General features: G+C 41.8%; 4 protein-coding genes across 4 annotated transcripts; all 4 read right to left on the bottom strand.

The window, feature by feature from the left end:
- Positions 1 to 488: 488 nt before the first annotated feature.
- Positions 489 to 1367, bottom strand: LOC138372136 (protein Star-like). The gene has a single exon (XM_069337448.1). The coding sequence runs from the start codon at positions 1365 to 1367 to the stop codon at positions 489 to 491; it is 879 nt and encodes a 292-aa protein (XP_069193549.1).
- Positions 1368 to 11436: 10069 nt separating this feature from the next.
- Positions 11437 to 12318, bottom strand: LOC123766679 (protein Star-like). The gene has a single exon (XM_045755961.2). The coding sequence runs from the start codon at positions 12316 to 12318 to the stop codon at positions 11437 to 11439; it is 882 nt and encodes a 293-aa protein (XP_045611917.2).
- Positions 12319 to 19947: 7629 nt separating this feature from the next.
- On the bottom strand, positions 19948 to 20832 carry LOC138372144 (protein Star-like). Its single transcript, XM_069337460.1, has one exon. It carries the CDS (start codon positions 20830 to 20832, stop codon positions 19948 to 19950), a length of 885 nt encoding a protein of 294 aa, XP_069193561.1.
- Positions 20833 to 27676: 6844 nt separating this feature from the next.
- Positions 27677 to 34742, bottom strand: LOC138352344 (protein Star-like). Its single transcript, XM_069304727.1, has 2 exons — positions 34162 to 34742; positions 27677 to 29318 (listed from the first exon to the last, which is right to left on the bottom strand). The coding sequence occupies exons 1-2, from the start codon at positions 34252 to 34254 to the stop codon at positions 28473 to 28475; spliced, it is 939 nt and encodes a 312-aa protein (XP_069160828.1). The 5' UTR covers positions 34255 to 34742; the 3' UTR covers positions 27677 to 28472.
- Between the last annotated feature and the right edge of the window lie 22596 nt (positions 34743 to 57338).

Consider the following 57338-nt stretch of genomic DNA (forward strand, 5'->3'; position numbering starts at 1 on the left):
GCGCCTCAGTGTGGCGATCCAGAGGGGAAATGCCTGCTGCATCCTCGGTTGCTGTCCGGAAGCGGAGGAGCTTCAAGAGATCCATAACCTCTTTGCACTTTTTGAATCAATCAATGTATATCTTGTAACCTTTAATACATAATAAAGAACAAAGAAAAACACACACAAGGAAGGGGGTGGAAGGATAAAAGAACACAGAAATTATATTGGAGAGGACCTAAACATTCCCTCTAATGCATTATGTGTGGTTTCCTCCGAGGCTATGGGTCCCCGTCTTCCAGCCAGAGGTGGTACTCCCTTACCTTTTTTTATATTTACAATAATTGATTATTACATGCAAGTGTTTTATTTTTTCATTTATAAAAAAAATTGCATCTATTTTTTAATAATTAATGTAAAAATAATATATATTGAAGGATCCGAAAGACTGATAAAAATTCATAATCACGTATTTTGATTTGCATATACATTTTTTGGTTAGCTTAAATTTAGTGGGTAATTGGTGCCGAGTTGAATTTCTTAATGAGTGGGTCATTTTCCTTCACAAATATATAGTTAATGCCTTCCTTGGCGACCAACACGAACCCTCTGTTCCTCATGTCGTCGACAAACTGGTGGTTGAAATCCTTGAAGTGGACTTCCTCGACCACCATGGCGCGGATGGTGATTCTGTCCCAGGGAAAATTCTTGAGGACACTTTTCTCTGCCCCTTGGATGTCCAGGGAGAGGAAGTCCACTGTGGACACCTTGAGGGCCAACAGGTAGGACGCCAGAGGGAAGCACTGCACCACAGAATAAGACTTGTCTGATGTGTCAATAAAACTGTCGTAGATGGTGTTGTTGAGTTTGACGCCGAGGAGATAGGAAGCACTATGACGGTTAGCGAGCATCTTTTCCTGTATTGACATTACACTCTTTAGTCTTTTGACGAGGGAGACCAACACCTGCTCCTTCGGGTAGTTCTCCGTCGACAAGCAGGTGTTGGAGGTCCACGCCTTTCGATGCTTCGTCGTCAGCTTACTGTAGCTCTCATGGTTGGGCTCGATCAGCAGACCTGTCCAACCCAATTCCTTTTCAAGGCGGAGGGTGTTTGATGCCCTTTCACCATCATAGGCTCCAGCTTCTACAAAGAACCCGCCATGTTGGTCGCCAAATAGTTTCTCTATATTGGTTAAAAGAAACTTGGGGTATTCACTTAAGAGCACTTTCATGTAGAGGGGATCGGTGGACAGGTTGTAGGGCCTGGTGGATGGCGGAGTCAGGTAATGGCGACCTAATATGTCCAGGACTCGAGGGTCGTCAGCGGCCAGCGGGCCACGAAGCCTGGCCAGAACTTCGTCTTGGTCCCCAGGCGGCCGGAGGTACATCTTGACACTCTGTTGATGATAACTGTGTTAATGGCGTTGATGATAGTGATGATGATGATGATAGTGATGATGTTGATGATAACACTGTTAATGGCGTTGATGATAGTGATGATGTTGATGATAACTGTGCTAATGGTGTTGATGATAACTGTGTTAATGGTATTGTTGAGTGTACTTATTTTTCTCTCTCTTCCTCAAGGGGTTCGGTGATATGTATTTATTTATTTATTTATTTATAAATATATATACTTTTATACATACATATTTATACAAGAAGGTACATTGGGTTTATGAAGGTACATAGCATGATGTGTGGATGTGTTTACATTCTTGTAAAGCCACTAGTACGCACAGCGTTTCGAGCTGGTCCTTAATATAACAGATAATTTTAAGTAGGTAATTTCTAGCAAAATTGACAAAATGTTAACAGGTACATCGTTATAAAATTTGACAAAGATTAGTAGACACATTGATATCACACATAAGAAGACAGCAATGATCACAATGGTAAAGTGATATGGCTTAGCTACATACATATATATTAGGAGATTGGGTACCACACAATATGTGTTCAATATAACAACCATGATATGAGATGATATCAATGATTACAATGGTAAAGTTGTATGGCTTAGGTACATATATTTGGGGATTGAGTAGCACAAGACACAGTGTGAGTTTAAAGCACCAGGTAGGAAACAATGAGGATGAAATTAGGTACTTTTTGTTTTTGTTTTTGAATAAGGCAAAAGTTGGACAACTTTTCAATTCGTTAGGGAGTGGGTTACTTAGACTAGGTCTCTTTATTTGCATAGAGTGTTTACACAGAATAAGTTTCACTCCGGAGATATCAAAGGGATATTTATTTCTGGTGTAGTGATTATGGGTCCTATTATATCTGTCCAGGAAGAGTTTCAGAACAGGGTTTTTTTTTCATGTACACAAGAGTTATTACATTCTTGTACAGCCACTAGTACGTGTAGCATTTCGGGCAAGTTCTTAATCCTATGTTCCCTGGAATACGACTCCCGCGAAGAATAGTTTAACAACCAGGTACCCATTTTACTGTTGAGAGAGTACTGCACACAGGCTACAGTTAAGGATTTGCACCTAGTAAATCCTCCCCGGCCAGGATACGAACCCAGGACAAAGCTCTCGCGGAACGCCAGGCGAGCGCCTTAACCCCCAACACCACGGCGGGGGGGGGGGGGATTGCATTTAAGAACAGGGTTTTGCAAATATAGATGTTACAAGAGAATGTGTGGAGTGAGCTTATGTTCAGCATGTTTAGGGGGTTTAGGGAGCTGAGTGTTATCTGAAAGCAAAGTTTGTTATTGTTCTGATGGCAGATTTTTGCTGGGTGATGATGGACTTGAGGTAGTTTGTAGTGGTTGAACGTCATACACAGATACTATAAGTAGGATAGGGACAGATTAGTGCATAATATAGTGAGAGGAGAACAGAGTTAGGTACATCAAATCTGATTTTAGAGAGTATACCAACTCTTTTAGAGACTTTCTTAGTTATGTGTTGTATGTGTGTGCTGAAATTGAGTCTCTTGTCTAAGTATAGGCCAAGGAACTTTCGACAATTTTTATTGTTGATGTCTATCTGAAGCTGAATTGCATTTGCTGATTAGCTTCCAAATAAGATGAAGTAGGTCTTTTTTAAGTTTAGTGTGAGTTTGTTGGTTGATATCCATAAGTGGATTTTTTTTTATTTCGTTATTTACAACATTATTTAATATTTGTGGGTTGGGGTCCATGGTTGGGTTGTGGGGGGGTTGTGAGTTAGGGGTTGGGGTCCATATGTGTGGGTTGGGGTCTAAGTAGATGAGGGTAGTATCGTCAGCAAACAATATGGGTTTAAGAATGTTAGAGACATTAGGCAGATCATTGATGTAAATAAAGAAATAGGAGAGGTCCTAGGATGCTGCCCTGTGGAACCCTACGGTTAGTGGTAGAGTGGGAGAGGTTATATCATTAATGGCTACATATTGGTGTCTGTCACTAAGGTAGGATCGGATGTAGTTCAGGGCAAGGCCTCGGATTCCATAATGGAGGAGTCTAAGTAAGAGGTAGTTATGGATAACAGAATCAAAGGCCTTTTTCAGGTCATCGGAAACTCATTTTTGTCAAGGGCTGAGTAGATTATATCAAGCAGACTAATAATTGCATCGTTGGTACTCTTTTGGGAGCGGAAGCCAAACTGACAGGCTGAGTATGTCGAATTTTACGAGGTAGGAGTAGAGCTGTTTGTAAATAATTTTTTAAAATATTTTTTATAATGTAGGTAGATTTGATATTGGTCTGTAATTGTTTATGTCTACCGGATTGCCTCCTTTATGAACTGGCGTTACTCTTGCTTTTTTTAAGGATATCAGGGAAGGTATGCCACTCTAGGTATTTGTTGAACAACAGAGCTATGGGTGGGGCAAGGGCATGGGAGGCACCCTTGTATACCATGGGCGGTATTTCACTAATGTTCCCAGCTTTGGGTTTTAGTGAGAGGATGATGGAACTCTCTTGTCACTACTGAACAATCTATGTCTGGCAAGGAAGGACAATTTACCTCTAGGACCCCCGCCTCTGACCTAATAGTGCTTGGTGCTTCAACATCTGTGGAAGTTCAATTGTCATATTATACTTTTGATATTGTAGAAGGTGACGGCTTCTACCACTTATGCTGCTTAGTAGTGGTAGACGTTTCTACCACTTGCTGGCCACTCACACTACATGTCAGCGTCACTTACTCCATCTGTCTCTGTCTTATTTGTGTTTCTAACTTCCTATTGAGTTCTCTCACCGTATATCATTCATTATATACACTATAGCAAGGCTCCCTTCGTCAAGGATGAGCATTGTACCTTAGATCACCCTTTGTCAAGGATGAGCTTTGTACCTTAGGTCACCCTTTGTCAGGAATGAGCATTGTACCTTAGATCACCCTTTGTCAAGGATGAGCATTGTACCTTAGATCACCCTTTGTCAAGGATGAGCATTGTACCTTAGATCACCCTTTGTCAAGGATGAGCATTGTACCTTAGATCACCCTTTGTCAAGGATGAGCATTGTACCTTAGATCACCCTTCCATTTACTGACCACACCGGTGCCTAACTCCAGGTACAGCTTCCAATAAGGGTTTGACACGAGTGCATTGTGAGACATTTCTAAAAGGACCGGGGTCCAGGAGATGAAGCCTGATCACCTCAACCACAGGAAGTGGTAGAGGTTTCTACCACTTCTGATGGCTGAGTGGATAGCGCTCGGGGTTCGTAGTCCTAAGGTCCGGGATCAATTCCCGGCGGAGGCGGAAACAAATGGGCTAAGTTTCTTTCACCCTGATGCACCTGTTCACCTAACAATAAATTGGTACCTGGGAGTTAGACAGCTGCTATAGGCTGCTTCCTGGGTGTGTGGTTGTATGTGTGTGTGAACAAAAAATCAGTTGATTGATTGCCAGTTAAGAGGCGGGCCCAAAGAGCCAGAGCTCAACCCCCGCAAGCACAACTAGGTCACTCACCACATGGTAACAGGTGAAAGTGATCAGGACCAACGTCAAGAACCAACACATTTTCACCACAGGAGTTGAGCTCATCTTCCCAGGAATATATACTTTTATCTTCCCTTTATTTTTACAATGTAAGTTTTCCACGTGAACTAAACAATACTTAACGATATTCCTTTAAATTATGACGCGTTTCCACTTACAAAAATTTTAAGCTATTGTCAATTATTCACATTTTGAGTGGCCAAACTTCTGTACTAATAATATCCCTCATTGCCACGTTTGAGTCTATAATTAAACTTAAGACAGGATAATGGAGTGGTGACTCCTGGAGGCAGTGTTTGGGAGGACAAGTGCTCACCTCCGCTGCCAGACAGAGACTGCTGACACAGCACCTGCTGGGAGGGAGGAAGGTTCATGTAATATTTTCTCGTTTTTCCTTCTCTCACAAGGAAACTCCCTGCAATAATCAACACTAAGTTAAAATTGTAAAATATGAAGTTACCATATAAATAAACAATAAAATTAAAGTTCCATAAGTCAATGTGCATAAAGAAACACTGAATTTTATACAAATGCTGACAAAGGTAAGGTTTTGAGGCTAGGCAATGATGATAGAGTTACAAGATACGAGCTAGATGGTGTTGAGATTGCGAAGTCAGATTGCAAAAGGGATCTGGTAGTTATGATTAGTAAGAATTTTAAACCAAAAAATCAATGCATAAATGTTCGTAATAAGGCAAATAGGACACTGGGATTTATAAATCGAAGCGTTAGTTAGTTAGCAACGCCATCTAGCTCGTATCTTGTAACTCTATCATCATTACGTAGCCTGAAAACTTTACATTTATCAGGATTAAACTACATCTGCCAATCCTTTGGCCATTTCAAAACCCTATTTATATCAACGTGAAGTGATAGTGAGTCTTCTTCCTTGTTAATTTCCCTACCGATTTTTGTATCATCTGCAAATTTGCAAATGTTGCTTCTCAAACCTGAATCTGAATCATTTATATATATTATAAACAACAGATGTCCCAGGACAGAGCCTTGAGGCACTCCACTTACAACATTTTCCCAATCTGACTTAACCCCATTTACACTAACTCTCTGTTTTCTTTGGTATAGCCATGCCCTAATCCAGCTTAATATAGCAGCCCCGAATACCATGAGCCTCTATCTTTTTAATCAGTCTTTCATGTGGCACTGTATCAACCAATTGCCGCGTAATGTGGTGGAGGTGGGGTCCCTCGATTGTTTCAAGCGTGGGTTGGACATGTAAATGAGTGGGATTTAGTAGTTATAAATAGGAGCTGCCTCGTATGGGCCAATAGGCCTTCTGCAGTTACCTTTGTTCTTATGTTCTTATGTTAAAGCTTTGCTAAAGTCACGGTACACAACATCACTTTCTCGCACCCAAGTGCGCCCGGCGAACAAGGAAAAAGTTAGAGCAATGTGCTCTGGGCGTTTGTGGGCGATCGAGCGGAAACACTGAAAAGTGTATACTCTTTTCACTGTCCTGATCTTAATTTTCGATGTACAGATTTCAATTTTTTACCAATGTGTTCGCAATAGAATGTTCTAGAAGAACATATGTATAAAATGTCACCAAACTGTGATTTAAACCACTACCAATCAAGAAAATACGTGGATCACTAGCCATGAGCTTGTGCATGAGCTCCAAACAGAGAAGAGATGTTTCTATTCTTTTCAGAGTTGTCAACTCCACACTTGTCCTACAGCGTTAAATTTGGTATCTTTGAGATCGCAATAAAATTCCCTACACGGACATATGAATATAAATGAAGAATGATGATCGCGGCCCACCCGCAAGAGTTATTTTATTTTAATTTTTTATTATGTTTTTTTTTTTTTATTATTTTCTACCACAGACGTGGCCACACATTTACAATGCTAACCAGCATATATACATTTTCTTCTGTCCTCCATGGACAGGGTTAGAGATGTGTTAAACATATAGTTCAAGGGTTTATTGAACACTCAACCACAGAAGGTGATTCGGTGCGTTTAAAATGCTAAGCTAACCTACATACGTAAATACATAGATACACAGATTTACGTATGCCCTACATAAAGTGTTTGATGTGTCTTTTACATAGTGTCATTAATGTACATTCACAAAGGTGAAATGTAATTCTGATCAGCTTCCATATATCCTTTATACCCATACATATACATACACACACACATATACATACATATATACACACACACATGCATTCTCACCCGCAAGAGTGTGGGAAGGGGGCGAAGTGTTATCTTCTTGTTGATAGTAGGTGCAGTTTGCATGAAGGGTTTGTCCTCCCGATGACTGCACCAGTACTGATGTTGGTGGACGCGTTTATGTTGAAGATGATCGGAGCTACCAAGGTGCTTGTTGCGTTGTGCTGTAGATAGAGGAACGGTGATTAAAACAGAGGTGTATGTTGTAGGGAGACTTGTTGCACCGTAGGGCGGTGTGTTGTGTTTATGGCGTCAGCTGATCCTTGGGGCTGCGACGAGGCAGTTGTTTTCTGTGTTTAGCTGTTGGTGGCGCCAGGTATAAATGTGGCGCGGGTCAGATGTGGCCCAATTTGTTGGTCGACTGTAAAGATATATTTATATATATGCAGCCAATCAAACTACAGAATTAACTACATACATTGAAGAGGTTCCTTATCTTATAGTACAGCAGGTTAGTCCACCAGGTATAACTAGGGTGTAGACACCAAATTATCTTCTTTGAGGTAGCTTCCATCACCCAGTAACTGGTGCACAAATCTTGCTTCCTCGTCTTGACCTTTAGTATGAGGCGATTTCGCGTTCTAACCGGCAAACCCTACCCAATGACATTAATGGCCACCAATGATAGATAATGGGTTTCGGAAAGAACACTTAACTTGAATTTGTAGACAGCGTGTTGATAATGGAACACCTTTAGTTTCCATAACACTACGTCCAAGTAAATTTAACAGGAGCCGAATTTGCTCCCGTGTGAGCCTCTGGTCTCGTACAAAACAACAATGGCTGCCCTCTTTCCTCCCTGACGCCTGGCTTACATTGTCCACATGTCAGAAAGTGATAGAAGGGTCACATTTACTCTACTTTAATATTGCCAGTGCTTTGACTATTTGGTATTTTTCTTGTAACGAGTGGTCGCCACCTCCTAATATATGCTCGATGGTGAAGGGTATTTTAAGTGTGATAAAGACTTGTTTGAAATTTACTCTGGCACTATGATGTCGGAAGCAGTGAAGGAGATAGTGTTCGACTGTTTCAGGCACCTGACAGTGAGTACAGAGTTCGTTGATGTCTGTTCTGTACTTAGAGCTGTGTGCTGCTAGTTTGGTGTGTCCCAGCCTTAATCTGGTCATCGTTACATCAATTTCTCTGCTTTTATATCGGACATGTTTCCAAGTTTCCCATTTCTTTTTTAATGGACCCATAGTGCAAAGGTGAGCATAACGTTTTCCAGTTTGTTGCAAAATTCTGGGAGTCAAAGGAATACGACTCACTCCTAAAGACAATAACTATGAAAGTGTTAAACCTCTCGCTGCAAGATGACCAGTGGGACCAAGCAACGCTCCCAGTTAGACTCAGGGGTATAGGTATTCGCAAGGCGACACAGTTAGCATTGCCGGCATTCTTATCCTCGACCAGTGCTACAAGTGAATTAGTGAAGGAAATACTACCAGAATACCTAAGGAACTCCACTGGGATTCGTGATCCCAAATTTGTGGAAGGAGCTGGTCAGTGGGACACTCTTGCCAATTCACACACCCGACCAACTTTTCCAAACGACGGTAAACAGGCCAAATGGGATAGCCCCATAGTGGAGAACATCGCCAAAGCATTGCTGGACGCATCTTCTCAGAAGGACAGAGCGCGTCTCCTAGCTGTGCAAGCCCCCCATGCTGGGGACTTCCTGTTGGCAGTCCCTAATTCCGCCTTAGGCACCCGCCTGGACCATCGGGCCCTAAGTATTGGTGTTGCTCTGCGCCTTGCCGCCCCTATCTCCACCGAACACCGGTGTATTTACGGCCATGCACGGGCAGACCAATACGGCAGCCATGGTCTCATCTGTCGTAAGACACAGGGAAAGATTGCCAGACACGAAGCAGTCAATGACATCAAGAGAAGTTTGGATACAGCTGGGTGTCCAGCACAAAGGGAACCCCAGTTGTGCAGACCTGACAACAGCCAAAAACGCCCAGATAGAGTCACCCTGCAGCCATGGAGGGAAGGTAAACAGGTCGTATGGGATTACACCTGTGCATCTTCATTGGCTGATATCTATTTACGTTACAGCTCAGCGGAGGGAGGTGGAGCAGCCACCTTCAGGGAGACCCAGAAAATCCACAAGTACAGGGACCTAGAACGTTGTTACAGGTTCGTGCCGATAGGCTCTGAGACTCTGGGCGCCTGGGGTAAATGTGCACTCAAGTTTTTAAAGGAGGTTGGTGAGGAACTCATTGGGAAAACTAGAGACCCACGAGCAGCCAGTTTCCTGTTCCAGCGCCTCAGTGTCGCAGTTCAGAGGGGAAATGCGTGCTGTATCCTGGGTACGCACCCAACTTCCGAGGAGCTGGACGAGGTCTTCGAACGCTGATTGTTTAATTGTTATATAATTGTGTGTGTGTGTGTGTGCTCTGTAAACTGTAGCATTGCAATAAAATAAAACAAAACATACAACAAAATAATAGGGGTGGTAGGAGAGGAAAAGAATAAAGTATTCAGTGAGAATCCACAAGATCTTCTCTGAATGCTCTTTGTTTTCTTCTTCGAGGATGTGGGTCCCTGCAATTGCACCAGAGGTGGTACCCCTAATATATAATATGTTGTACCTAGTAGCCAGAACGTCGTACTCGGCCTACTATGCAAGGGCTGATTTGTCTAATAAGCAAAGTTGTCTTGAATTTATATCTTTCTAATTTTTATCTTATGAAATGATAAATCTGTCCATTTCATTATGTATAAGTTAATTTGTTTAAATTTGAGTTAAAACTTACGTGGATATATGACCGAACCTAACCAACCCTCCCTAACCTAACCTAACCTAACCTAACCTAACCTAACCTAACCAACCCTCCCTAACCTAACCTAACCTAACCTAACCTAACCTAACCTAACCAACCCTCCCTAACCTAACCTAACCTAACCTAACCTATCTTAACCTAAATTTAAAAAAAAAACTCTTCAAAGTTCATTTTCACATTTTTTTATTTTGGTCTGACGCGTAAGGATGCGTTTTGCATGGTCACTCATTACATTCTCAATGACAAATATACCATGCTGTTGTTGTTTTTATAGATTCAGCTACTTGGAACAAGTTCCAAGTTGCACGGGCTATGCTGAGCCCGGAACTTACCTGGCACAGGAGCGGGGCAAATAGCACGAGGTATGGTGAGCCCGTAATGGACTTACCTGGCACAGGAGCTGTGCTATATATCGTACTTTTGCAAAGGCATTCTCTTTGGGTGAGGTGATACAGAACAAGTAGATGAAACAAAGTTAATGAATGGCATAACATAAGGTATATTAATATTGTAATATATGCTTTAACATAAGCAGCTTATGTTCTTGGGGATCTTGTCTCTGTGTTGGCTCGTGATCTTTAAGTGGGTAGAATGTAATTATGTGTTAACTGGTTGTTAATTACTGGTCTTGATTTTTTTATGTGTAGGGCCTCGTTGATATCCAGTTTTCTGATGTCGTTATACCTGTCGACTATTGCAGTGCTGCTTGTTAAGATGTGTCTGGTGATGGCCTGGTTGTGCATAACGACAACAGAAGACTGGACATTAGCGAGGCGCTACACATCAAAAACTATTGACGACCGTCACAATAGGTACTGTCCAAACAGGAGGATGGTTGCTTATACAGTTAACAACACAAAACTGCTGAGCAATCACATGACAGTCAAACTCTCTACATTTAAGAAAATATAACCGAACAAAAATCATGGAAATAAACATCAAGAAATCATAGTGATGTGATATGTCAATGATCACATCACTGACATATCACATATCATTCCAACATTGTTCCAATCATCTGGAACATTGCTGGAATTTGAACGAGCGTTCTTGGGCTCCCAGACACGCACGCCTTGACCTCCACTTGGGTTAAAGGCGTGTGTCTGAGAGCCACGAGAACGCAGGTTCAAGTATGATATAGTAATTATCAGGGGAAAGATAACTCGGGCCTGACTAGAACTCAAGTAGATTACTTATTGAGTTCAAGTAGTCTTCTCGTGAACGTAAATGATTTAAACTGTGTACATAGTTATAAACTTGCTCCTCACTTAATGCTCTTGGGTTAGGAAGCTATGGAGAGCGGGGTCTGAATTGACGCAGTTTAGTCAATACGAGTATGTAGCATTTGGAAGGGATATGAGAACGAGGATCAGGGATAGGATGGAGGCAAGGAATGTTGCCGAACCGCTCTGACGGTTGGGAATCGAACGCCGTCCAGCAAAATGCAAGGCTATACCGACCATATCCCTTCCAAATGGGTTGGGCACTTATGCTTGTACATATTAATTACAAACTCTAGGAAGTTTTAATTTTGTGGAGGTAAGGGCATTGCTTGGACTTTCATCATGATCGGGTCGTCTCCCTTCACAAAAAAATAATCGAAGCCCTTTTTGTCAATCAGGACGAATCCTCTGTTCTTCATGTCGTCGACAAACTGGTGGTTGAAATCCTTGAAGTGGACTTCCTCGACCACCATGGCGCGGATGGTGATTCTGTCCCAGGGAAAATTCTTGAGGACACTTTTCTCCGCCCCTTCGATGTCCAGGGAGAGGAAGTCCACTGTGGACACCTTGAGGGCCAACAGGTAGGACGCCAGAGGGAAGCACTGCACCACAGAATAAGACTTGTCTGACGTGTCAATAAAACTGTCGTAAACGGTGGTGTTGCGTTTGACGCCGAGGAGATGGGAGGCACTACGACGGTTAGCGAGCATCCTTTCCTGCATTGACATCCTGTTTATTTTTTTGACGAGGGAGACCAACACCTGCTCCTTCGGGTGGTTCTCCGTCGACAAGCAGGTGTTGGAGGTCCACGCCTTGCGGTGCTTCATCGTCAGCTTTTTGTAGCTCTCATGGTTGGGCTCGATCAGCAAACCTGTCCAACCCAACTCCTTTTCAAGGCGGAGAGTGTTTGATACCTGTTCTCCATCGAAGGCTCCGGCTTCCACAAAGAATCCACCATGATGGTCGCCAAATAACTTTTCTATATTGCTTGTAAAGAACGTGTGGTCTTCGAAATATATGAGGAACTTGAAGAGGGGTTCGGGGGACAGGTTGTAGGGCCTCGTGGATGGCGGAGTCAGGTAATGGCGACGTAATATGTCCAGGACTCGAGGGTCGTCAGCGACCAGCGGGCCACGAAGCCTGGCCAGAACTTCGTCTTGGTCCCCAGGCGACCGGAGGTCCATGTTGACACTCTGTTGATGATAAAGTGTTAATGGCGTTGATAATAGTAATGATGTTGATGATAGTGATGATGTTGATGATAACTGTGTTAATGGCGTTGATGATAACTGTGTTAATGGTGTTGATGATAACTGTGTTAATGGTATTCTTGGGTGTACTTATTTTTCTCTCTTAATCAAGGGTGTCGGTGATAAGTATTTATTTATTTATTTATATATATAAGAAGTTACATTGGGCTTATGAGAGAACATAGCATAATGTGTTTACATTCTTGTAAAGCCACTAGTACGCACAGCGTTTCGAGCAGGTCCTTAATCTAACAGATAATATTAAATAGATAATTTCTAGCAAAATTTATGGAATGTTAACAGGTACATTGTATGAAAATTTGACAAAGACACTAATTTGACACACTAAAGCACATTGATGGCACATATAAGAAGACAACAATGATCACAATAGTAAAGTTGTAGGGCTTAGCTACATATATATACGGACGTAGGTTCGAATCCTCGTCACGGCCCTTGTGGATTCGTTCATTGATGCATCACGCTATTATGATTTCTGTATATATATATATATCTATATATATATATATATATATATATATATATATATATATATATATATATATATATATATATATATATATATATATATATATATATATATATATATATTATTAATTATGACCGAAAAGTAAGATTAATAATTCTAACACGAACTTTCTCAATCTTTCGTACATTATTATAATTATTTCGGTCATATTATTAAATATGACCGAAAAAGTAAGATTAATAATTCTAACACGAATTTTCTCAATCTTTCGTACATTTCTTTTCACTGTTGGAGGTAAATCAAAAATCAATTCTCCAAAATTCATTTTTATTTCTAGTCTGACGCGACACGAGCGCGTTTCGTAAAACTTATTACATTTTCAAAGACTTTAGTTAACAAATACACAACTGAATAGAACTTACACATCTCCGATTTTGTTTATATCTACATTTGAGTGAGGTGGATGGGGGTGAGGTGGCATTAATAGGGTATTAATTTCATCAACACAAGACAGAACAAGAGGTGGCATTAATAGGGTATTAATTTCATCAACACAAGACAGAACACGAAACAATAGGTATTGAAATGGAAGTGATTGTAGAAAGCCTATTGGTCCATATTTCTTGATGCTTCTATATTGGAGCGGAGTCTTGAGGTGGGTAGAATTCTACCCACCCTAGCTCAACCCCCGCAAGCACAACTAGGTCACTCACCACATGGTAACAGGTGAAAGTGATCAGGACCAACGTCAAGAACCAACACATTTTCACCACAAGAGTTGAGCTCATCTTCCCAGGAATATATACTTTTATCTTCCCTTTATTTTTACAATGTAAGTTTTCCACGTGAACTAAACAATACTTAACGATATTCCTTTAATTTATGACGCGTTTCCACTTACAAAAATTTTAAGCTATTGTCAATTATTCACATTTTGAGTGGCCAAACTTCTGTACTAATAATATCCCTCATTGCCACGTTTGAGTCTATAATTAAACTTTAGACACGATAATGGAGTGGTGACTCCTGGAGGCAGTGTTTGGGAGGACAAGTGCTCACCTCCGCTGCCAGACAGAGACTGCTGACACAGCACCTGCTGGGAGGGAGGAAGGTTCATGTAATATTTTCTCGTTTTTCCTTCTCTCGCAATGTTGTTGTTGTTGTTTCAGATTTAGCTACTCAGAACGAAGTGTCCATGTAGCACGGGCTATGGTGAGCCCGTAATTGAGTTTGGTTATACGTGATAACCTTGTTTCTGTGATATTTGGGTCCAAGTTTAATATGGAGGAAGGGATTTCACATTTTTCCCTGCTTATTTATCGCTTCTGTTTTATTGCACTGGTTTTAATTTTGTTTTATTAACATTATCTTGGTGGCGGATGTAGATGCAGAATGCTCACTAGTGAGTCCCATTCCTCAACGGCTTTTCTAATCATTGTAGTCGCGGTGGAATGTGCATCTAATGCAGCTGCTGTCGTTGGATTAATGTTGAGTTTGATGCGCAGGGCTTCAGTAGCTTCACATTCCAGTAAGTAGTGCAATAGTGGCGCCTCTGATTCTGTTCCACAGATATAACACTCTGTAAGTATTGGGTTCATTACCTCCCAGCAGCACTTGTAACCAAGTCTGAGTCTGTGTATGGCTACTGCAATGTCTCTGGATATCTTTTTGCCAGGCTTGAAAGAGTAGTACCCAGTGGCTTGTTCGTACCATATCGCAGTGGATCTTCCTTCCGCTACTTTGGCTCTGTGGCAACTTTTGATAGTTGAGAATATTTTCTTCTTGATTTGCTCATTAATCTGTGAGAAACTTGGAAGTATTTGAACCTGTACAACAGGTAGAGCAGTGGCAGTTTTTGCTAGTGAGTCTGCCTTTTCATTACCATCTATGCCAATGTGTCTTGGTATCCAATTTAAGGTGATTGACAGCCCTCGATTATGGGCATCTTTTCCTATATGTTGAATTTCTGTGAGGAGTTGTATATTATCTCTGTGCTGACTGGATAACAATGCCTGGAGCGAGGATTTAGATTCCGTATGAATGATGACATCATGTAAATTATTCTCAATTGTATAGTTTATTGCCTCCTTCAGGGCATATAATTCTGTTTGCAATGTTGAGCACCCACTATTCATGCTCCATATAGTCCTGGGGACCATTCAGGCTTGCTCGCATTTATGTTTCTCACGTGTGCCCCAAAGAATGAGGTGATATGATAAAATGCTATGCCCAAGATTACCATCCGAGTGCCAGTGGGGAAGTGGTTCATATAGCTTCGGCTATCACTTCCTTTTGTCCGGTCGTGATGGTCAAGCGGATTAAGGCGTCCTGTAGATACCAATTGCGTTGCTCCTGGCAGTATGGGTTCGAGTCACTTCTGGGGTGTGAGTTTTCAGTCGCATATAGTCCTGGGAACCATTCAGGCTTGTTCGCATTTGTGTTCCTCACGTGTGCCCCAAAGAATAAGGTGATATGATAAAATGCTATGCCCAAGACTACCATCCGAGTGCCGGCGGGGAAGTGGCTCAAATAGCTTCGGCTATCACTTCCTTTTGTCTGGTCGTGATGGTCAAGCGGATTAAGGCGTCCTGTAGATACCAGTTGCGTTGCTCCTGGGAGTATGGGTTCGAGTTACTTCTGGGGTGTGAGTTTTCAGTAATATATATATATATATATATATATATATATATATATATATATATATATATATATATATATATATATATATATATATATATATATATTTATTTATTTATTTATTTATTTATTTATTTATTTATTTATTTATTTATTTATTTATATATATATATATGTATAAATATATATTATGAATAACAGAGGTTCCAGGACAGAGCCTTGAGGCACTCCACTTACAACATTTTCCCACTCTAACTTTACCCCATTTATACTAACTCTCTGTTTTCTTTGGTATAGTTCTTTGCCCTTAGGCATGGGCATACCAAAATCTATCATGCTCACCAAAATCCATGCTCTATCATGGCCATGATGTCTCTCTCTCTCTCTCTCTCTCTCTCTCTCTCTCTCTCTCTCTCTCTCTCTCTCTCTCTCTCTCTCTCTCTCTCTCTCTCTCTCTCTCTCTCTCTCTCTCTCTCTCTCTCCCTCTCTCTCTCTCTCTCTCACTCTCTCTCTCTCTCTCTCTCTCTCTCTCTCTCTCTCTCTCTCTCTCTCTCTCTCTCTCTCTCTCTCTCTCTCTCTCTCTCTCTCTCTCTCTCTCTCTCTCTCTCTCTCTCTCTCTCTCTCTCTCTCTCTCTCTCCCTCTCTCTCTCTCTCTCTCTCTCTCTCTCTCTCTCTCTCTCTCTCTCTCTCCCTCTCTCTCTCTCTCTCTCTCTCTCTCTCTCTCTCTCTCTCTCTCTCTCTCTCTCTCTCTCTCTCTCTCTCTCTCTCTCTCTCTCTCTCTCTCTCTTACTTCCTTTGAGATATATATTGTGATGGACAAATCGTTTGTTAATATCCAATTAAGCTTATCTCTGAATGGTGATAGTATGCGGGTGTGGGGTCGGAGGCGTCGGTAGTTGAGCGGTGCAGGTGATAGTGTGGTGGCAGGAGCTGGTGGTGATGGATAGTGCTGGTGGTGGTTGTGGTGGTGGCCCAGGATAGACTACCTCGTGTTTCCTGTAGAAATTATGGTGTTAGTGAACTGTTAACTATGGAAAAATATTACCCTTCGTTACTACGGCAGTGAAGCGAAGGGGTGATTGCAGTCGCCAGTGTTTGTGAGCACTAAAAATGTCTTTACTTCTCTTATTACTAAATCACATTTTGTACTATTTGTTTTTTCCTTATCTTTTTACTCTGAATCATCTTACCTGCCAAAGTTCATCCTATATTCCTTGATTTATCCGTGCAATATTAACCTTTCCTAGCACAATCAGAACCTTGTGGACTCTTTAACTTATCTCATACCTCAAAAAAGGAACTTCATTCACGCCGCACACTTCTATTTTTTCACTGTAAGATCCTTTTGACATTTTTTCTGCACTATCTCTTTTGATACTTGTAGGCTGCATTTTCATTTTTTCTCCCCCTTTTCATTTTGCTCATATGCACTTTGCAACTTTGCAACATTTCATACTTTCTTCGGTTTGCAACATTGCTTCATCATTGCACATGATGAGTGTTTCATTCATCATGTACAATAATGTAATAAATAATCTAATTATCATTGGATAATGATCTAATTCATTCCCTTAAAACCAAAGATGAGAACATTAGTGAAATACCACCTATGATATATAAGAGTGCTGCCCCTGCTCTTGCACCACCCATAGCTCTGCTATTCAACAAATCTCTAGTGTCAAACTTTTCCTGACATCCTTAAAAAAGCAAGAGTGACGCCAGTTCATAAAGGAGGTGAAACAGCTGACATGAACAATTATCAATATCAAATCTATTGGTACTATAAAAAACATTTGATTTTTTTTTTATTTACAAACAGCACTATTCCTACTTTGTAGAATTCAACATATTAAGTCCCTGCCAGTTTGGCTTCCGTTCCCAAAAGAATACCAGTGATGCCATTATTAGTTTGTTTAATATAATCTACACAACCCTTGATTAAAATTGAGTTCTCAATTGGCCTCTTCATGGACCTGAAAATGGTTTTTGATACTGTAAACCATATCTATCTCTTATTTAAACTTCACCACTATTGTATCCAAGGCCTTCCTCTGAACTATATTCGTTCCTATCTCTGTGACAGACACCAATAAGTAGCCATCAATAACATAACCCCCCCCCCCCCCACTTTACCATTAACAGTAGGAGTGCTACAGGGCAGCATCTTAGGACCTCTCATATTTCTTGTATATTTCAATGACTTGCCAAATGTCTCTTAACATTCTTAAACCTATACTTTTTGCTGACGATACCACCTTCATCTGTTCTGACCCAAACTCCCCCTACACACTAAATAATTATTGTAAATAACGAATTAAAGAAAAGTCCATTCACGGATGTCAACCAACAAACTCACACTGAACATAGAAGAGACCACAGAATCCCACTCATATACATGTCCAACCGACGTTTGAAACAATCGAAGGACTCCACCTCCACCAAGTTACGTGGTAATTTGTGGAACCAATTACAGCGTAACGTGGTGGAGGTGGGGTCCCTCGATTATTTCAAACGTGGGATGGACATGTGTATGAGTGGGATTAGGTGGGTATAAATAGGAGCTGCCTCGTATGGGCAAAAAGGCCTTCAGCAGTTACCTTTATTCTTATGCTCTTAAGACCTACTACATGTTATTTGGTAGTAAATCATCAAACCAAATCCACCTTCAGATAAACAATGTTAACATCAACAATAAAAATGATGTTAAGTTCCTTGGTCTATACATAGACAAAAAACTGAACTTCAGCACCCACATGCAACACAGCCAAAAAAAGTCTCCAAAACCATCGGACTACTTTCTAAAATCAGATATTATGTTCCAAACTTTGTTCTCGTCTCATTATACTACGCGCTAATATATCCCTATCTTACATACGGTATCTGTACATGGGGTTCTACCACTACAAATTGCCTCAAGCCCATCATCACCCAGATAAAACAAATTGCTATTAGAACTTTAAGATGTGTACTTGGATGAAAAAACGATTCTTCGCGGCGGGGATCGTATTCCAGGGACCTGCCCGAAACGCTACGCGTACTAGTGGCTGTACAAGAATGTAACAACTCTTGTATATATCTCAAAAAAAAAAAAAAAACTCTGTCTTCAGACAACACACAGCGTCTCTGTGTAAATCTCATAGCATGCTGAACATACACTCACTCCATACATTCTCATGTGCTATTTCCATGTACAAAACCTTGTTCCTGATTGCTAATCCTGATCTGAAATGTTTAATTGATAGATGTAATAGAACCCATGAACTCCACACCAGAAATAAATCTCTCTTCAATGTTCCCTGTCAGACTAAATCCGTGCAATCACTCCATGCAAATAAAAGAGCCCAGTCTATGGAACTTACTCCGTTATGAATTAAAACATTGGCCAACGAATGCCTTATACAAAAGTAACACCAAAAAGCACTTAATTTCATCCTTGTTTCCTGTAGTTTCATCCTTCATTTAATTTAGTCTTCTACATTGAATTACCCAAATCACCCAATTTAGTAAGACATTCAACTTTAACAATATAATTTATTCTATCAGTCGGTACCTTTTTGTTACTGTTATTGTTTAGCTGAAGGACCTGCCCGAGACGCTGTGTGTGATAGTGGCTGTGCAAGAATGTTACACAAACTCCGCTGAATGTACTTTCTCAGCACAATGAACCTTCTTGTAAATATATAAATTAATAAAAAATTAATACATATGTGGGAAACGTAAGCATTTGATGGCAAATTAAAATATATTAATTGTCAAGCAGACTTTGTCTATAAAAATGTTTCTGAACAAGGTTCATCTCTTTAATAGATAGTAATTGCTAGATAGATGTTAAATTGTGCTACTTATTGGCCTTCTTTTGTAGAAGACAATTTTTATGTTTTCACTGTCATTTGTTCAAGTGACAAATATTTAATGACGTAAGTCATTAGTGGTGGGACTGAAACAGGAGGTACTTTGTCACCCAAAGGATTATGAACCCGTGAGACTGCATACCCGCCGAAGCTGTAAATGCCAAAACTCTGATGAACTTTAAAATCCAGCTTGAAAAATCATCAGGGCAAATGGGGGGAGGGGACATTCGACAAGCCGCCGGCTTCCTGCCCTCGTCGGGGCCACTAGAGTGATATTGGCCCTCAGGTATCATATGACGTGACGTGTCGTCTAGTGGTTAACATAATCAACTAATGGTTGATAGGCTCTAAGTCTAAAATCAAACCTTTTTGCGGAACTAACTTTAGGATATTCAAGATCTGTTCATATTTGGATTTAAGTAATTATTTATTTATTTGTAAATATATATATATATATATATATATATATATATATATATATATATATATATATATATATATATATATATATATATTATCTTTCAGTTACGAGATACTGGATTAATTTATTTATATTTGCATTATTGTTTAAATATTTATTTCTTGTTAATGTTTGTGTTGTGTTGGTAAAGGTTTGACTTTCTTCATGAGAGGGTCATTAGTCTTCACAAATATATAGTCAATACCTTCTTTGGCGACCAAGACGAATCCTCTGTTCTTCATGTCGTCGACAAACTGGTGATTGAAGTCTTTGAAGTGGACTTCCTCGACCACCATGGCGCGGATGGTGATTCTGTCCCAGGGAAAATTCTTGAGGACACTTTTCTCCGCCCCTTGGATGTCCAGGGAGAGAAAGTCCACTGTGGACACCTTGAGGGCCAACAGGTAGGACGCCAGAGGGAAGCACTGCACCACAGAATAAGACTTGTCTGACGTGTCAATAAAACGGTCGTAGGCGGTGTTGTTGAGTTTGACGCCGAGGAGATAGGAACCAATGCGACGGTGAGCGGCCATCCTTTCCTGCAGTGACAACTCACTGTTTAATCTTTTGACGAGGGAGACCAACACCTGCTCCTTCGGGTGGTTCTCTGTCGACAAGCAGGTGTTGGAGGTCCACGCCTTTCGATGCTTCGTCGTCAGCTTACTGTAGCTCTCATGGTTGGGCTCGATCAGCAGACCTGTCCAACCCAACTCCTTTTCAAGGCGGAGGGTGTTTGATACCCTTTCACCATCATAGGCTCCAGCTTCCACAAAGAACCCGCCATGTTGGTCGCCAAATAACTTTTCTATATTGATTGTAAGGAACGTGTTGTCGTCGTTGGAAATGGCGAACTTGTAGAGGGGATCGGTGGATAAGTTGTAGGGTCTGGTGGATGGCGGAGTCAGGTAATGGCGACCTAATATGTCCAGGACTCGAGGGTCGTCAGCGGCCAGCGGGCCACGAAGCCTGGCCAGAACTTGGTCTTGGTCCCCAGGCGGCCGGAGGTCCATCTTGACACTCTGTTGATGATAACTGTGTTAATGGCGTTAATGATAGTGATGATGATGATGATAACTGTGTTAATGGCGTTAATGATAGTGATGATGATGATGATAACTGTGTTAATGGCGTTGTTGATGTTGATGATAACTGTGTTTTGTTGAGTGGTCTTAGGTAGATCATCGTCTCCAACTCAACTCTGCTAGTGAAAGTATCCAACTGGTGATATACTTAATACCTACAATATCCAGCACATTGATCATCATTACTGTAGTTACTACATTACAAACAATACAAAACGTTCCAAAATAACAACAGCCTATCATTATTCAACCAAAATGTCATCTTGCTCAATAAAAAGTTTCTTGTCTAGAACTACTCGGTACTAAACTATCTTTCATTATTTAAACAAAAACATGGCTATATAAAGACCATATCTAGCTATACAATTTAAGCAGTTATACCGCCACCCCATTTTTTTTTGTCTGCAGGTCCGACAAGAAAGGTGACAGTACAGCTATCTATGATGAAGATAAATACACTTGCACCAGTGTCATTAGTGATAGAGACCACTACTGTGGAATGTTCCTTTTCTAAAATCTTGACCAAATCACTTATTTCCTCTATAACTTAAGTTCGTAAGTCCATTTTAAGGTGAGATAGTAATTGGTTGTTAAGTCAGTAATTATACCAGATGCAAGGGGGGGGGGGCCTGTTTATATAATTCCCAACACCAGTATGACTGCATTCTCAAACACTCTAAGCAATCTAATCATAATGAACAAACGCAACAAAAATGAACCAATTGTAAGTGGTGACCATTCAACTTCAACACTGAACTTTGTCAACAATATAGATCACAAAGTCGACTACTTCCTTACCAGCATGAACTCCTGTATGCTAATCCCCACAATCACTAAGTCCACACGAATTACTCAAACATCTGCTACAGTCTTGGACTACATATGGACTATAATAACAGCCCCCCCCCCCTTGCCTCTGGTATAATTACTGACATAACAACCAATCACTATCCTACCTTATTAAAATGGCATAAACACTTCAGTTGAAATAAACATTCCATTCACTGAACAAATTTCCTTATTAAGAGAACTCAATAGCTCGGCCAATAGAGCTTCGGCCTCACACACGTGAGGTCCACGGTTCGAGTCTCCTAGAGCCCAGGTGAATGGACTATCCTACTTTCCTCTCGTCAATCATGGACATAACACCATCGGACACCAAGAAACTTACCTTCACACTACACAGCAAAAGCAACAATATGGAACAACATAAATGCACTCCACAATATACACTGGGCTGCTTCAAGAAAGGGAAGGAGAAGGGGCCAGAGGTGGTGATGAATGGAGAGAGGGAAGGAGAGAGGTGGAGAAATAGTGAAGAGAGGGGGAGATGAGAGATGAGAGAAATTGGGAGCGAGGGATGGGAAGTGTTAGAGGGGAAGTGAGGGAGAGACCCTGACACATCAGGGAAAACTCCCCTCCCCTCCCACTAGTTATATATATGTTAGAGAATGTCTGTCTGTTTAAGGTTGGAGGCCAGACACCAGGGGCTAGCCTAGCCCAGCTTTGCAGAGGTAATGGTCTGGGGTATGGATGAACATAGGCTGGTTGGAGTTCGCTTAAGTTAAATACTTTAGAACATATTATCATTCACAGAAACCCATCGCGATTTTTCATGGCATCAAGTGTGTGAAAGATTTGGTATTTTCCATTAAGATTTTCAGTGGTCTGAAATAATAAATGTCCTGGGACCCATAGAGTTGATTCAGTACTTAATAATACATTTTCTGAGAGAATGGGAAGATGAGGAAGGTGAGAGAGAAGATGGGAGATGTAGAGAGAGGGGGGACTAAAGACGGAAAGAAAAGTGAGTAGGGGGGGGGGGCGGAGAGGGGAAAGAGACAAACTATCCCGGGCACCGCCGGGTAAGGATTCTAATGATACAAAACAATAATAGTGGCCAAGACCCCAATCAAACAGGAGGGGGACCAAGAGCTGTGTCTCAACGCCAGACTCACCTTATGGTAAAGAGCGAAGGTGATATATATGACCATCATTCCAAAACTCATTAGCAGAATGGTCGATTTTATCATCTTCTCGAAATCTCTCTTCTTCTTATATATTTTATGCTTAATACCCCACAGAGACAGTCAGGTAGACAGAGAGAGAAACACACACAACTTCTCCTCTTGACCGCCAGGCAAGAACTGATGACGCTGGCAAAACCAGGCCATAATATTCCCAACAATTTCCTCTTGGCTAACAAATGATACTTTATTCACATTAAAAGTTTACATAAATACACATATCTATACACACTCGTGATTCAGCATAGAAAACGGCGCATCATTAAGTGGTAATAAAATTATAGCATATTTAATTTGTATACGAAGAAGAGACGTTAACCCGGCGGTCGTCTTGGAGAAGGGAGAAAGTGCAGGGTGATAGTCGCCTCAATGGGCGCGCGAACCTCTTCCTTGTCCACTTGTAGTTTCTGTTCTATTCGTCTAGTTGTTCTAGCAGCTGGGGGTGTTGAACTTTAGTTCCTTGGTCCCGTCTTTAATGGGTGTCTTTCACCCATTAAGCCACCGGGTATACATGATGGGGGTTCGTCAAGCATTTATACTGTCTTGCGAAACCTGTACATCTTTCAACAATCATGGCGGCTTCGTTTACAGTTATGAACTGTTTGCGAGCTTGGAAACTTCACACCTGAAATATTATTATTGTTATAAACAACCACACATGGTAGATCCTGGCCCAGGGAACATCCCAGGGACCACACAGGATGAACCATGGCTCAGGGAACATCCCAGGGACCACACAGGATGGACCCCTGGCCCAGGGAACATCCCAGGGACCACACAGGATGGACCCCTGGCTCAGGGAACATCCCAGGGACCACACAGGATGAACCATGGCCAGGGAACATCCCAGGGACCACACAGGATGGACCCCTGGCCCAGGGAACATCCCAGGGACCACAGAGGGTGGACCCTGGCTCAGGGAACATCCCAGGGACCATACAGGATGGCCCAGGGAACATCCCAGGGACCACACAGGGTGGACCATGGCCTAGGAAACATCCCAGGGACCACAGAGGATGGACCATGGCCCAGGAAACATCCCAGGGACCACAGAGGATGGACCATGGCCCAGGAAACATCCCAGGGACCACACAGGATGGACCCTGGCCCAGGAAACATCCCATGAACCACACAGGGTAGATCCTGGCCTAGGGAACATCCCAGGGAATACAGAGGGTGGACCATGGCCCAGGGAATATCCCAGGGACCACACAGGATGGACCATGGCCCAGGAAACATCCCAGGGACCACACAGGATGGACCATGGCCCAGAAAACATCCCAGGGACCACACAGGGTGGACCATGGTTCAGAGAACATCCCAGGGACCACACAGGATGGACCCTGGCCCAGGGAACATCCCAGGGACCACACAGGATGGACCATGGCCTAGGAAACATCCCAAGGACCACAAAGGATGGACCATGGCCCAGGAAACATCCCAGGGACCACAGAGGATGGACCATGACCCAGAAAACATCCCAGGGACCACACAGGATGGACCATGGCCCAGGAAACATCCCAGGGACCACACAGGATGGACCCTGGCCCAGGAAACATCCCAGGGACCACACAGGATGGACCCTGGCCCAGGAAACATCCCAGGGACCACACAGGATGGACCCTGGCCCAGGAAACATCCCAGGGACCACACAGGATGGACCCTGGCCCAGGGAACATCCCAGGGACTAAACGTAGCGTCTCAATTATCTCAACGACTTCATTTTTCATCTGATTAAAAATATTTGTTGCTGAACTCTTGTAAGAAACAAGTATACCAAATATACAGTATACAACACTTATACCCAATAGTGTATACTACACTTATATACAATACTCTATTCAACACTTATACCTAATACTGTACTCAAAACTTATATTAAATACTGTATACAACACTTATATGTAATTCTGAATACAACACTGATACCCAATATTGTATACAACACTTATTCCCCAATACAGTATACAACACTTATACCAAATACTGTAAACAACACTTTTACCCAATTCCTGTATACAACACTTGTACACAATACAGAATACAACACTTATACACAATACAACACTTATACAGAATACAACACTTATACACAATACAACACTTATACACAATTCAACACTTATACACAATACAACACTTATACACAATACAACACTTATACACAAAACAACACCTATATAGAATACAACACTTATACACAATACAACACTTATACACAATACAACACTTATACACAAAACAACACCTATATAGAATACAACACTTATACACAATACAACACTTATACACAATACAACACTTATACACAATACAACACCTATATAGAATACAACACTTATACACAATAGGTTAGACTTATACCCAACTCTCAGGACTTCATAGAAAGACTGTGCCTGAAACCCTCAAGTAAGATGCTTAGTCTTGATGTAGACTTTCTGTTTACTAATGTTCCGCTCGATGACGTTCTCTCTTTCCTTAGACAGAAGGCGTCAGAGGGCGTCCTTCCTCTCCTACTTCCCACTGACGTTTTCCTCGATCTCATTAGACTCTGTGTTGACTCTAACTCTTTCTCTTTCAACGGTAAATATTACACTCAAACCTTCGGGGTCGCTATGGGTTCCCCTCTCTCCCCTGTTCTTGCTAATTTCTACATGGAATACTTCGAAACTGTTCTTCTTCCTTCTATTGATACTCGTCTCTCTCTCTGGCTTCGCTATGTTGATAAAAATTTTGCTTTATGGCCTCATGACCTTAGTCTTTTCCAGCCTTTCCTCTCCTCTCTTAACAATTTGGCTCCTTCTATCCATTTCAAAGTTGAGTGGGAATCTAATTCCCTCCTTCCTTTTCTTGATGTTCATGTTCACAGCTTTGTGTCTGGGTTCTCTTTCTCTCTCTATCGTAAACCCATGCATAGTGGCATGTACATTCACTTCTTTTCCTACCATCCTCCTTCTGTTAAGAAATTGTCCTCGTCTCTCTCTTCCTCCGCGCTCTACGCATCAGCGACCCTCAGTTTCTTGATTCTGAAATTGCCTTTATCTACAAATCATTCTCTCGCCTTGGTTACTCTTTTTTTTTATCAAATGTACCTACTCTCAAGCTTAACGAAATTTCTTTCATCCTAAACCTGCTTCCAACACTAGTAGCACTGTGCGCTGCCTTCCCATTATATTTGAACTCAAAACTCTTACTAATACCTTTCGCCCTCTTGACATAAAACTCGCCTTTCGGCAAACTAACTCTACCCGTACAAATGTAGTTCACACTGCTCATCCTGCTTCTGGTGTCTACTCTATTTCCTGTTCGTCTTGTCCTCTCCGATACTTTGGTGAAACTGGCCGTACACTAAATAACAGACTTTAAGAACTCAAAAGAAGTGTCAAGTCTGCAAACACAAACAATGCTCTCTTCTGTCATGTTGCGGATTCTATTCACCCTATTGATTGGTCTTCTAAAATAATCTTTATTGCCTCTACACAGACGCCGTCGTGTTGAATTGGCTCTAATACACTACGTACCCAACATGAACTTGAGTCCTGGCTTTGTTGCTGTTGACTCTTCCCTTTCCCAGTACATACTCAAATGTTCTAAACTTTCTAACAAACGTAACCTAACATAAGCCTACCCTTTCTTTATTTCTGTTTCGTTTTCTTTTACTTTCTCTTTCGCTCCCATTTTCTCCTTTTATTACCCCTCCCCCCCCCTTCAAACCCTTATTACCAATTCTTCATAGCCTTGATTACCCCCGTCATACACTTTATTACCCCCGTCATACACTTTATTACCTCCCTTCGTACCCTTTATTACCCCCCTACATACTCTTTATATTACCAATATCTTTTGCCTTACTTTCACCTTCCTCCTTATTACCTCTTTCTTGCCTTACTGATGCCCTTGTCTCCCTCGTCTCTTTACAGTCAACTTGATAACGGTCGGACCGAACCTAACCTAACCTAACCTAACCTAACCTAACCGTCGTCGTCTTTTCATCTTCTGGTGTTTGGTTTGGTCAACACTTATACCCAATACTGTATAGAGCACTAATACGCAGTTCTGTATTCAACACTTATACCCAATACTGTATAGAGCACTAATACGCAGTTCTGTATTCAACACTTATACCCGATCAGTATACAACTGTTATACCCAATACAGCATGCAACATTTATTCACAGTACTAAACGCAACACTTATTCACAATACTGTATACACCACTTATACACAATACAGCATGCAACACATATGCATAATAATGTATTCAACACATATATCCAATACAGCATACAACACTTATACACAGTACTGTATTCAACACTTATACATAATACAGTATGCAAAAACTTATACCCAATACTGTATACAACAGTTATACCCAATACAGCATACAACACTTAAACACAATACTGTATAAACTACTTATACCCAATACCTATTCAATACTTACACCAAAACTGTTTAAATCACATATACGTAATATTGTATGCGACACTTATGCCAAAACAGCTCGAGTTCGGCATTCCACAAAGGTGCAAGGCGGTAGCTCACGCCGCTCAAGCTGCCGTCTAAACATATATATAAAGGTTATAAACCTGCTCCTCCCTTAATGCTCTTGGGTTAGGAAGCTATGGAGACCAGCGTCTGAATTGACGTGGTTTAGTGGAATGATCCTAGACTTCGATGGGGTTGATGGGCTGGGCGGCAACTCCAGATTCACATACATGGGACCAAGTAAAGTTAATGTAAAGTCAGACACATATCAAAAAGTTTAATTTTTGCAGGAATTATACAATACAGTGTTTGAACAGCTAACAAGAAAATATTGTAAATTAACACTTATTAAGTTGAATATTTCATAAATTTTCACACCTTTAGTAGATAGGAATATTATTATGTTATATATAATATCTGGTTAATTAGGTGCCATTCTCTTTAGGTGCCTTAATCTATATTATCAATCTTGGTGCCATCTTTATGTCGATGATCAAAGACTTTCTGTAATGGGATTATCCTGCTAGAATATTGATGAATCTCAGCTCTTTAATTGTGTGTTGTTTGAATATACATTTTATGATTTCAAGGGTGGTTGTATATCTCTAGTTATTGGAAGAAAGTGCTAAGCAATGATGACTATGTAGTATTTGACAGGAATAAGAGACAGACTAAGATTTGGGGGAAAGTGAGATATAGTTCTCAGGAGAAGCTGCTAAGTCAGTACGAGTATGTAGCATTTGGAAAAGATATGCGTATGTTGATCAGGGATAGGATAGAGGAAAGGAATTGTGCCCAACCACTTTAACCATGTGGGAATCGAACGCCAATTCCATTTCTTTCTTTTTTATGCACCCCATATCCATCCCGTGGGGGGCGGTGTAAAGGATTACAGAGGCACATAATCGGTTCAGGAACTGAACCCTTTAGTTCGTTGAGCTAAGCAAATAACAATCTTAACCAGCAAAATGCAACGCCTACACAATACCGACCAGTTCAAGTGGTTGGGCACTTGTGCTTCTACATATTAATTACAAACTCTTTGAAGTTTTAATTTTTTGGAGGTATGGGCATTGCTTGGACTTTTTTCATGATCGGGTCGTCTCCCTTCACAAAAAAATAGTCGAACCCATTTTTGCCAATCAAGACGAATCCTCTGTTCTTCATGTCGTCGACAAACTGGTGATTGAAATCCTTGAAGTGGACTTCCTCGACCACCATGGCGCGGATGGTGATTCTGTCCCAGGGAATATTCTTGAGGACACTTTTCTCCGCCCCTTGTATGTCCAGGGAGAGGAAGTCCACTGTGGACACCTTGAGGGCCAACAGGTAGGACGCTAGAGGGAAGCACTGCACGGCGTAATACGTCTTGTTCGAAGATGATATATAACCATCGTAGATGGTAGTGTTAAGCTTGACGCCGACGAGGTAGGAGGAGACACGACGGTCGACGGCATTATTCTTCTCACGTAGAGAGACGATCACCTCCTCCTTCGGGTGATTCTCTGTCGACAAGCAAGAGAATGATGTCCAAGCCTTGCGGTGCTTGGTTGTCACCATCTGATAACTTTCGGGGTTAGCCTCGATCAGCAGACCTGCCCACCCTAACTCTCTTTCCAGGCGGAGGGTGGTCGATCCAATTTCGCCATCATAGGCTCCGGATTCCACGAAGAATCCCCCACGTTGGTCGCCAAATAGCTTCTTTATGTTGTTTAAAATGAAGGGATCGTCACCAAAATTTGTATTTTTCAAGTTGTAGGGCTTGGTAGATGGCGGGACCAGGTGCTCGCGACGCAATATGTCCAGGACTCGAGGGTCATAAGGAGAAATCGGTCCACGAAGTCTGTGTCGAACTTCGTCTTGAACCAATAACGTACGGAGTGTTACGCTGCCACTCTGTTGATTACAAATATATATTATTGGTATGGTACACACACACTATAGTGCTTAAGCATATTCATATACAAACACTCACTTTTGCATGCACAGGTAAGCTTTCACAAGAGACTGCTTTACAAGCTTGTGCATCAAGCACAGGTAAACAGGAGGGTGGTAAGTGGGAACAGAGAGTACCTCTCTGATAGGATGGTTATGGTGAGAGGAATATGGCCTCAGAATAGAAAGAAGTCGCAAGTGGTATCAGTACCAGCACCAATACTATTGTTGAGCACCACTATGGTCAATACCAGGACCAATACTATTATGAGGTTCACTATGGTCAGAACTAGCATCTATACTATTTATAATATACATAAATAGCCTGAGGAAGCTGATGCATTCAAATAAATATTCATACATGAAGCAAAACCGATGATATGACAACACACGAGGATTGTAAACAGATGCAACGGGGGATCTCGAGGCCCTTCAGAGGTAGTCAAACAAGTGAGAACCCGACTAAACCCTCACACTTCTCCCCAAACGCAATAATGTGATTTGATTTTACCCAATTGATTGTTTACTACTTTTAAAGATGTGCACATTAAAAGAAGTACTTAAAAAAAAACGTTGCGCATTTTAAGGGTTAAACAACAACAAATACAATGTGATGAGGTTAAGAGATGGAGAATCATGATCGACTGAGCAATGCTAAATAAGGGAAAGTTTGTGCGACTTTATACAACCCTTGACTGGCATCAAAGCCCTTAACAGGCACCGAAAGGCCTTGACTTGTACCGGAAGCCCTTAACGGGTACCGCAGGAGCCCTGACTTGCGCCAAAGGCCTTTAACGGGTTCCCTTAATGGGAAACTAATAAGGCTGATGTTCAGTATAAAGAATGGCAGAAGAACAGAATATAATGGGAATTTTGAAGCATAGATGGTTCACAGTGATACCATAAAGAACATTATCAGCATAAGAACAGTCCTTGAATGGACATGACTGAAGGTGTTCTCTAACTGGGAATTGAGTTGATTTGATTTCAGTTGATTCAAGCAATTCAAAATGAATAGACGTTGAGCTATCAGCCGAGAGTTGAACGAAAGTGATCTATCTCCTGCTTGAAGATAAGGACCACATGAGAACACAAACTCACTCACCATGAGGCAGCAGTGAACATGAGAACATAAACATACTCACCATGAGGCAGCAGTGAACATGAGAACATAAACATACTCACCATGAGGCAGCAGTGAACATGAGAACATAAACATACTCACCATGAGGCAGCAGTGAACATGAGAACATAAACATACTCACCATGAGGCAGCAGTGAACATGAGAACATAAACATACTCACCATGAGGCAGCAGTGAACAAGAGGATACTAACACTCCCTCCCCCTCCCCCCCCACCCCCCCAAGCCCTTCCTCCTCCACCAGTTTCCCTGTACCAGATCCTCCCAGCGCCCGCTCACCCCAGACCCCACAGGTCCCCCCCCAGAGGAGAAGCAGGAGAGTCAGTTTCAGGGTAATGTACTCGAACATAGATGGGATCACAAGCAAGGCAAGTGAACTAAGGGAAAGAGCACAAGAAGTGAACCCAGATGTAAACGGATTCACTGAAACAAAACTCTCTGGAATCATAACGAATGCCGTGTTTCCCCAGGAGTACACAATAATAACGAAAGAGAGGGAAGGTAGGGGAGGAGGCGGAGTGGCCCTACTCATGAAAAAGGAATGGAGGTTTAAGGAGATGGCTATCCCGGGCTGTGAGGGTTTCAGAGACTACATAGCAGGCACCATGACAATGGGAGGACCAAGGATAGTAGTAGCAGTAATATATAACCCTCCACCAAATGACAGAAGACCCAGTCAAGAGTACGAAAACAACAACATGGCAGTTAACACTATAATTGAGAGGGCAGCCTCTGCTGCCTGTAGAAATAGATCCCACCTGCTCATCATGGGGGACTTCAATCACGGAAGGATGGATTGGGAGAACAAGGAACCGCATGGAGGCGAGGATACGTGGAGAGCCAAACAACTGGAGGTGGTGACTAGAAACTTCTTAACCCAGCATGTCAGTGAACCCACAAGGATGAGAGGAAATGACGAACCAGCGAGACTCGACCTGGTCTTCACCCTGAACGACTCTGACATAAGAGAAATCGGTTTTGAGGCCCCAGTAGGAATGAGCGACCACAGTGTATTGGTGTTTGAGTACCTGATTGAAGAAGGGTTTTTGAACTCGAGGAGGGATACCGAAACCAAAAGGTTAGCATACCGAAAGGGAAACTATGAGGAGATAACAAAATTCCTAACAGATATAGCATGGGAAACAGAGCTCAGGGAAAAGACGGCCCAAGATATGATGGATTACATCACGCAAAAGTGCAAGGACGCAGCAAACAAGTTTGTCCCAGCCCAAAAAGAAAACAGTGAAATGAAGATGAGAAACCCATAGTTTAATCAGAGATGTCGGCTAGCTAAGCAGCAAAGTAAAAGGGCATGGAGAAACTATAGGAATAACAGGACACTGGAGAGCAGAGAAAGATACCAGAATGCCAGGAATGAATATGTCAGGATGAGAAGAGAGGCAGAAAGACAATACGAATTGACATCACAAGCAAGGCAAAGACTCAGCCTAAATTGCTGCATAGCCACATCAGGAGAAAAACAACAGTAAAGGAATAGGTTATGAAATTAAGGATAGGGGCAGAAGGATTCACTACAAACGACAAGAAAATGTGTGAGGAACTGAATAAGAAATTCCAAGAGGTCTTCACCTTAGAGCAAGGAGAAATCCCAGAGATAAGAGAGGGAATAACTAACCAGGCACCACTGGAAGAGTTTGAGATTACCAGCGGGGAAGTAAGGAAGTGTTTATTAGAGTTGGATGTGACAAAGGCTATAGGCCCAGATGGAATCTCCCCTTGGATACTAAAGGAAGGAGCAGAAGAACTGTGTCTCCATAGTGTATAACAAATTTCTGGCAACAGGGGAACTGCCAGAAATTTGGAAAGCAGCTAACGTAGTCCCGATATACAAGAAAGGGGATAGACAGGAGGCACTGAATTACAGGCCAGTGTCCCTAACCTGCATACCATGCAAGCTGATGGAGAAGATTGTGCGAAGAAAGCTAGTGAGCACCTGGAGCGAAAGAAGTTTGTAACACAGCACCAACATGGATTCAGGGATGGCAGGTCCTGCCTCACAGGGTTACTTGAATTCTACGACCAGGCAACAAAAATAAGGCAAGAAAAAGAAGGGTGGGCAGACTGCATATTTTTGGATTGTCAGAAAGCCTTTGATACAGTGCCACACAAGAGGCTAGTGAAAAAGCTGGAGATGCAGGCTGGAGTGAAAGGGAAGGTACTCCGTTGGATACAGGAGTACCTAAGCAACAGGAGACAACGAGTCAGTGTGAGGGGTGAGGTCTCAGATTGGTGAGACGTTACGAGTGGAGTCCCGCAGGGGTCAGTCCTTGGACCTATTCTGTTTCTGATATATGTAAATGATCTCCAGAGGGTATAGAATCGTTTCTCTCAATGTTTGCCGATGATGCAAAAATTATGAGGAGGATTGAAACTGAGGACGATAGTAGGAGGCTACAAGATAACCTAGACAGACTGAGTGAATGGTCCAACAAATGGCTGTTTAAGTTCAACCCAAGTAAATGCAAAGTAATGAAACTAGGCAGTGGAAACAGGAGGCCAGACACAGGATACAGAATAGGAGATGAAGTACTTAATGAAACGGACAGAGAGAAAGATCTAGGAGTTGAAATCACACCAAACCTGTCTCCTGAAGCCCACATAAAAAGAATAACGTCTGCGGCATATGCGAGGCTGGCTAACATCAGAACAGCGTTCAGGAACCTGTGTAAGGAATCATTCAGAATCTTGTACACCACATATGTAAGACTAATCCTGGAGTATGCGGCCCCAGCATGGAGCCCGTACCTTGTCAAGCACAAGACGAAGCTGGAAAAAGTCCAAAGGTATGCCACTAGACTAGTCCCAGAACTAAGAGGCATGAGTTACGAGGAAAGGCTGCGGGAAATGCACCTTACGACACTGGAAGACAGAAGAGTAAGGGGAGACATGATCACAACCTACAAAATCCTCAGAGGAATCGACCGGGTAAACAAGGATAAATTATTCAACACTGGTGGGACGCGAACAAGGGGACACAGGTGGAAACTGAGTACCCACATGAGCCACAGAGACGTTAGAAGGAACTTTTTCAGTGTCAGAGTAGTTAGTAAATGGAATGCACTAGGAAGTGATGTGGTGGAGGCTGACTCCATACACAGTTTCAAATGTAGATATGATAGAGCCCAGTAGGCTCAGTAACCTGTACACCAGTTGATTGACAGTTGAGAGGTGGGACCAAAGAGCCAGAGCTCAACCCCCGCAAGCACAAATATGTAAGTGCAAATAGGTGAGTACACTCACCATGAGGCAGCAGTGAACATGAGGACATAAACATACTCACCATGAGGCAGCAGTGAACATGAGGACACAAACACACTCACCATGAGGCAGCAGTGAACATGAGAACATAAACATACTCACCATGAGGCAGCAGTGAACATGAGGACACAAACATACTCACCATGAGGCAGCAGTGAACATGAGGACACAAACACACTCACCATGAGGCAGCAGTGAACATGAGAACATAAACATACTCACCATGAAGCAGCAGTGAACATGAGAACATAAACATACTCACCATGAGGCAGCAGTGAACATGAGAACATAAACATACTCACCATGAGGCAGCAGTGAACATGAGAACACAAACACACTCACCATGAGGCAGCAGTGAACATGAGAACATAAACATACTCACCATATGGTAGCAGGCGTAGATGAACATGACGATCAACAACGAACACATAACTTTCAGCAACACTGTCGTGCTCCTCGACTTCGAGAACTCCATCTTCACTCACCTTCTTGTTATGTATATATTATGTTTATAATGAGCTTTTACTCACTTTCCTTCAGTTTTATTTCCTCCTAATAAAGTACTTATTTAATATGGCAAGATTTCTCACGTATTGGTGCAAAGTTTTCACTCCTTAACGTTTATTTCCACAATGAAACGTTCATTTCATTCCACAGTCAATACAAATATTTACTGAAGATGGAATTCTCCTTAGAATTTGAGTTTTACATTTTTGTTCACAATGGAACGTTTAATATTTTAATTTGTCACGTATCCTGTATTAGATTTACATTCACCAGAGTGAATGTTTCCAGAAGGCAATGCTCACGTGCTCTTTTCAATATCTGTTTTATAAAGTTAATGCAAATTTCTCATATTATTACACAGCTTTGATTTGGATTGAAGACTTGCAAGTTTTTTAACATTTAACTTCTGCCAACAGCTTTTTCTTGTTTAAGTTGCATGATGTCCTATTTCTCTGAAATCTGAGACAAGTTCTTGAGTGAATAAAGCAAAATTATAATATATTCTGGTAGGTTAAGATTGGGATATATATATATATATGTATATGAATAGTCCTGGGGACCATTCAGGCTTGTTCGCATTTGTGTTCCTCACGTGTGCCCCAAAGAATGAGGTGATTTGGTGAAATGCTATGCCCAAGATTACCATCCGAGTTGCCGTCGGGGAAGTGGCTCAAATAGCCTCGGCTATCACTTCCTTTTGACGGCCGTGATGGTCAAGCGGATTAAGGCGCCCTGTAGTTACCAGTTGCGTTGCTTCTGGGAGTATGGGTTCGAGTCACTTCTGGGGTGTGAGTTTTCATTCGCATATAGTCCTGGGGACCATTCAGGCTTGTTCGCATATATGTATATATATATATATATATATATATATATATATATATATATATATATATATATATATATATATATATGTCGTACCTAGTAGCCAGAACGCACTTCTCAGCCTACTATGCAAGGCCCGATTTGCCTAATAAGCCAAGTTTTCATGAATTAATTGTTTTTCGACTACCTAACCTACCTAACCTAACCTAACCTAACTTTTTCGGCTATCTAACCTAACCTAACCTATAAAGATAGGTTAGGTTAGGTTAGGTAGGGTTGGTTAGGTTCGGTCATATATCTACGTTAATTTTGATTCCAATAAAAAAAATTGACCTCATACATAATGAAATGAGTAGCTTTATCATAGCATAAGAAAAAACTTAGAGAAAATATATTAATTCAGGAAAACTTGGCTTATTAGGCAAATCGGGCCTTGCATAGTAGGCTGAGAAGTGCGTTCTGGCTACTAGGTACGACATATATATATATATATATATATATATATATATATATATATATATATATATATATATATATATATATATATATATATATATATATATATATATATATATATATATATATATATATATATATATATATATATATATTAGTATATTTTGGTAGCAGTCTTTCCTGTAGACATATATTATTAAATATGACCGAAAAAGTAAGATTAATAATTCTAAGACGAATTTTCTCAATCTTTCGTACATTACGCTTCACTGTTGGAGGTAAATCAAAAATCAATTCTCCAAAATTCATTTTTATTTCTAGTCTGACGCGACACGGGCGCGTTTCGTAAAACTTATTACATTTTCAAAGACTTTAGTTCACAAATACACAACTGAATAGAACTTACGTATCTCCGATTTTATATCTACATTTGAGTGAGGTGGAAGGGGTGATGTGGCATTAACACAAGACAGAACAAAATGTGGTATTAATAGGGTATTAATTTCATCAACACAAGACAGAACAAGAGTATTAATAGGGTATTAATTTCATCAACACAAGACAGAACACGAAGCAATGGATATTGAATAGAAGTGTTTGTAGAAAGCCTATTGGTCCATATTTCTTGATGCTTCTATATTGGAGCGGAGTCTTGAGGTGGGTAGAATATAGTTGTTCAATAATTGGCTGTTGATTGCTGGTGTTGACTTCTTGATGTCAACTTGAACAACTGTCTTGATGTCTTCTACTTCATGCTACAAACGAGTGGAGAAATAGCAACATCGACGATAGTATCCGTACCCGCATTGAACAACACCTCGACATCCTCACAGACCAACATCACCTCAGCACTGAAACAAGGATTATCAAGAAACTAACAACATTATATGGAGGACCTATGGCAATTCCACGACCAAGAGATGGCTTCCTGAACCTTGCAGGAATTAACCTCACTGAGGACCAAGTCACTCTCCTAAATATGGGCATAAACTGTCATGTTATGTCCAGACCGAGTGAGATGGCCCGGAAAGTAGAGTTGGAAATTCTGTTGGACGACATATTCGACCTCGAGACATATTTACTGGCGAAGCGACTCAACGGCCTGCTGACTCCTTATGTTCCTTGCGCCTTCAGCCTGAAGTCTCCAAAGGAATTTGTTGACTTACTGCGGGGCACACGGGCCACAGGGATAAGAGCCTCGTTGGACGTAGAATCGCTGTTTACCAACGTACCTGTGGACAAGACAATCGGAATGATAGCCGACAGAGTGTATCGTGATCCAGCCTGTACTCCTCTTGACATACCAGAAAATATTCTGAGGAAACTACTCCAAGCTTGTACTAAAGAGGCACCCTTCTTGAGCCCGGATGGGCAAATGTATAAGCAAGTAGATGGGGTCGCCATGGGTTCTCCCCTAGGTGTCCTGTTTGCAAACTTCTACATGGGTACCATCGAGCAAAAAGTCTTAGTCGACATGAACTTGAAACCGGCCATATACTGCAGGTATGTTGACGACATTTTTACACAGGTACCTGATGTCAGACATCTGCAGGAGCTGAAGGAGGCATTTGAGCAGAGTTCCATGCTGCGTTTCACTTACGAGATGGAAAAGGATGGGAAGCTGCCCTTTCTAGATGTAACAGTCATGGAAAAGGGCGGAGGTTTCCACACTGCAGTCTACACTAAGGAAACAAACATTGGAATGTGCCTAAATGCCAACAGCGACTGCCCAGACAGGTACAAGAGGAGTGTTGTTAACGCATATGTCGACCGTGCTCTCAGCCACAGCTCAGAATGGAAGCAAGTCGACGAAGAACTCTGTAGGGTAAGGCAGGTCCTAGTCAATAACGGCTTCTCCAATGGTTTCGTCGAAGACATCATAAGAAGGAAAGTGAAAAGCCATGCAACCTCTGAAGAGACAACTAACACAACACCTATACGCCCTATTAGACTATTTTACAGGAACTTCTTTTCCACAGCTCATAAAACGGAGGAAAGGGTCCTGAAAGATATTGTTAATAGAAACGTTATCCCTACAGACAAAAATCAGAGGATACAACTGACGATTTACTATAAAACCAGAAAAACGGCCAGCCTACTCATGAGAAACTCTCCAGACACAAAACAGAACGCTTTAAAAGAGACTAACGTCGTCTATGCCTTCAAATGCCCACTTGGGGACTGTAAGCTCCAAAAAACCCAGTATATAGGCAAGACAACAACATCTCTTTCTAGGCGTTTAACGATGCATAAGCAACAGGGCTCCATTAAGGAACATATAATCTCTTCCCACAACCAAACCATCGCCAGAGAAATCCTAGTAAACAACACAGAAATCATCGATAGATACAGCGATAGCAGGCGGCTTGACGTTTGCGAGGCACTACACATCAAGAAGTCAACACCAGCAATCAACAGCCAATTATTGCACAACTATATTCTACCCACCTCAAGACTCCGCTCCAATATAGAAGCATCAAGAAATATGGACCAATAGGCTTTCTACAAACACTTCTATTCAATATCCATTGTTTCGTGTTCTGTCTTGTGTTGATGAAATTAATACCCTATTAATACTCTTGTTCTGTCTTGTGTTGATGAAATTAATACCCTATTAATACCACATTTTGTTCTGTCTTGTGTTAATGCCACATCACCCCTTCCACCTCACTTAAATGTAGATATAAAATCGGAGATACGTAAGTTCTATTCAGTTGTGTATTTGTGAACTAAAGTCTTTGAAAATGTAATAAGTTTTACGAAACGCGCCCGTGTCGCGTCAGACTAGAAATAAAAATGAATTTTGGAGAATTGATTTTTGATTTACCTCCAACAGTGAAGCGTAATGTACGAAAGATTGAGAAAATTCGTGTTAGAATTATTAATCTTACTTTTTCAGTCATATTTAATAATATATATATATATATATATATATATATATATATATATATATATATATATATATATATATATATATATATATATATATATATATATGTCGTACCTAGTAGCCAGAACTCACTTCTCAGCCTACTATTCAAGGCCCGATTTGCCTAATAAGCCAAGTTTTCCTGAATTAATATATTTACTATAATTTTTTTCTTATGAAATGATAAAGCAACCCTTTTCTCTATGTATGAGGTCAATTTTTTTTTATTGGAGTTAAAATTAACGTAGATATATGACCGAACCTAACCAACCCTACCTAACCTAACCTAACCTATATTTATAGGTAAGGTTAGGTTAGGTAGCCAAAAAAAGCTAGGTTAGGTTAGGTTAGGTAGGTTAGGTAGACGAAAAAACATTAATTCATGAAAACTTGGCTTATTAGGCAAATTGGGCCTTGAATAGTAGGCTGAGAAGTGCGTTCTGGCTATTAGGTACGACATATATATATATATATATATATATATATATATATATATATATATATATATATATATATATATATATATATATATATATATATATATATATATTAGTATATTTTGGTAGCAGTCTTTCCTGTAGACATATATTATTAAATATGACCGAAAAAGTATGATTAATAATTCTAACACGAATTTTCTCAATATTTCGTACATTTCTTTTCACTGTTGATGGTAATTCAAAAGTCAATTCTCCAAAATTCATTTTTATTTCTAGTCTGACGCGACACTTGAGCGCGTTTCGAAAAACTTATTACATTTTCAAAGACTTTAGTTTACACACACACTCACAACTTTAACTAAATAGAGCTTAAACATCTTTCAAGTTTTTATACCTACATTTGCGTGAAGTGACATGTTACAATAGTTTTGGATGAGGTGAAAATAAACTATTAACACAAGACAGGACACGAAACAATAGGTATTAAAGGTAGGTAACTGCAGAAGGCCTATTTTTATTGGCCCATATTTCTTGATGCTTCTATATTGGAGCGGAGTCTTGAAGTGGCTAGAATATAGAATATTTCATCGGGATGAAACGTACCTGTGGATGAAATAATCGGGATGATAGCCGACAGAGTGTATCGTGATCCGGCCTGTACTCCTCTTGACATACCAGAAAACATTTTAAGGAAACTACTCCAAGCTTGTACTAAAGAGGCACCGTTCTTGAGCCCGGATGGACACATGTATAAGCAAGTAGATGGGGTTGCCATGGGTTCTCCCCTAGGTGTCCTGTTTGCAAACTTCTACATGGGTACCATCGAGCAAAAAGTCTTAGTCGACATGAACTTGAAACCGGCCATATTCTGCAGGTATGTTGACGACATTTTTACACAGGTACCTGATGTCAGACATCTGCAGGAGCTGAAGGAGGCATTTGAGCAGAATTCTGTGTTGCGTTTCACTTACGAGATGGAGAAGAATGGGAAGCTGCCCTTTCTAGATGTAGCAGTCATGGCAAGGAGCGGAGTTTTCCACACTGCAGTCTACACTAAGGAAACAAACATAGGAATGTGCCTGAATGCCAACAGTGACTGCCCGGACAGGTACAAGAGGAGTGTTGCTAACGCTTATGTCGACCGTGCTCTCAGCCACAGCTCAGAATGGAAGCAAGTCGACGAAGAACTCTGTAGGGTAAGGCAGGTCCTAGTCAACAACGGCTTCTCCAATGGTTTCGTGAAAGACATCATAAGAAGGAAAGTGAAACGCCATGCAACCTCTGAAGAGACAACTAACACAACACCTATACCCCCTATTAGACTATTTTACAGGAACTTCTTTTCCACAGCACATAAAACGAAGGAAAGGGTTCTGAAAGATATTGTTAGTAGAAACGTTATCCCTACAGACAAAAATCAGAAGATACAACTAACAATTTACTATAAAACTAAAAAAAACGGCCAGTCTACTCATGAGAAACTCTCCAGACACAAAGCAGAACGCTTTAAAAGAGACCAACGTTGTCTATGCCTTCAAATGCCCTCTTGGGGACTGTAAGCCTCAAAAAACTCAGTATATAGGCAAGACAACATCTCTTTCCAGGCGTTTAACGATGCATAAGCAACAGGGCTCCATTAAGGAACATATAGTCTCTTCCCACAACTAAACCATCACCAGAGAAATCTTAGCAAACAACACAGAAATCATCAATAGATACAGCGATAGCAAGCGGCTTGACGTCTGCGAGGCACTACACATCAAGAAGTCAACACCAGCAATCAACAGCCAATTAATGCACAACTATATTCTACCCACTTCAAGACTCCGCTCCAATATAGAAGCATCAAGAAATATGGGCCAATAAAAATAGGCCTTCTGCAGTTACCTACCTTTAATACCTGTTTGTATTTCATTGTTTCGTGTTCTGTCTTGTGTTAAAAGTTTATTTTCACCTCATCCAAAACTATTGTAACATGTCACTTCACCCAAATGTTGGTATAAAAACTCGAAGATGTTTAAGCTCTATTCAGTTAAAGTTGTGTATGTGTGTGTAAACTAAAGTCTTTGAAAATGTAATAAGTTTTACGAAACGCGCTCAAGTGTCGCGTCATACTACAAATAAAAATGAATTTTGGAGAATTGATCTTTGAATTACCATCAACAGTGAAAAGAAACGTAAGAAAGATCGAGAAAATTCGTGTTAGAATTATTAATCTTACTTTTTCGCTCATATTTAATAATATATATATATATATATATATATATATATATATATATATATATATATATATATATATATATATATATATATATATATATATATATATATATATATATATATATATATATATAGGGGTACCACCACAGGTTTAATTAAAGGGACCCTCATCCACGAAGAAGAAAATAAATGGTGTTCAGAGAAGACCTTGTGGATTCTCACTGAATACTTTAATCTTTTCCTCTCCTACCACCCCTATTATTTTTTTTTGTTTTGTTTTTATTTGATTTTATTGCAATGTTACAGTTTACAGAAAACACACACTTATATAACAATATACCAATCAGTGTTCGAAGACCTCGTCCAGTTCCTCGGGGGTCGGGTGCGTACCCAAGATACAACACGCATTTCCCCTCTGAACAGCGACACTGAGGCGCTGGAACGTAAAACTGGCCGCTCTTGGGTGTCTAGTCTTCCCAATGAGTTCCTCGCCCAGCTCCTTCAGGAACTTAAGTGCACATTTACCCCAGGCGCCCAGAGTCTCAGAGCCTATTGGCACGAACCTGTAACAACGTTCTAGGTCCCTGTCCCTGATGATGATATATATATATATATATATATATATATATATATATATATATATATATATATATATATATATATATATATATATATATATATATATATATGTCGTACCTAGTAGCCAGAACTCACTTCTCAGCCTACTATGCAAGGCCCGATTTGCCTAATAAGCCAAGTTTTCATGAATTAATGTTTTTTCGTCTACCTAACCTACCTAACCTAACCTAACCTAGCTTTTTTTGGCTACCTAACCTAACCTTACCTATATATATAGGTTAGGTTAGGTTAGGTAGGGTTGGTTAGGTTCGGTCATATATCTACGTTAATTTTAACTCCAATAAAAAAAAATTGACCTCATACATAGTGAAAAGGGTAGCTTTATCATTTCATAAGAAAAAAATTATAGTAAATAAATTAATTCATGAAAACTTGGCTTATTAGGCAAATCGGGCCTTGAATAGTAGGCTGAGAAGTGAGTTCTGGCTACTAGGTACGATATATATATATATATATATATATATTTGCCCTTTTGTCGGAAAAACCGACACCATTTACTAACATTTAATACAATAGCTGATAATATTACTGCTAATTTACTACTAATAAATTAACTCAAAGAAAACTAGAGTTCAATGGAATTTTCCCACGGAAGAAAATGGGGAATCATCACTATGTAGCCATTAAATTCACCAGCTAATAATATTGTCAATTCCGCTTAAAGCACCAGTCTAGCATTTGAATCAATAAAAAAGTATATTAGACTGGATCTAACATAATTACTTACAAACTAAAGCCTACCTCCCATTGTCAACGAAAAAACAGTTTAGGAAACAGCGAGGGAGGCGTCTCCCTGAGCCGAGGAGCAGGCAGCAACCATTAATTTAAGGTAAACATCAAGGTTCGCTTGGAGCTCACTTGACGCTCCACAAGTTTCCCTCCAGACACAGTGTTACGGGACCAAAAACCTGGTACAGGTTGAAGAATTACCTGGTACAACACGTACCATGTGATTATACTAGCATCACCTACTATGAAATTTGTCTGTGATGATTTGTATTTGTCTGTGATGATCCGTGTTCATATCTAGGTTGTCCTGGCCAAAAAACTACCATACAGATAAAGCTTCCTCATTTTATTTACTACTCTATGTAGTCTTAATATTGTAGTGAATGTCTACCATGACTGATAGACTATTATATAAATAATAAACACTCCAGCTTGTGTAGTAAACGATTTGTGGGAATAAACTCATACAGTCAACTTTAAACATCATACTGTCCGCTATCGAAATAAATAAATTAACATAAAAAATAAAGTCATATATAAATTAAGATAAAATAATAAATTGTAAATAAATCAATAAATCCCACGAGTCAATTTTCCCCACAAGATTGATAGACATTAAATTCCTTCTAAAAGTTGATAGCCCTTAATTTCCCTTAAGAGGTTGATAGACCTTAATTTCCCTTAAGAGGTTGATAGACCTTAATTTCCCTTAAGAGGTTGATAGACCTTAATTTCCCTTAAGAGGTTGATAGACCTTAATTTCCCTTAAGAGGTTGATAGACCTTAATTTCAATTAAGAGGTTGATAGACCTTAAACTCAACACAACCAATAGGTTAGGGTAGGGTAGACTGTTATAAACTTAGCTTAAGATTGGATTTATTAGGCTTATTATTGCATAGTCAGTCGTAATGCAGCTTAGGTTAGATTTATGGTTATTCTGCTCCACTTCTTTCGCAATGCAATTTAGTATTCCAAAAGTGCAAAACACGTACATTTGTGGGGTACAACAATCCTCATTTTGTAGGCTCCATATTAGCTACAGGTTGTAGAATTTGTGGAGGACTGATTAACAAAATTAACAAAAATAAAAACTTGGAACAATTGCAAAAAATTATTCATGCAAGTTGATATTGTTTAAATTCATAGAAAAACACATTATGTCTCCTTTTCATACAAAAAGTGAAATTCCAGAGGTACTAAAACTTATTAGTATATACGAAGCATTTAGGAATATTTATACCAACAAATAAATGTTAAACATTTTCATGATAATTGTGATGGTTTGTTTACAAAACCATGCAAGAATGTTCGCTAAAAACACAAGTGTTGGACACACAGGTAACCAGCACGACCAGAGCACAAGACAACACAAACACAGAGTAGACCAGAGTTTACTATAGTATCCCCGTTGTTGTAATGTGTATCCACCTAGAAAAAAACTTCTTCTACGCGAACATAATTAGAGTTTAGGTTTAGTTTAGTGTAGGATAAAGTTTACTTTCTGGTTGATCAGTAGGTCATATAACCCTCCAGGGGGTTTATAGGCCTCAGTAACATCAGCTTAAACGGTCGACACAATCACAAATCTCCGCTATTAATAGCAACCCTGATGCGTCCTGTATGAACTAGCAGCCTTGACGTGGCCCCTCCAACCACCTCCACACCTGTGGACCCCTACAACCACCTCCACACCTGTGGACCCCTACTACCACCTCCACACCTGTGGACCCCTACAACCACCTCCACACCTGTGGACCCCTACAACCACCTCCACACCTGTGGACCCCTACAATCACCTCCACACCTGTGGACCCCTACAACCACCTCCACACCTGTGGACCCCTACAACCACCTCCACACCTGTGGACCCCTACAACCACCTCCACACCTGTGGACCCCTACAACCACCTCCACACCTGTGGACCCCTACAACCACCTCCACACCTGTGGACCCCTACAACCACCTCCACACCTGTGGACCCCTACAACCACCTCCACACCTGTGGACCCCTACAACCACCTCCACACCTGTGGACCCCTACAACCACCTCCACACCTGTGGACCCCTACAACCACCTCCACACCTGTGGACCCCTACAACCACCTCCACACCTGTGGACCCCTACAACCACCTACACACCTGTGGACCCCTACAATCACCTTCACACCTGTGGACCCCTACAACCACCTCCACACCTGTGGACCCCTACAACCACCTCCACACCTGTGGACCCCTACAACCACCTCCACACCTGTGGACCCCTACAACTACCTCCACACCTGTGGACCCCTACAACTACCTCCACACCTGTGGACCCCTACAACTACCTCCACACCTGTGGACCCCCACAACTACCTCCACACCTGTGGACCCCTACAACCACGTTCATCATCTGTAAACATTGAACGCCTGCGATGGCAGTCCATAGCATAGGCCCCAAACAAATTTTCATATCAAATTAATTAAATTATGTACTTGAATTTGTTGCATAGATAGGCCTAGCTTAAGTAAGCTTGGTGCTGAGAATGGGGTGCACAATAAACTACCGCTCACAGGATGATTATGGTGTTCACAGGATGAGTGTAGGATGCACAATAAACTACTACTCACAGGATGAGTATGGGATGCACAATAAACTAACACAGGATGAGTATGGGGTGCACAATAAACTACCGCTCACAGGATAAGTATGGGGTGCACAATAAACTACCGCTCACAGGATAAGTATGGGGTGCACAATAAACTACCGATCACAGGATGAGTATGGGGTGCACAATAAACTACCGCTCACAGGATAAGTATGGGGTGCACAATAAACTACCGATCACAGGATGAGTATGGGGTGCACAATAAACTACCGCTCACAGGATAAGTATGGGGTGCACAATAAACTACCGCTCACAGGATAAGTATGGGGTGCACAATAAACTACCGATCACAGGATGAGTATGGGGTGCACAATAAACTACCGCTCACAGGATAAGTATGGGGTGCACAATAAACTACCGATCACAGGATGAGTATGGGGTGCACAATAAACTACCGCTCACAGGATGAGTATGGGGTGCACAATAAACTACCGCTCTCAGGATGAGTATGGGGTGCACAATAAACTACCGCTCACAGGATGAGAATGGGGTGCACAATAAACTACCGATCATGGGATAAGTATGGAGTGCAGAGTTTACCACTCACAGGATGAGTACACTATGCTTCAACAACGTACTCTACACACACAGAGATCACACTAACGTGATGCATCAAATGAACAAATCCACAAGGGCCGTGACGAGGATTCGAACCTGCGTCCGGGAGCATCCCAGACACTGCCTTAATTGACTAAGCTACGTCAGGGTAAAAGGGTTGAAACCGAAGTTCTACTGAACTTACTGGATCCCGTAGCCTCTCCGAGGCACAAACCAGGATTTTACACAACCCCCCCCCCCCCCCCCCCCCACCTAAACCCGAGCTATGTCAATAGGCCGTTCTCCTCTTCGCTCTATCTTTGTGTAAAATCCTGGTTTGTGCCTCGGAGAGGCTACGGGATCCGGTAAGTTCAGTAGAACTTCGGTTTCAACCCTTTTACCCTGACGTAGCTTAGTCAATTAAGGCAGTGTCTGGGATGCTCCCGGACGCAGGTTCGAATCCTCTTCACGGCCCTTGTGGATTTGTTCAACGTACTCTAAATTATTACCAACAGAACCTAAACATAACTTATCGTCGGTCAAACCATTAACCAAATTTTAACAAACATTTAATATTCGTTTTTATTTTGGGAAAATTTAGTTTTTGGTTACATATTGCAACGAATATGAATATGTATTTTAGGGTTCAGCCGTAGCTTGGAAGATACTGTGAGAGAGCGTGTATATGTGTGTGTGTGTGCGTGTGGTTGTGTTGTATGGGGATGGGTGGAGGAAGGTTGTGGACGAGCAACCATGGGTGCCGTGTGCTCACCTGCGCTGCCAGAGGGTAACTGCTGGCGCCAAGAGCTTACCCCCCGAGGCCACCTGGATCCACGTGATCCAATAAGATGATCTCGCGTTCTCTATTTAGTCAGAACAAATATTTACTCAATAATATAATATATATAAATTATTTACTCTTTATAACTTTATTTATATATTAAATATTTAAATACTGAAATTATCGTAATATAAATTTAATGTTTAATAATTAAAACATAGCTTAAAACCTAATAAATATTTTTAAATATTTGTATAAATATCTCAAATAATAATAAATCTTTGACAGTAAAGTTATTTAACGTCTTAGACATTAATTCATCGGTTTATTTTTTTATTAATAACAAAACCTGTTATATGTATTAATATATGTAAATATTACCCGTCCTGTTTAGTGTTCACAAAAATTATGTACTATTGTGCCCGAACCTAACCTAACCGTAGACTCAAGAATTGAAAACGGGCTAACTCGTCAAGTTTGTGAGCCGCTATATATTACACCATATTATCGCCGTTGGGGATTTTTATGTCAAATGTGATGTATTGTTCGAGAGGTCAAGTTGCATTTTATGGTCTCTTCACCGTGTATGATGGTGGTTGTGTATGATGGTGGTTGTGTATGTTGGTGGTTGTGTATGATGGTGGTTGTGTATGATGGTGGTTGTGTATGTTGGTGGTTGTGTATGATGGTGGTTGTGAATGATGGTGGTTGTGTATGATGGTGGTTGTGTATGTTGGTGGTTGTGTATGATGGTGGTTGTGAATGATGGTGGTTGTGTATGATGGTGGTTGTGTATGTTGGTGGTTGTGTATGATGGTGGTTGTGTATGTTGGTGGTTGTGTATGTTGGTGGTTGTGTATGATGGTGGTTGTGTATGTTGGTGGTTGTGTATGATGGTGGTTGTGTATGTTGATGGTTGTGTATGATGGTGGTTGTGTATGTTGATGGTTGTGTGTGATGGTGGTTGTATGTGATGGTGGTTGTGTATGTTGGTGGTTGTGTATGTTGGTGGTTGTGTATGATGGTGGTTGTGTATGATGGTGGTTGTGTGTGATGGTGGTTGTGTATGTTGATGGTTGTGTATGATGGTGGTTGTGTATGTTGATGGTTGTGTATGATGGTGGTTGTGTGTGATGGTGGTTGTGTATGATGGTGGTTGTGTATGATCATGGTTGTGTATGATGGTGGTTGTGTATGTTGGTGGTTGTGTATGATGGTGGTTGTGTATGATGGTGGTTGTGTGTGATGGTGGTTGTGTATGATGGTGGTTGTGTATGGTGGTGGTTGTGTATGATGGTGGTTGTGTATGATGGTGGTTGTGTATGATGGTGGTTGTGTATGATGGTGGTTGTGTGTGATGGTTGTGTATGATGGTGGTTGTGTATGATGGTGGTTGTGTATGATGGTGGTTGTGTGTGATGGTGGTTGTGTGTGATGGTGGTTGTGTATGTTGGTGGTTGTGTGTGATGGTGGTTGTGTATGTTGGTGGTTGTGTATGTTGGTGGTTGTGTATGATGGTGGTTGTGTATGTTGGTGGTTGTGTATGTTGGTGGTTGTGTATGTTGGTGGTTGTGTATGATGGTGGTTGTGTATGTTGGTGGTTGTGTATGATGGTGGTTGTGTATGATGGTGGTTGTGAATGATGGTGGTTGTGTATGATGGTGGTTGTGTGTGATGGTGGTTGTGTATGATGGTGGTTGTGTATGTTGGTGGTTGTGTATGTTGGTGGTTGTGTATGTTGGTGGTTGTGTATGTTGGTGGTTGTGTATGTTGGTGGTTGTGTGTGATGGTGGTTGTGTATGTTGGTGGTTGTGTATGTTGGTGGTTGTGTATGATGGTGGTTGTGTATGTTGGTGGTTGTGTATGATGGTGGTTGTGTATGATTGTGGTTGTGAATGATGGTGGTTGTGTATGATGGTGGTTGTGTGTGATGGTGGTTGTGTATGATGGTGGTTGTGTATGTTGGTGGTTGTGTATGTTGGTGGTTGTGTATGATGGTGGTTGTGTATGTTGGTGGTTGTGTATGTTGGTGGTTGTGTATGATGGTGGTTGTGTATGTTAGTGGTTGTGTATGTTGGTGGTTGTGTATGTTGGTGGTTGTGTATGATGGTGGTTGTGTATGTTGGTGGTTGTGTATGTTGGTGGTTGTGTATGTTGGTGGTTGTGTATGATGGTGGTTGTGTATGTTGGTGGTTGTGTATGATGGTGGTTGTGTATGATGGTGGTTGTGTGTGATGGTGGTTGTGTATGTTGGTGGTTGTGTATGATGGTGGTTGTGTATGATGGTGGTTGTGTATGATGGTGGTTGTGTATGTTGGTGGTTGTGTATGTTGGTGGTTGTGTATGATGGTGGTTGTGTATGTTGGTGGTTGTGTATGATGGTGGTTGTGTGTGATGGTGGTTGTGTATGTTGGTGGTTGTGTATGATGGTGGTTGTGTATGATGGTGGTTGTGTATGTTGGTGGTTGTGTATGATGGTGGTTGTGTATGATGGTGGTTGTGTGTGATGGTGGTTGTGTATGTTGGTGGTTGTGTATGATGGTGGTTGTGTATGATGGTGGTTGTGTATGTTGGTGGTTGTGTATGTTGGTGGTTGTGTATGATGGTGGTTGTGTATGTTGGTGGTTGTGTATGTTGGTGGTTGTGAATGATGGTGGTTGTGTATGATGGTGGTTGTGTATGTTGGTGGTTGTGTATGTTGGTGGTTGTGAATGATGGTAGTTGTGAATGATGGTGGTTGTGTATGATGGTGGTTGTGAATGATGGTGGTTGTGAATGATGGTGGTTGTGAATGATGGTGGTTGTGTATGATGGTGGTTGTGTATGATGGTGGTTGTGTATGTTGGTGGTTGTGTATGATGGTGGTTGTGTATGATGGTGGTTGTGTATGATGGTGGTTGTGTGTGATGGTGGTTGTGTGTGATGGTTGTGTGTGATGGTGGTTGTGTATGATGGTGGTTGTGAATGATGGTGGTTGTGTATGTTGGTGGTTGTGAATGATGGTGGTTGTGAATGATGGTAGTTGTGTATGATGGTGGTTGTGTATGATGGTGGTTGTGTATGATGGTGGTTGTGAATGGTGGTGGTTGTGAATGATGGTGGTTGTGTATGATGGTGGTTGTGTATGATGGTGGTTGTGAATGATGGTGGTTGTGTATGATGGTGGTTGTGTATGTTGGTGGTTGTGTATGTTGGTGGTTGTGTATGATGGTGGTTGTGAATGATGGTAGTTGTGTATTATGGTGGTTGTGTATGATGGTGGTTGTGAATGGTGGTGGTTGTGAATGATGGTGGTTGTGAATGATGGTGGTTGTGAATGATGGTGGTTGTGTATGATGGTGGTTGTGTATGTTGGTGGTTGTGTATGTTGGTGGTTGTGTATGTTGGTGGTTGTGAATGATGGTGGTTGTGAATGATGGTGGTTGTGAATGATGGTGGTTGTGTATGATGGTGGTTGTGAATGATGGTGGTTGTGAATGATGGTGGTTGTGTATGATGGTGGTTGTGTATGTTGGTGGTTGTGTATGTTGGTGGTTGTGAATGATGGTAGTTGTGAATGATGGTGGTTGTGTATGATGGTGGTTGTGAATGATGGTGGTTGTGAATGATGGTGGTTGTGAATGATGGTGGTTGTGTATGATGGTGGTTGTGTATGTTGGTGGTTGTGTATGATGGTGGTTGTGAATGATGGTGGTTGTGAATGATGGTGGTTGTGTATGATGGTGGTTGTGCATGTTGGTGGTTGTGTATGATGGTGGTTGTGAATGATGGTGGTTGTGAATGATGGTGGTTGTGAATGATGGTGGTTGTGTATGATGGTGGTTGTGAATGATGGTGGTTGTGAATGATGGTGGTTGTGTATGATGGTGGTTGTGTATGTTGGTGGTTGTGTATGTTGGTGGTTGTGTATGATGGTGGTTGTGTATGATGGTGGTTGTGAATGATGGTGGTTGTGAATGATGGTGGTTGTGAATGATGGTGGTTGTGTATGATGGTGGTTGTGTATGATGGTGGTTGTGAATGGTGGTGGTTGTGTATGATGGTGGTTGTGTATGATGGTGGTTGTGTGTGATGGTGGTTGTGTGTGATGGTTGTGTGTGATGGTGGTTGTGTATGATGGTGGTTGTGAATGATGGTGGTTGTGTATGTTGGTGGTTGTGAATGATGGTGGTTGTGAATGATGGTAGTTGTGTATGATGGTGGTTGTGTATGATGGTGGTTGTGTATGATGGTGGTTGTGAATGGTGGTGGTTGTGAATGATGGTGGTTGTGAATGATGGTAGTTGTGTATGATGGTGGTTGTGTATGTTGGTGGTTGTGTATGATGGTGGTTGTGTGTGATGGTGGTTGTGTATGTTGGTGGTTGTGTATGATGGTGGTTGTGTATGATGGTGGTTGTGTATGTTGGTGGTTGTGTATGATGGTGGTTGTGTATGATGGTGGTTGTGTGTGATGGTGGTTGTGTATGTTGATGGTTGTGTATGATGGTGGTTGTGTATGATGGTGGTTGTGTATGTTGGTGGTTGTGTATGTTGGTGGTTGTGTATGATGGTGGTTGTGTATGTTGGTGGTTGTGTATGTTGGTGGTTGTGAATGATGGTGGTTGTGTATGATGGTGGTTGTGTATGATGGTGGTTGTGTATGAGGTTGGTTGTGCATGATAGTGGTTGTGTATGATGGTGGTTGAGTATGATGGTGGTTGTGTATGATGGTGGTTGTGTGTGATGGTGGTTGTGTGTGATGGTTGTGTGTGATGGTGGTTGTGTTTGATGGTGGTTGTGAATGATGGTGGTTGTGTATGTTGGTGGGTGTGAATGATGGTGGTTGTGAATGATGGTAGTTGTGTATGATGGTGGTTGTGTATGATGGTGGTTGTGTATGATGGTGGTTGTGAATGGTGGTGGTTGTGAATGATGGTGGTTGTGTATGATGGTGGTTGTGTATGATGGTGGTTGTGTATGATGGTGGTTGTGTATGTTGGTGGTTGTGTATGTTGGTGGTTGTGTATGATGGTGGTTGTGTATGATGGTGGTTGTGAATGATGGTGGTTGTGTATGATGGTGGTTGTGTATGATGGTGGTTGTGTATGTTGGTGGTTGTGTATGATGGTGGTTGTGAATGGTGGTAGTTGTGTATTATGGTGGTTGTTTATGATGGTGGTTGTGAATGGTGGTGGTTGTGAATGATGGTGGTTGTGAATGATGGTGGTTGTGAATGATGGTGGTTGTGTATGATGGTGGTTGTGTATGTTGGTGGTTGTGTATGTTGGTGGTTGTGTATGTTGGTGGTTGTGAATGATGGTGGTTGTGAATGATGGTGGTTGTGAATGATGGTGGTTGTGTATGATGGTGGTTGTGAATGATGGTGGTTGTGAATGATGGTGGTTGTGTATGATGGTGGTTGTGTATGTTGGTGGTTGTGTATGTTGGTGGTTGTGAATGATGGTAGTTGTGAATGATGGTGGTTGTGTATGATGGTGGTTGTGAATGATGGTGGTTGTGAATGATGGTGGTTGTGAATGATGGTGGTTGTGTATGATGGTGGTTGTGTATGATGGTGGTTGTGTATGTTGGTGGTTGTGTATGATGGTGGTTGTGTATGATGGTGGTTGTGTATGATGGTGGTTGTGTGTGATGGTGGTTGTGTGTGATGGTTGTGTGTGATGGTGGTTGTGTATGATGGTGGTTGTGAATGATGGTGGTTGTGTATGTTGGTGGTTGTGAATGATGGTGGTTGTGAATGATGGTAGTTGTGTATGATGGTGGTTGTGTATGATGGTGGTTGTGTATGATGGTGGTTGTGAATGGTGGTGGTTGTGAATGATGGTGGTTGTGTATGATGGTGGTTGTGTATGATGGTGGTTGTGTATGATGGTGGTTGTGTATGTTGGTGGTTGTGTATGTTGGTGGTTGTGTATGATGGTGGTTGTGTATGATGGTGGTTGTGAATGATGGTGGTTGTGTATGATGGTGGTTGTGTATGTTGGTGGTTGTGTATGTTGGTGGTTGTGTATGATGGTGGTTGTGAATGATGGTAGTTGTGTATTATGGTGGTTGTGTATGATGGTGGTTGTGAATGGTGGTGGTTGTGAATGATGGTGGTTGTGAATGATGGTGGTTGTGAATGATGGTGGTTGTGTATGATGGTGGTTGTGTATGTTGGTGGTTGTGTATGTTGGTGGTTGTGTATGTTGGTGGTTGTGAATGATGGTGGTTGTGAATGATGGTGGTTGTGAATGATGGTGGTTGTGTATGATGGTGGTTGTGAATGATGGTGGTTGTGAATGATGGTGGTTGTGTATGATGGTGGTTGTGTATGTTGGTGGTTGTGTATGTTGGTGGTTGTGAATGATGGTAGTTGTGAATGATGGTGGTTGTGTATGATGGTGGTTGTGAATGATGGTGGTTGTGAATGATGGTGGTTGTGAATGATGGTGGTTGTGTATGATGGTGGTTGTGTATGTTGGTGGTTGTGTATGATGGTGGTTGTGAATGATGGTGGTTGTGAATGATGGTGGTTGTGTATGATGGTGGTTGTGTATGTTGGTGGTTGTGTATGATGGTGGTTGTGAATGATGGTGGTTGTGAATGATGGTGGTTGTGAATGATGGTGGTTGTGTATGATGGTGGTTGTGAATGATGGTGGTTGTGAATGATGGTGGTTGTGTATGATGGTGGTTGTGTATGTTGGTGGTTGTGTATGTTGGTGGTTGTGTATGATGGTGGTTGTGTATGATGGTGGTTGTGAATGATGGTGGTTGTGAATGATGGTGGTTGTGAATGATGGTGGTTGTGTATGATGGTGGTTGTGTATGATGGTGGTTGTGAATGGTGGTGGTTGTGTATGATGGTGGTTGTGTGTGATGGTGGTTGTGTATGATGGTGGTTGTGTATGATGGTGGTTGTGTATGTTGGTGGTTGTGCATGATGGTGGTTGTGTATGTTGGTGGTTGTGTATGATGGTGGTTGTGTGTGTTGATGGTTGTGTGTGTTGATGGTTGTGTATGATGGTGGTTGTGTATGTTGATGGTTGTGTATGATGGTGGTTGTGTATGATGGTGGTTGTGTATGATGGTGGTTGTGTATGATGGTGGTTGTGTATGATGGTGGTTGTGTGTGATGGTGGTTGTGTGTTTGTGTGTGTGTGTACTCACCTAGTTGTGTTTGCGGGGGTTGAGCTCTGGCTCTTTGGTCCCGCCTCTCAACCGTCAATCAACTGGTGTACAGATTCCTGAGCCTATTGGGCTCTATCATATCTACACTTGAAACTGTGTATGGAGTCAGCCTCCACCACATCACTGTCTAATGCATTCCACCTGTTAACTACTCTGACACTAAAAAATTTCTTTCTATTTTTCTACTACACGGCCCAAAAAAGGGCCGTGACGAGGATTCGAACCTATGTCCGAGAGCATCCCAGACGCTGCCATTATCAACTGACCTACGACATGGTTAAAAGAATTGAAACCAGAAGTTCTACAGAACTTACTAGTGACATAGCTCGAGTGTATGTGGGAATGAACGTGGAGACCAGCTGTATGGGTAACAGCTTTTCCTCCATGTCGACCATCCCAGGTTTTGTGCCCTGGAGAGGCCACTCCAGCCTCGACAACCAGAGCACAACTCCATAGTCTCCTGAGACTGCGGGATGCCTGCTACTATGGTGGTGATGGTGTATTAGTGGACGTGTATGGTGTATTACTAATACAACATGGTGGTGATGGTGTATTAATAATTCAGTATGGCTGTAACTGTGTTATACTGAATATGTGTTTGGATAAATTGATATAGAAAGTTGTGCATAGACAAATCAACATGTTTCCGTTGTCTAATACCACACGTGGCGTGCAGGACGCACCTGTGTGTTCCCCTAATGGTACACACACCTGTAAGCGCCCCTGACAACGCATCTATAAACGTGGCTCCGCTGCATATAATGGGGAAGGGGGCCATACACACGTGTGTAGAGGAGCACTCGACTCCTGATTACAGCCAGTAGTCTTACGCTACTGGCTGTTCACAGGTGGACCGGGACAGGTGGACCGGGACAGGTGGACCGGGACAGGTGGCCCGGGACAGGTGGACCGGGACAGGTGGCCCGGGACAGGTGGACCGGGACAGGTGGACCGGGACAGGTGGACCGGGACAGGTGGGCCGGGACAGGTGGACCGGGACAGGTGGACCGGGACAGGTGGACCGGGACAGGTGGACCGGGACAGGTGGACCGGGACAGGTGGACTGGGACAGGTGGGCCGGGACAGGTGGACCGGGACAGGTGGGCCGGGACAGGTGGACCGGGACAGGTGGACCGGGACAGGTGGACCGGGACAGGTGGACCGGGACAGGTGGGGACAGGTCTCCAGGGTAACATGTGATTTTTGAAGCAGCGTGAAACTTGTCATTATGTTGCCAGTATTGTTGCACCTGTGGAACACTTGCAGCTGATGGTGATGTATGGTGATGGTGTATTGTGATGGTGGTGTATGGTGGTGATGGTGTATTGTGATGGTGGTGTGTGGTGGTGATGGTGTATTGTGATGGTGATGTGTGGTGATGGTGTATTGTGATGGTGATGTGTGGTGGTGATGGTGTATTGTGATGGTGGTGTGTGGTGGTGATGGTGTATTGTGATGGTGATGTGTGGTGGTGATGGTGTATTGTGATGGTGATGTGTGGTGGTGATGGTGTATTGTGATGGTGATGTGTGGTGATGGTGTATTGTGATGGTGATGTGTGGTGGTGATGGTGTATTGTGATGGTGTATGGTGGTGATGGTGTATTGTGAAGGTGGTGATGGTGTATTGTGATGGTGGTGATGGTGTATTGTGATGTGGTGTACGGTGATGGTGACAGTTATGTATGGTGATGATAGTATTGTGATGGTGATGTATTAGTCGTGATGGTGGTGATGGTGTATGCAGGTGAGTCTTACACCAATACAATTTTCAAATTGCCTCTGGGCTTCTCTTCTATCTCGGGTGTATTCCTATCATATTCTCTTTAATGCCTTTGTATTGCTCCCTGTTGCCAGTTCTTGATACTTTTCCAGTTTTCCTTTCCTTAAGCTTCCCTTCATCGTCTACTGAACCCGGGGATTACTTTACTATTGTCATCCACCTCCTTCGTGAGTAGTACGAACTGTTCCGTTGCCTCGGTACCTTACCAGCAACGAATTCCATCATCTCGTTTGCTTCTTTCCATTTGTGTAGAAAGTCTCTCATCCTGTTGTAGCCCCCATGTGTATGCTTTCTCTTCCTCTTCTTCAACGGATCCTGTGGTCCTGGGTTCGATCCCAGGCGCCAGCGAGAAACAATGGGCAGTGTTTCTTTCACCCTATATGCCCCTGTTACCTAGCAGTAAAATAGGTACCTGGGTATAATCAGCTGTCACGGGCTGCTTCCTGGGGCAGGAGGCCTGGTCGAGGACCGGGCCGCGGGGACACTAAAAGCCCCGTGTCTGCCGTGTCTGTCGTGTCTGCCAGTTTGGATCTCCATGTCTCATCACCCTCGCAGGAATCCTTATTTATCCAGTCTTTTACACTAACTTTTGTGGTTAAAGTCTTCTAGTACTGGGATTATAGCTCTTGTTCCCCTTGCCACTGAGCTGCCACTTTTCCACTAACTTCTGTGGTTAAAGTCTTCTAGTACTGGGATTATAGCTCTTGTTCCCCTTGCCACTGAGCTCCTACTTTTACACTAACTTCTGTGGTTAAAGTCTACTAGTACTGGGATTATAGCTCTTGTTCCCCTTGCCACTGAGCTCCTACTTTTACACTAACTTCTGTGGTTAAAGTCTACTAGTACTGGGATTATAGCTCTTGTTCCCCTTGTCACTGAGCTCCTACTTTTACACTAACTTCTGTGGTTAAAGTCTTCTAGTACTGGGATTATAGCTCTTGTTCCCCTTGCCACTGAGCTCCTACTTTTACACTAACTTCTGTGGTTAAAGTCTTCTAGTACTGGGATTATAGCTCTTGTTCCCCTTGCCACTGAGCTCCTACTTTTACACTAACTTCTGTGGTTAAAGTCTACTAGTACTGGGATTATAGCTCTTGTTCCCCTTGCCACTGAGCTCCTACTTTTACACTAACTTCTGTGGTTAAAGTCTTCTAGTACTGGGATTATAGCTCTTGTTCCCCTTGCCACTGAGCTCCTACTTTTACACTAACTTCTGTGGTTAAAGTCTTCTAGTACTGGGATTATAGCTCTTGTTCCCCTTGCCACTGAGCTGCCACTTTTACACTAACTTCTGTGGTTAAAGTCTTCTAGTACTGGGATTATAGCTCTTGTTCCCCTTGTCACTGAGCTGCCACTTTTACACTAACTTCTGACAATTCTCATTACAAATGTCGAATTCTTCACTTGGCCTTGTGTTGTCTGGTGGGGATTGTAAGTCACCACTACCAGTATTTTCAAGCCTCCCACTGTTATTATGCCTAGTATGAACTCTTGCTGGTCTGATTCTTCTGCTAGTTTTACTTCTTAATAGTTCCAATTTAGCTTTAGACACAGGGCTACTCCACATCCTCCTCTGTTCATCCTATCTTTCCTTTTTATTTGATATCCACGTGAGAAGATTGCATTTCTTATAAAACCTGACAGTTTCGTTTCTGCTATTGCGATGACGTGGGGGGTTGTACTTCATTCCTGTATTTCTTCCGCTTTTTTTGTCATTCCATCTGCATTTGTGTGTGTTACGACAGGGTATTGTTCACATGGCTGCAGATGCTCGTAACTCGTAAGGATAATGGTGGTTTGACAACTCATGCGTGTTTGTGTGGTTGCCTCGTTAGGCCCATGGTGTTGCCGGCGGTGCTGTATGTTGGAGGAGTATAATGGTGGTTTATGGTG

The sequence above is a fragment of the Procambarus clarkii genome, chromosome 5 (genome assembly GCF_040958095.1).
Source record: "Procambarus clarkii isolate CNS0578487 chromosome 5, FALCON_Pclarkii_2.0, whole genome shotgun sequence".
NCBI lineage: Eukaryota > Metazoa > Arthropoda > Malacostraca > Decapoda > Cambaridae > Procambarus > Procambarus clarkii.

Bases quoted from the DNA above. Each gene is read 5' to 3' on its own strand.
- LOC138372144 (XM_069337460.1), bottom strand. From the start codon at position 20,832: ATGGACCTCCGGCCGCCTGGGGACCAAGACCAAGTTCTGGCCAGGCTT.
- LOC138352344 (XM_069304727.1), bottom strand. From the start codon at position 34,254: ATGGAGTTCTCGAAGTCGAGGAGCACGACAGTGTTGCTGAAAGTTATG. The intron at 29,319-34,161 runs GTGAGTATGTTT...TGTAATCAACAG, and splicing joins TCTACGCCTGCTACCATATG to AGTGGCAGCGTAACACTCCG.
- LOC138372136 (XM_069337448.1), bottom strand. From the start codon at position 1,367: ATGTACCTCCGGCCGCCTGGGGACCAAGACGAAGTTCTGGCCAGGCTT.
- LOC123766679 (XM_045755961.2), bottom strand. From the start codon at position 12,318: ATGGACCTCCGGTCGCCTGGGGACCAAGACGAAGTTCTGGCCAGGCTT.